At 35.2% G+C, this 72,089-nt stretch overlaps 1 protein-coding gene across 1 annotated transcript; it reads left to right on the forward strand.

Moving 5' to 3' along the window:
• The first annotated feature begins 4,411 nt into the window (after positions 1 to 4,411).
• Positions 4,412 to 43,026, forward strand: LURAP1L (leucine rich adaptor protein 1-like). Its single transcript, XM_004677660.2, has 2 exons — positions 4,412 to 5,391; positions 42,276 to 43,026. The coding sequence occupies exons 1-2, from the start codon at positions 5,083 to 5,085 to the stop codon at positions 42,648 to 42,650; spliced, it is 684 nt and encodes a 227-aa protein (XP_004677717.1). The 5' UTR covers positions 4,412 to 5,082; the 3' UTR covers positions 42,651 to 43,026.
• The last annotated feature ends 29,063 nt before the right edge of the window (positions 43,027 to 72,089 follow it).

A 72,089-nucleotide genomic window follows, 5' to 3' on the forward strand; every position in this document is an offset into this window, starting at 1 on the left:
ATTCATAGTCTCGTTCTTGTCTGAATATGCCCCCCAAATCAAATATCAATCCACAATGTTACATGGCCGGAGAACTGTATCCCTGCAAGTGATAATGTTGAAACCTTAAGCCAAGGATTAGGTCAGATATGACCTTATTTGGGAATGAGGTTGCATTTTTTTTTTAAGATTTATTTATTTATGTATCCAGAACTAGGCTACAGGCGCAGGGGCTGTGAGATAAATCACAAAAGACAGAGTGGGGAGCAGACAAGGTATATCAAGGAAGTGCACTGCTGAGGGGAGCAACGGGTGATAGGAGAAGTCTGCTGTGCCCTGTGGGTCAGTTCCCTAGTCCAGGATCAAATGTTCTGAAGCTGCTGAGGCTAGCTTCCCAGCTTCATTGTGTTGAGCTTTAACCTATTGCGCCACCAGGGAGGGCCCAGTTGTTGCAGTTTTAATTTACTAAAATATACAGGAGTAGGGGAGCCTATCATTCAGTCTTTGTCCTTAAAGAGATTTTTAAGGACATTGTCCTCAAAAGAGATATTTAGACACAGGTAAGAGGGATGGCAAGTCATAGGAAGGCAGCAGCAGAGACTGGAGTTTTGCTGTCCTGTAACCTGCAATTCTTAGAGCTGCCAAAAGTTGGAAGGGCAAGGACGGGTCCTCCCTGGGGTTTCAGGGAACAGCGCTTTGTCAATCCCTTGAGCTTGGATTTCTAGTCTCCACAAATGCAAAACACTAAGTTTCTATTGTTTTCAACCATCACTTGTGGCACTTTGTTTTGTGAGCCTTAGAAAGCAAACACAGTTGGTTGAGTTCCCTAATCTTTTCGCTTTTGAGTTTGGTACTTATTTTTGTAATCATCACTTTGCAGAATCCTTAGACTTAAACCTGCATTGCTTTTTCAGCCTATGAGCTTTAATTTCCTTTTTAAGTATAATGGTAAATGATGGTCTTCCCAATATTATGAAACAGAGGTGTTGGCTGTAGCCTGTACGTTTGTGGGAGCCAGCTATTAAATTCTCAGAAACTTTGCAAACCAATTGCACTCATTATTTTTTAAATTACATTCTACACACTTTAAATTAGTTAAGTCATGCTAAGACCAAGGTGATATAATAATTTAAAAAAAATCTATTACTTCCTAATTATTTGACCACATTCTACTATAATTTATGATCTTGACTTTTTTTATTTGCTTATTTATCTACATAGCAGCAAATGTAATATTGCCCTATCTCCCATCTTTTCCCAAAGCATCTCAGCTGCATGCAATGTGTCATAGGGGTATTATTACACTACAATAATTGTCAAATCTACACTTCAGTTATTTTTATATTTTCAGATGACTAGATTTGAACATTTACCAGGACACCATTGAAATAACCTGTAAGAACCTTCTCTGAGCCAAACCGCCATGGCTGCACAGGAACACGCGAACGGTGACTTCTCTGTATAGAGCTCTTTTCTGGGCCCTGCATCACACCTTTCACTAGGAATTTAGAACTCAGGCAAGCATAGAAAAGCAAATAAAGGACTCTATTACAAATAATGAAGGAAAAGAGATTTGACAGGGTTTGTGGAGAGGGGATAAGGCAGACTTAGATGTTGGTGACCTACTTTTTTAGTATTGTCTACTAAATCTCCCAGGGAAGTGTTTAGCTCTGATTATAATTATTAATTAGATTCTGATATGTACTATTTAAAGGGTCTGTGCTCCTTACTGAGAAACACTTCAGATAGATAGATAGATCAATAGATGATAGATAGAGCAATATATATGGCAAGCACATGTAGAAGTTGCTCAAGTTGGTAATAAACTGTATTCTTTTATTTAGTAAGGCAGAACCAACTCAGCTATCAAAATATAGCTGAAATAAATGCCTCTATACATAGGCAGGGTAGAATCTTCATCGTTTTAACTAAATATGAAATTTCACTATGTATGAATGAGATCAACATTCTTTTGCTTTGCTATAAACATCTTCCTTGTTAAGCATATCATCAATTGGACATCAACATATATATGCATATATTTGCATATTTATATCTTTAACTCAACAGCACCTAAGCACATTTGAAATAAAGATTCAAGAAACTGGATACCATTAAGTACTTCCTAAAATTCTTAATGGTAATTTGAGGCTGTTAACTGTTTGATATTATTCTCCACTGTGGGGAATAGAATCTCAGGTTAAAAGGTCTTGACCTTGACCTTGATCTTTGTGCTGTAAACTTTCAGTCAGTGCCAAAGCAAAGTTGGGAGGCTTTTTTTCTTTTATCCATAATGCCAGCATTACTCATATCATACAAAGTCTTGCTGAGTCTACTTTTGCTCTAAGCGCTGTGTCTTATACCAGGAAGTGTTCTGAGTGTGAATTGTGTAAAGTGTGGACGGCATCCTTAGGATTTTGTGATGGAGGCTTTCCTTAAAACCTGCCATCAGAGCCCAACAACGTTCTTCTCTATTGATAATTTAGCCACTAGTTGTTCCTTGTGAATACAATTATGTCAAGAACTCATTCACTTAAAGTTCTCCACAGTTAATACCACAATTGTGAGATTCCTTATGTATTTTACATTGAAAAGAAGACAAATTCAGCTCATACATACAGCAGTCAGAATAGAGATCACGTAATAAAGTAGACGAAGTTCAAATTATTATTTCATATTATAAAATATATGTATATATTTCACATATTTTATTCTTCAATATATTAAACATGAGAAACATCCTGCGTTCAGGTTAATCCTGGCAGATACTATTATTAAGGAATGATGAATAAAGTTAAGTAAGAAAAGTAGGAATCGAGGTTGTCCTAAGAGAGAAATTACAGTAAGAGTATACTTCTAAAGTTTACATGTGTTTTATATTGCACTGACACAAAGTATTACTTCACATGTAGGTCATACTTTACTTATTTTTCCTTTCAGAGTTTTCCCTGTAGACATTTAAAACACCCTCAGAAATGTTTTCTATTTTTATGTTATTATCTTCAATAGCAAAATAGCAATTTTATTGTGACTCGCAGCAAAAGAGGTGTTTCATGTTTGTACAGTTACACTAAGGAAAATTTCACAATAAATTTCTTTAATCAACCAAGTACCATGAATATATTTCACTTAACTATTTCTTTCTGCCAGCCCAATGCTGATCTTGGTAAGCATTTCATAATAAAATATTATTCTTGATTGAAATGCAGTCTTCCATAATTACATGTCACAGTGCAATTCTTATCCAATGAACTGTGGTTTTCCAAATTTGGGATAATTTGTTTTATCAATGAGTTGAAATTTACTCTCTCTCTCCTTTAATTCCATAGAAGGTTGTTCCAAGCTTAGAAAGAAATGGGGCACATAGTTTACAACTATTTTGTTTGTTTGTTTGTTTGTTTGTTTTTAATAGTCAGAATTAATGCAGAGACTTTGGGCATATTGACAAGAGAACTTTAGCAAGTTTTATTTTATTCATCTGGCTTGTTTCCTATTCTTTGGTTGTCTAAGTAAGCAATACTAAAAAATCAATTCTGAGAACTATCTGTCTATATGCTTACAAGTATAAAAACTTAGTGAATGAAATGAAACCCTAAAAAGGCCAAGAACACAAATACTTTTTCTTTTCCCCCTTTAGAAACAGAGTGGACTTTATTTGGAACTCTTCCAGTAGAAAACCAAAATTAGTTTATTGGATTGAAAATAGCATTTTCTTGAAGAGTATTAATTTAAAGTGCTAGTATTAAATAAAGCCTGTAATCCATGGAGCTTAAAGTACTTAGCTTGTAGAAATGTGTCATCCAATTGCAATTTTGATTTTCTCCTATATAGTTGAAAAATAGATAATCATAAATACACTTTTTTTTACTTATTACACACACTTTTTTCTCCATAATTACAGTATTTCAGTAATTTCCTTTATTTGAAATCCTCAATAATCATATAAATTATTCTATTTAAAAGACTAGTAAGACTATTAAATTCTTCACTTCTGCTTGCAGTGACATACTGTAACATTTGGTAATACAATTAATTTTTGTTGTATATTCTCACTGAACTGTTAGTAAATTAATTTCATTCTTTTCATTTGTATAAAATAATTGGGAAATTCTTCTAAAACTAGACTTTTTGACCTATAAGTAGGTGGGATGGGTTTGGAACTGACTCCACATTTAATGTATTATTTTTTGTTTTAACTATAATATTTGCTGCTTTAAAGGATGGAGCCACTAGGCAATTTCACATGGAAAGCTAATAAATCTAATGTCCCGATTAGATACTCCCAAGAAAGGAGGATGCAGAAATTGCTACCAGCAACAAGGTTGGGAAATTTCCTGTTGCTCCTCTTCTCTATGATATACGGTACGAGGGTTGGCCCTGATTTGGTCCACCTGCCAGCGGAGTTTAAAGTTTCTGAGGCTCAGAGGAACACAATGACTTGGATCAAACTGCTTAAATGGGAAAGGTATTTCTGCCGCATGGAGGAAGCAGTTAAACTCCTGTTAAAGTAGCCATCTCTTTTTTCATGCGTCCATGTGCAAGACCGACCTTCTTGTTCAGTGACCAGAGATTATTTTTGACAATCCAGGATATTCCGAAAGCTTGGAGACATATGGCTGGAAAATGAAAGGACCCTGGATTGTGGCCACATCATTATTTTGTGTCGCGTTACCAGATGGGCAGTCAGTGGATGGCGAAGGGATGCGAAGGGGCAGTTTATGAAGTGAATTTTTCCACGTATATCTAGAACTAGACTTTTATTCTTCTGGTCTGGAGTAACTGCTTCCCTCATCTCCTCTGCAGTATCAATTAACTTTGCAGTGGGGTGGCCAAAAAGGAAGAGGGTGAAACGATCTCTATAATCTTAGCAAGTGTCGCGGAGTCGCAGCGTCCAGGGAACTGCGGCTGTGACCCGCAGCGTCTTGTGCGGATTCAGGGTTGATATCACGCAGGCGGTTATGGAGCGGACTGTGCACTGGAACCGCTGAGGACGACAGAGACCTGGTGCTGGGGGAAGTCCGCTGATCTCGCCACAGCCTTGCAGGCCGCTGCTGCCTAACATCCTCTGTGCTTTATACCAGCATCATCGTTCTTTAAAAAGTCATGGAAGAAGGCCAGCTGCCAGACCTTAGAGACATCGAGGTAAAGCTGGGGCGCAAAGTACCAGACAGCCTAGCGAGCGCACTCCGTGGGGAGGAGCCGGTTCCTCTGGAAAGGGACAGGGACCCCTGCGGGGGGAGCAGCGGCAGTGGCGGTGGCGGCTGCAGTAGTAGCAGTAGCAGCTGCAGTTTTCCTCCTTCCCTGTCGTCCTCCTCTTCATCCTCCCCAACCTCTGGCTCCCCACGAGGACGTAGCCACTCCAGCACCCTGGAGAGGCTGGAAACCAAGCTTCACCTCCTCAGGCAAGAGATGGTGAGTGTGGTGCGCCAGCTGTGGGAGTGGTAGCCAGGGGACAGATGGCCGGGGGATGGGGGACAGCGGCCTGGCTGTAATGCTGAGGGCCGGTTGCGTGGGAAATGCGGGCTAGAGGAACGCGCAGGGGCTGGGGTCTGCAGACAGAAGCAGGGAGCCTTGTTTACCCCGGACTTTGCTCCGTCAAGGTTTGTTAAGAAAGCGGAGCCTGCCCTGCTCTGTGTACTTTCTGATAGCACCTAGTCGCTGCTCACAGCTCCGACCTCTAAGTTGCCTGCCCGCGACCTCCCAGGCATCAGCTAGCCAAGGATTTGCAGTCCTTGCACCCATGTGGGGCCTGCGGTGCACCATTCACACTTTCTGTTCAAAATGTGGGTAGCTCAATCTTTTGCACTCACGCAAAAATATTTCCTGGTTTGCCCAGAGGTGGCGCGGCTGGACCCTTGTAGCCTTCCTTCCTGGCTTACTCTTCAGCACTACGCAGCTGCCTCCCTTAGCTGCATCCGCAGCTGTTCAAGGCCTCCGTTGAGCTGATATTCCACAGCTGGTTCTGAAAACAAAGGCCCACTCGTCCTTGATGTCCTTATGAACAGCTTGTTTCACTGTTTTGATCCCAGGGAGCAGGTGATGTCTAGAGCTGGGGATTTGCTAATGACCACTTCCTACCCTGCCCCTTCAATCTTCAGCCTGCAATTGTTTTCTGTGCTGTTTGCAAACGTTTGACTAAGACAATGGGACTAATACTGGTTCTGAATATACTTGTAATTCCGGATGGGATGCACTTAGAAACATTTACTTGCCAGGAGCTCTGGGACCCCAGTTTATCTGTAGAATGAACTGGTTGGAGGAACTGATTCCTCCCTAAATCCTTCAAAGAAAATTAACCAAAAAGCAACAGCACTTTCTACTAGCTGGAGAAAAAGAATGTTGCAATAGGGGTCTCAGCCACCAAAGGATGTTGACAGTATCCTACATGCATGAGCCTACTAGGGCTTTGCATTAAAAAGAAGAAAGCAGAACTTTTTTTTCTGGCTCATTCTTTCTGCAATTGGAACACTCTGGAGGGAATAAATTCCATAGCATTAAGTAATCTTGGCAAGTGTATTTGTGTAAAAAGACAATTTTTATAGCTCAGGTCCTGTGCTCACAATTCTCACCACAGTACACAGAGTCTGTGATCTACAAACCTAAAACTCTAAAAACCTTTAGCCATCTCAGTATCTTTAAAGATGTTTTACTTAAGGACATTAGTTTTTATGTCTCAAGGTTGCATTTTCTCCCCACTTGGAATATTCCAGGTGTGAAATTGTGTATATAAAATATAAGCTTTTATTTGTACCTATATAGATGTGTACATGCACGTGTATAAACACAATTATATTTTTATTGTACCTACATAAAAGTGTGTAAGCAATGCACACATGTCTATATTCATACAGTGTGTGTAATATAAATTATATTTTTTAAAGATTTATTTCTGTATATAAAACTGGGGTACAGGCCAGAGGTGCAGGGGCGGTGAGAGGATTCACCAGAGTGGGGACCAGAACTGACCAACTGATGAAGTACACTGCTATGGGGAAGAACAGGCTGGTCAGGAGAGGTCTGCCGCACCATGTGGATCACCTCTGGGCAGGGATCGAACTCATGCTGAAGTGGCTTTAGATTCTTAGTGTTGTGCTTTAACCTGCTGCACCACCAGGGAAGGCATAAATGATATTTTTATACCCATCCTTCACTATCTAAGTATACACAACAGGTTTACACATTAGTTATGCATTTACTATATTCTGGTAATTAACTGGGTGCTAAACAAATAGAAAAAGTCAAGGATCCTCTCTGTTTAGGCCTTTAAAATCTCTTGTACTCATTTCACATTTACTATTTGTGGTTGGAGAAATCCATAGGGTTCAAGTAAATCTGGTTATTTTACACTAAAAACACTTTCTAGACTTATCTATTTTTCTTAATGAAAATGTCAACATTAATAAAAATCTGTTTCCCCAAACCAGATCTTTCTATGTATGATTATGGCATATCAATACATTTTAAAAAAGCAAACAGAAACAGTAATAACAGCAGTGGCAGATTGCTAACTTGACTATTCACTGCATTTTCTATGTGAGGCAGCAGTGTCTATGGACATAGAATTTATGCCAGAACAGATGTTTGGTGTTCAACTTTGTACTCCAAAAATGGTCTCAATTGGCCCAATGATAATATTGGCTTGTTGGATTTAAGAGAGAAGGGATTGAAAACAGGTATATTCCCTTGCTGTTAAGACTGGTGTCTCCCATTTTACATAACCCTTGTGAGTTCTAAAACCTATAACTTCAGCATAATTGTAAAGCAACAGATTTGTTTTTATGTAGACTTGGCAGTTTTGTCATAAACACTGAACAGATGTACTCCTGCAGTTTTTCCTGTCTCCTGCTCGCATCACATGTACAGAAGTAAGGAAACTACAGCTGGAATATAACCTCTTCATTGTGACCTTTCTGTCCTTTTCTGCCTTACACTATGAGCAGAATTAATCTCTCATTGGGATTAAACATGACCCTGTACTTCATACTTCCCATTTTTAGTTCCTTATGGATTTTATCTTCTGGATGGTCGGAATGACCAGCCTCAAGGTCTGTCCTTACACTATTTTCCTACAGAGCACCTTAGCCATGCACAACTTTTTTCTAGAGATTTCAGGATGAAGTTTCCTTCCTTTTCCTATCCAAACGCATGTGCACACGAATGAGCCAGCACAGCACAGACGCACAGGGAGGTAGCCTCACCACCAAGTTCTTTACAGGCACATGGTTTCCATGGTCTCTCTCATCTGTTTTTATTCCCTCATGGATAATTTCCTTTGAATCAATGCTTGCATTGGTCTGTGGGACACAAATGTAAACGAGTCTGGTTGAAAAAGATTGAAGAATAGGGAGAAACTTTCTGTGGCCAAAAGTCTTAATGTTGCATTATTTCTTAACAACATGCATAGCACCATACATAAGAGACGGTGTAGGAGGGAAAATCACTTTGCCTATATTTTGTATGATAGGCCTCCTCAATGTTATGATTGGGGTATTTTGGGGAGGGGATAATTTTTCCAATTATGTGAATTATTATTATTTAGAACTTAGAGATAAGAAAATTTGACAATACACAAGCAAATGAACACATACACATAAATGTGCAGATATCTATAGGACATTTATAATAAAAGTGGACATAGATATCAGGCCGCATATAAAATCTGTCTGGTGATATGTGTTCAGTAGATTTTAGTTTGTATTTTAGTGCCTTCATATCTATTCTGTCATTTGAGCCTAAGGTCATACTGGGAAAGAGGAAGTATTTTCATTCACATTTTCAAGGTCACAGAGCTAATTAGTAAACAAAATCACAAATTAAATTCATCTGCTCTATATATTGTGTTTTTCTCCCCAAAATGGTCTGTATAGCCTGTGCTCCATAATCTCTTCAAAATATAGTATAGTTTATGTAAATATGTGCTACCTTAGCTTCCCTAAAGTATTAAGGGGCCAACAAAATAGGCCTTCTGGATGTGTATGGGGGCATTCTAGATACAGATTCACTCAATAATCAACAAGTACATATCAAGTACCTACTAAATTCCAGGCCATTACAGTGAAATACAGGAAAAAAAATGGCTATTTTTTAAAAGTCAATCTTCAGAGGCCCTGAACTTTGTGTAGAGTGTTCATCCCAATTTCTGTGCAAAATGTTTGTGCATTTTTTAAAGTATTGTTTATAAAATATTACTTGAAATTTTAAGCATCTCATTTAAAATTATCTCCCAGTAAGTGTAAATCATCTGTCAAAACTTCTATTTTGCCACTCAGTAATAAATGTTATGCTATACTTTTCTTAGACTTTTCAAAGTTTTTAATTTATTATAAACATGTTCATATCATGCCTCTAGTTTGAAAATGCAAATTATTTTATCAATTTAATCTGGAAAACTTTTAAGTGCCTAAGATTAAAAAGCAATCACTAAAGAATGGAAACCTGGAATTAGAGTCTAATGTACCCTTTCACAATTGCCTACTGTTCAGAAAACCATAGTTTGGATTGAATGAAATACTACCCATTGATGCCAGATTTTAGTTCTAGTCAATTCTGTATTATGTAAGAATGCTTACCAATTTTTACATAATGCCTTGTCACTGTGAAAGTAATGTGAAAATACTTTTCCTGATTTTCATATTTTGGCGATTGTTTGCATAGCAGCTGTGTAGTAGTGTGTAATAGAACAATCTCAAACTAATTGCTTATCTTTCCTCACTATTAACACAATCAAATTACTCCACCCAATTCCTCAACTCTTGCTTTAGTAAGTATTTATAAGTAATACACAGAACTACAAATGAACACACTTACATACATATACACATCTAAATGATGCTGGAAGAACATAAATCAAAACAAACATTTTTAGAATAATGAATTTATACTGTTTTTACTAGTATTTCTTTTATTGATCTTTTTCATCTGTTGTCTATTGTGTTAAATGTTTCTCATATCTTGTGTTAAAAAGAAAAATATTTCTACATTTACTCGAAAAGATAATTTTATAAATTAATTTCACAACTACTTTGGGCATACTTCAAAGCATGGGTGAAGAAAATTCTGCCAGTTACTGCATCACTTAGCTATTTTTTATAACTAAATATTAACTTCAATAGTATTTTTACAATTCTCTCCTCTAGTTATTCTTTAAAGTTGGACATAAATGAAAACACTTAGGTGTATAATTGAGAAGTGATTTTGTCTTTTACTATAAAGTAAAATAAAACTTTCTAATGAGTTCCCAAGATAGTTGAAAAGATAAATAGCAATGTAATTTGGTCAGAAGAGATTGCAAGCCAAATCAGCAGGTGCATGTTACTGAGGTGGAGATCAGGTACAAGTGTTAAGACAAACAGATAAAGCCAAGGAGATTTCTCACAGTAAACGTGCCCTGTACAGGAACCCAAGGTACTGGTAACTATGCAAATGAAGGACTTTATACTACGGAGATAAAGCCGTGAAGGTGATGAGAAATCAGTTTCCAAATTGTAGCTTCTGCCATTTTGCTCATGGAAAGTTATTAGACTTACTTAATCTCATAAACCAATCTTGTTGAAACCTGTTCCTTATACAGTGGCTCATAAATTGACAGCAGTACAAACAAAGGTAGTAATATTACTTTGCTAGAAACCCAGAGATACACTATGCAGGATTTATGCACAAATTGAAGTCAGTGACATTTTCAAAAGCTGATGAGCCCACCCTGCCCCTAGGGATGTATGTTGACTGATACACTTTCTGACAAAAAAGAATTTCATTCCAGTCCATTCAAGTTCTACAACCATGCAGCCCTATCTTGAGACCATAGATTTTGTTAGATTTAAAATGAACCAAGTTTTAAGTTTCATTTTTGTAGTTAAAACTCACAATTAAAAGACTTTTTCACATATCAAAACTTTCACTTTTTTAGACAGTACTTCTGAAACTAGGATTCATGGCTGGAGTCTGGGAGGAGGTTCCTTTTCTTTGAAGGGTGTTCCTTTTATTTTTTTAATGGCAACTTACAAATTTTAGACCCAGAAAAGCTAGAACTCACCTCAAGTCTAGCGTTTGTAAGGACACAATTAACAGGACGTAAGAAACTGCCAAGGCTCCACTTGGTAAGCCTATAGCAATGTTAGCCCTTTTCCCTGACAGAGGACCTGTCTGCTCTCTCAGTAATCTCATCTTAGTCTTAACTCTTTCTCTGAGAATGTGGCATTGAGAAAATTATATAACCACACGAGGACTCAGCATTCTTGTTAGCATCTCTACTAAGGCATTGTACAAATTCAATAAGAAAATGAACTATCACACACAGACATTCAAAAACAGTAAAGACCACAGCAGGCACAGGTATGATGTCAACAGGTGGCTCTTTGATGGAGATGACACAGGTAGCCTGAGGTGGACAAAGTGACTTTCAGACTGTGCAATGGAGGTGCCTGCTTGGCCAGTATACTGCCATTGCACTTTCTGCTCCTAAGAGTGCCCACAGAGACCACCTTTTTGAATACAAAGGAAAAAAAAAAGAAATATGTGTCATTTCCCCTGCTTCAGTGCAACTACAAGTTCCAATTTTGATTACAGACAGCATTTATTAAGTGTGTACTATGTGCTAAATCATGGTAGGGTTTAGAAATATAGGTTACAGAATATGGAACCTAATTTCCAGTAGCCTAAAAAGTAGACTTAACATTTATTAAGTATGTGCTATGTGTTAAAGCAGTACAGAGTTTAATTATATAGGTCGCAGAATATGGAACTTAATTTTCAGTAGCCTAGGAAGTCTGAGGAACTAAGATTAGTTTTTGATTATCTATAGTGAGTCCTTGCTATGTACAAGACACTGTTAAAGTATTTTATATATATTATCCCACTGACACCTTATAATAATCTTAACTAATTATACTTTTTGCAACTATTTTATAGATAATGCTTTGAGGTTTATTGTTAATGCTTCAAACTACCAAGGTATTAAAGTGATGAAGCATACTGAGGTCAGAATCTGAGCTTTTAGCCACGACTAGCTCTTCCTTTCCATGCTTCAGAATACCTTACATGTTGACTCCTAGGATTAAATGTATACATCTATTCTTCAAGAATTTCAAAACTTTAAACACATTAAACTTTGGCTTATTTCTGTAAGTCTTGATGGGAGAAACAAGATGAGCCTTTTCTTAGGAACACTGGAGGTTTGTGTGAATATATTCAAGTTACCTGGTTCCCAGAAACTGCCACCTTTCCTTTCTGTCAGGATCACCCAGATTCCATAAATACTTCTTCCCACTCCATAGGAGCTACTAGTGAAGAATCCCCTGACTGACCAGTTGGAGGCTCAGAGCTCACTAGTATCTATAAGTTAGAATTGCACAGCTTTCCATTGGCACTACTTTAGTTCTCTGAGAGATAAAAGCTTGAATCTTAACATACTAGAAAGAAGTAGAAACTGGAAATCCTAACACTGTCTTGAAGTCATTCAAGCAGTGCTTTCAAATCAATATTCTTCTAATAGGAGTCTGATTTTACTATTTTTCTGAAATGATACCAGTTCCACAGTACTGCTCTGTGACTTCAGCCGTATGGATGAAGCACTGATTTAAATTGTCCTAAATGTAAATTGTACTTAGGGAATTCATAAAGAAACATGTTATATTTTCAACCACCTACTTCCAAATAGGATCGGTGTTTAATACAGTTTAGTATCTGAAAGGAAAAAAACCTGAATAATTTATTCAAAACAAGCTAAATGGTGTGCCTGATGTTTACATATAGATCTTACACTTAGGAAAACAATATAACTTGATAAAGTCTGTAAAAGTTGACTCTCAGCTACTCATCAAGCAAAAACTATTGTATGTGCTTGATCCAAATTACTTCCAGTCACACTCAGCACACCATGGAATGTGCCATTGATTGTTTGGTATATTTTGATAGCAAATTCACACACCTCTAACCAAAGGGTCTTTTGGTACTTCTATAGCAATATTATTTTTTCCTTTGTAAGAATTAAAAATATGCTTTCTCATAATGAGCATTCTAAAAATAATAATAAAAATGAAAACACAGAGATCCTTTTTACCCCCTCCTTTTGCCCTGTATGATTCTGTACCTCCAAGGAAACCACTCAGTTTGATGTGAATTCTCTCAGGTCATTTCCTAAGTCTTCAACTGTTTTGTATATATGCATACACATTTCTGTAATTTTGGTGTTTGGGTTTCATTTTTTATCTTATGAAATAATATTTACTGTTACCTCATTTAATAAATGGTTACAACATGCTAGATAGTATTTTAAACAATTTTATCTACTACGTCATTTCAGTCTCACCCTGCACTCACATAGTGAGTGTAAGTTCATATAAACAGATTCCTGATGAAACATAAGCAATTTTTATCTAGTCAGTTTGTATCTTACTCTGTTGCTTCTCCTGTATAAACCCCAATATAAGAGGTGATTATCTGGACATTTATTAGTTCTTTTAGAACTATCTTAGAAAGCAGATTTCATTTATAGAAGTCTCAGTAAGAACACTTCATTTGACAGCTGAAGAAATCACTAAGTCTTCAAACTGGGATGTGCTTTGGGTCTACACAAAGTGATCCATGCGTGACCCACTGAAGAAGCTTGAGTACCCTCAGCCTTCATGGTTGAAAAACATCTGAGATTTAGTCAGACTTTGGAATGTTCATGATGACAAAACAGATTCTACTGGTAGAAACTGATCAGAATACTTGATTGTTCAAGTGAAGAAATAATAACTTTCACACTGATTCTTCTAAGAAAGTATTATATAAAACTTAGAACATTGTTTTATTAATTAACCCGCAATCTGAAGTCCCATGTCATGGAAAACTGGTAAACTGGGGAAGTAGAAGTTCAGGATGAGAGCAACATTGAAGAATTTGATTGTGGCCTGGCAGTAGGGGACCCAGCACTTCAGTCGATAGCCCCAGGACAGTCCCTGCCCTCACCTGTCTGGATTTGTTCTGCTTGCTTGTCCACTGCAATTTAACCTATGGGCTAACTGACACATTTTATTCCTCAAAATGATAATCTCATCCATTGAGAGTCGGTCACCTTGAACTGTCTTCTTAGGTGAATTTTCAAACCTGATCTCTCAAGACTTATCATTGATTTCAGACTTCAGTGGATCATCACTTCCCTCATTTCTACATTGTAGGGGTTATGAAACATTCACATGTTAACCCCCATCACATTGTTTTTATAGAACCATTTTTAATAAGAAATTTAAAATTTCTGGGTCTGGGTAATGTGCCCTATTTCTAGGGGAGTCTCAAAATGATTAGGATTTTCTATTTGTAATTTAAATGATAGGAGGTTTACTTTTTTCTCTCTCTGATTTTAAATGAGGACACCTGAAGTGAGTTAGAATTAAGTCTTTGATTTTCCCTATTTTTGGTGAGCAAAATAAAGTTATTGCTATCATAATACCCACCTCTATAAACACATGAAATGTTGGGGCACCAGCATCCCCGACAGTGAGATGTGCCTGTTACAACTAAGTTCTTGCTACCACAGATTATTCTAACAACTTCCCTGACTAATTTTAACAAAATTATATTTAGGAAAGGTTGTCTGCATCCATATTTTGCTCTTGGTGTCAACCAAAGCTTGAGCTGAAAGTTGAAAGGAAGTGCTCCATCTGGAGATAAAGTTCAGCTTTCAGTTTGTTCAATTCAGACAATTTCCTATTGTTCCTTTGCTGGGAATTTATTAATAATTGGTCACTAGTTTTGTTGGTACAAAGTTAACTTTGTTTCTATGTTTTAGTTAATTTCATATTATTTTAAAAAAATGATATACTGATGCTAAACATACAAACAGTATAAAAGAAAACAAACTTGAAGCTAAATGTCCCCAGTATATACTAATATACCCACAATTCATTCTCTAACTTTGTGATACTTGTGGACATATACTTGTCAATGTATACATATGTATGATTTGGACATACAACTATTTTTTAGATCCAGCAACACTCTAGTGTTGATTTTACACACACACACCACTTTGCTTCATAGTACAGCCTACAATTCTACCACTGTGGTTTGATTTAGCTTACTGAAAAAGAACAATAGAGAGAATCACCCTATTAGCATAAAAATAATGTTTATAAAAAGACAGTCGATGATCTTTAGAAATAGGAAAGAGCATCCTGAAGTCTCGGGTGGGAGGACACGTTAGAGGTCATCCCAGACCAGTCTCCCTATCATCCCAACCAGATGATCATTGCCTTTTGACTGAGTTTCTTCAGTTATGTGGACTTCAGTGGATTCCAAGGCAGGCCATTCCACTTTCATATATGTCTATAATATATGAAATTTTGGCAGTTTTGGTGGTTGTTTGTCAAGTGATACACCCCTATAATCAGTAACCCTGGTGGATAACCATTAGGAGCAAATGTGCTTACATGCCATGAATGTGTAACTTGAGATAGAATTTCTATAAGGTATAAAATACAGCAAGAGCTCAATGAATTTCTCTTAAGTTTGTGTGTATATGGCTAAAAGAAAACTTTCTTGTCTTGCTAAATGAGAGAACTGCACTGTCATGCATTGGCAAGGATGCAGAGAAGTGGGTTACCCAGCAAGCTTTTTGGAGTACCTTTGAGTAAACTTGATACTGTAATAAAAAAAAAAAAAAAAAACAAGAAATCCTTGATATAGCAGTTCTGGTACCAATAATTCTTAGGATAAATATAGAAATGTACTTAATGATGAAATGATATAAAATCATAGCTGACCTGCGTACATTTGGTATTATGTCTTATTGAAAAAGCAGAAATAAGTTAAATATCCAGTAATATTAGCTAAGCTATTTTTGTACATATGAAAAGTGTTTGTAGTTATTAAAATATACTATTAATTATAAGGTAACTTTAGGTTTAAATTATTTCAATAACTTTAGGTTTTTTTGTCCTTCCCACTTCATTAATGACAACTCTGATGCTCCTAGGAAAAGATGAAACTAGATCTTTTCATCTTCTTTCTTTTGTTCCATTTTATAGAAGTGACACAGGAACACACAGAAGGAATCTCTTGCTCTACACACCCTAGATCTGAATAGATATATTTGGCATTGAGCATTCCTACCCAGAACCAAGAAAGGATTAATGGCCAAGTAAGAAATGGCCACTACAACTCTGGAATGTGCTCTCTGTCAAGTAAGGTGAATTAATAACCAACTGATCACTCAGGATTTTAACTGATACTAACCATGGACAAATCCACAGAAAGAAATGCAGTTGAGGATGACTTTCAAAACAGACATAATATCCAATAGATAATTATCTGAGCTGATGTGAGCCTTATATTTCTTATCAGAGATAGAGTGTAGAAATAATAGGACTCAGATATTTGTATAGATTTTTAGGGAAAAAAAATAGTCCTTGCCCAGAATGCAGGCAAATATTACAAATAATGAGATAACCCCCTTTTTTATGTTTCACAGGAATTTCAGGTAAGAATCTGTAGCTCTATTTTATCTCCATTAACTTGTGATGATAAAATTATATTGTGAAGAGTTATTCACAAGGAATCACCAAGTATAACATTTTTACTTAGATCATAATTTTAGTTATAATATAACAATGATTTAATGGTAGACCAAAGAGTCTGTGTTGACAAAACTCTCTGGCAGCAAAACAACAACAATGTTTAGTACATATTTATGAATTTCTATTGCTAAAGATTTCCTCAGGATGAAAGTCTGACAAAATTCTATGTATGAATAACTTCATCTGTCACTTTTTGAATGTACTAAATTTTAGTTTATAGGTCCCAAATTGATCAATATTACTCTTTTTTATTACATTCACCTTTAGGACAGAGATTTTGACTAAGTAATCCCTATATTTCTCTAACATGCAGATGATTATATAAGGACACACCATTTCTCTAATGTGTGAATTTAAGTACATATTCCCACTTTTAATTGTCTATATTTGGAGTATATTAGCATATTTTCCTTTTTGGACTGAAACAAAGAACTCCAGTCTCTTCTTTTCCTCCCATTCTCTCAACCCTATCACCTAGAAGGCAGATTTTGGTTAAAGAAAGACTAAACCACATGCTACTGTGACATTTGACTTTAAAAATGATTTTTTTTTTCCTGTTGCTTTAAAGTACAGCTGCATTCCTTCTTGGTGCAGACTCCTCTATCTTCAGATATTGTTTCAGAACCTACTGTCCTCAGGGTTACCAGCAGAACATAAAAATTAAAGTTGATTTTTTTACCCTGATAAGTGATCAAAGAGTGCACATTTTAGGGCCCTCCCTGCTTGTACAAAGGGTTAAAGCACAGCACTATGAAGTTATCCACAGCCACTATAGTACAAGTTTAATCCCAAGCCAGGGAGGTGACCCACATGGCACCACAGACCTCTCCTGACCCACCTGCTGCTCCCCTCAGCAGTATATTTCAGTAAATCCACATGTTCTGCTCCCCACTCTGTCTCTGTGAATCCTCTCATCCTACACCTCTGGCCTGTACCCCAGTCCTTGTATGCATATATTTTTTTTAAGTAGACATTTTAGTTCTTGTTATCCATTTTTTTTCTACTCTGTAGTAAACTTTTGACTTATCAGAGTGAAAAGAAAGAAATTCAAAATAACAACATTATTTATAGTATTAGGCACTGCATATATTCCTATATAGTACAGTCTGTGTGGATTTAATTAAAAGTAACTAATCATCTGTTTGGGCAGCCTAAGTTGGCACACAGCAGCCACTAATGGTCAGGGCACTCTCAGGCTCTTTCAATACCACCCTCAGGACAGACATGGGGGTGAGAGAACAGCGTGATGTGCCTCTGACGCACAGGGTGTCTCTCAGGTATATGAGGCAGTTAGCAAACCCATAGTTGGCATCATATCAACAGTGTCCCGGATGGGTACCCTGGATGGACAGGATGAGGCAGGAGCATTTTTTTTTTTTTTTGTTATAAGATTCTAGAATTAAGGCATTTCAAAAAATACTCATTGTTTTAAATTTGAAACTAGATTCCAAATATGAAAAACACCTATCAAATATGCTCGTAGTGCTGTCAAAACAGCAACAGTGTGGGTTTCCTTCTGGATTTATTTTTTTTTTGTCTCCAAGTGAACTTTTTAAATACTTTTTCAACAGCATTAGTTTTACCGCTTCTAAGTGTCTACATTACATAGGTCCTTGCTGCTTTCAATCTTGGTCTTACTTATTTGTATCATCCACTATTGGAAGGATTCCAAATATGTAGCAGGCATTTTTCAAAAATGTTTAATTTGCTAATAGGCTTTATCTAATTCTCTGCTGAAGCTCCCCACACATTACCATGTTCCATTTGCCTCTTTATTCCCCCACCTTTTATCTAGTCTTTTCTGCCTCTTCCTTCTCTTATTTCCCTCCCTTCTTTTTCCCTCACTACACACACACACAATTAAACATTTTTAACTTAAAAAGTTGCAGACATACCTTTGCTTTACTCTTAAAAAAATTTCAGTGAAGATTTCTGTAAAACAAGAACTGCTATGATGCATAAAAATGTCCTTCTCTATATATTCAAATCATAATTAAAGACATACATTATATTTTTTGACTAAGGACAGACCTATTGTAAGGATATTTGTCAAAAGCACTGCAGGAGTTAACCTCATGAGTCAAAAATGTAACCAAGGCCAACAGTCAGTCAGTGGGTCTCCCCAAAGCATAGTAGGGACAAGGTGGATAATATACAATCACTTTCTCACTTTCCAGTTGACTTAATGCCAGAACTTTTCTTCTCACAAAATCATGTTTTCATCTAGTTTCTGACCCACATGGAGTTATGTAACAGTAAGTGGAAGACTCTGACCATAGTGGTAGTCAGTAAATATATTTTAAATGTTGGGTGCCATAGAACACTCTTTGCTTCTACTGTTCAAGCTTAATGGAGCATAGATTAGAAAGCCAGTTTTATTAAGTAATTTTAAAAAAGAGAGAAAAGGACACAGAATAAGGAAATAAATTTTTGGCATTTTTATCTAAAAAAAGATTTCTCCGAGTCATCATTTTGTACTGCACATCACAGCTAACAGAACATTTTCACATATGGTATCTTTCCTCTGTCCTGGGGCTGTGAACTACAGTCATAATAAAATAAGTGGAACATTCATTGAATTTGTTGCAACATAAAGCTTATAATGTATTAGCTAAAATATAGCATTTGCCAATAAATGTGATTACTAATAATAACCTTGTCTAATATTACAGTTACTTGGTCAAGAAAGTAATGAATAAAGCTACATTATCATTATCAACATATTTGATATTAAAATTATTTTTTTAAAGAGTCAAGTTCCTTTGGGGAGTTATATTTAATTATGAAACTCATATGTTTAATTAACTCCTGAAAAATATCTACTTGCTCTTCTTTTATCTATGTTTAGAGTTTTCTAGCAATTGTAGCCCGGACAACCTTGAAAAATAAAATATAATTTAACTTTTACATTTTGCTTCCTTACTTTGAGTTTATTACTTCATTTTAAAAATATGTTTCTATGTTTGACTTGTAATGTAATACTTGTTCCAATTAGCCCTTGTTTGGAAATTTTAAGAAATTACTTTGGAAATGCCAGAATGAATATGTGGGAAGAAAGTCAGGATAACTAAGAAATTTATGTTCTGTTCTACATGTGTTTGTTTGCTTGTTTTTTTTTTTGTTTGTTTTTTTTGTTAGTAAAGGAAGATGAACTAGGAAATGATAAAGATTATTTTGGTAGACATCAATTACACTCAGTGATGAACACAGATTACTTGTTTTAATAGGGACAAAACTTAAATGAGGATTTAGCTATAGATCTTGAAATTTTACCTACTCTGTCCAGTCCCCTCCCCTACGGTCACCACCATCCTTCAGTTGCCTGGGGATTTATATAAATTAACCCAATGTCTACTAACACACATCCTGCAAATAATCTGGTACCATAAGAAAAAATAAATCTGGAATCTTCACACCTATATGCTTAAAGTGAATCTATTTTGTTATTGCTATGATTTCTTTGGTTTATCTCCTAATCACAAACCTAACAAAATAACAACTTGATATTTTATTAGTGGATTTATTTGCTGCCCATGACCCTGTGGAGTTAGACTGTGATTATCTTGAATGTACCCCTGCAAGTTTTTTGAAAATGTTCAGTTACTCAATTGTGATAAATTTAACTGGCCTCATTTCCATTCCAAACATGTTATAATTTACATTATAGAGGGATTATAAAAGACTGATTTCATAGGAGATGGGACACTTATTCAATGAAGCAACTGACTTTCACGCTGCTATAGTTGAAACCACAATGGATGCATACATGATAAGATCAACAATTTGAGAGACTCTTAGCAGTTGTCATGTATTTTATTAATGTGTGCTGTAACTTTAACATGCAGTTAAAAAGACACAGGGAAGTAGCTCCCTCAAGCACTATTCCTTTCAATCATGATACAAGGCAATTTTTAAAATCTTTTCAGTGACACATTGCCTTACTTGACACTGGATATGGAAAACAACATGCTTTGATGGGCAAAATAGAACTGCTCAAATATTTTATTTTATTAATAAGTGAAATGAGTTCAGATGGTTATCAGCAGCAATCAATAAATAACAAACCTGAACTTACAAATGGATGCTATGTTCTCTGTTGAGCTATTTAACTCATCGTACAACCATCTTACTTGGCATTAACAAGCAAGTAGGTTGAAATGATTATTGTTAGAGTCTATAAACTGGCTTATCCAAAACCACTAACCATTAATTAAGTCTCCTCAGAACACTATCAAATGTTCACATTGCTGAGTTGGGAATGGAGATAGAAGCCTAAGTGATTTACAGTAGATAAACACACGGCCAGGTTTTCCACTTTCCAAACTGGTTGTTCAGGGTGCTGTGGAGTGACCAGTGGAGAGGAAATGCTTTTCCACTTCTATTTGAATTTCAAAAATCCTGTCATTACTGTAAATAATCAGTAATTTGACATTAAGTGTTGGGTTATTTTTGTTTGCTTTCACTCTTAAATTTGTCCTCTTGAATTGCACCCAGAAGTCTTTAAGGAGAAATATACCCTTATTTTCTTTATAACATTGGGCTGATTTAGTGTCAACAGAATTCAATAACTTGAACAATTTATGTTTTTCATGAAAAGTAAAACCCAATGCATCAAAAAAAAAAAACAAAACAGAGTTTGGAGCTCAAGTGCATTAACTTTTCTGGGAACAAAAATAAAAATAAGTATATACTAAGAATGTCAACTTGATTCACACACTTGGAAATAAGTCTAAAATAATTTAATTGTTATCTTTTGACATTACACATGAAATTAATTGTGCCACTGCCAAATAACCTTGGTTGTTCCCAGTTAAATACTGATGATGCATATCTTTAATAAACATACATATTCCCAAGTCTTCACTCCTTGTTGGACCTTGAAGACAGATGGAAACTCTCAACTACACACCATTTAACTATGTAAATATTCACTGAGGGCATTGTTCCCCATTTCTGTGTCTAGAAATGATTTTTGTATTAGACATTAAGCAAATGAAACACATATCTGAAGGCAGTTATATACCAGTCCTGTCTAAGCCCCAGATGGAATTACAAATTAGGGATTTCAGGTTATTTGCTTGCAAGTAAGATAAGGAATTACTACTAAAACAGTACTAATATTTAACCTCCATGGTATTGAATATTCTTACCAAATCCACAGGTCCATGATCAGTAATAAGATTCAGTTTTTACTAGAAACGTATATAGCCATTTAGAGCTGTGCTAGTCATTTATATATAACTAGTAATTTACATGTTAATGGATAACCCTCCCCCAGGTGCTACATGACTTTTCACATTCCTTACAGGTGCTACATGACTTTTTGCATTTGTACATGGCCTGGAAATAAGTCTAAAAATAATTTAATTGTTATCTTTTTTTTTTTTTTAAAGATTTATTTATTTGTGCATACAGAACTGGGGTACAGGCCAGAGGCTCAGGGGCGGTGAGAAGCTTCACCAGAGACAGAGTGGGGAGCAGAACAGGCAGATCTACGAAGTACGCTGCTGAGGGAAGCAGCGGGCGGGCCAGGAGAGGTCTGGCTCGCCATGTGGTCTCCTCCGGGCAGGCGGCAGGCGGGAATCGAACTCATGCGGAAGTGGCTTCAGATTCTCAGTGCTGTGCTTTAACCCGCTGCGCCACCAGGGAGGGCCTAATTGTTATCTTTTGATAACAATTTTTCCCTCCTATCCCTGTGCCTCACATCTTATATCCTTAACTCTAGTTACAAGTCATACTACTAGCATTGCATTTTGTGTTTTTTTTTTAATTTTTCACTGTTTTATATACTTCTCTATACTATAGTTCTCCCATAGTTCCTGCCCAATTTATTTTATCTCTAGAATTTAGCAAAGGGTTAAGCAATTTGTAGTAAGAGTGATAAAGCTGGGCCTTCCCTGGTGGCACAATAGGTTTTGATGCAGACTTGATCCCGGGCCTTGGAGCTGACCCACATGGCACAGCAAACTCTCTTGTCTCACCCGCTGCTCCTCTCAGCAGTGTACTTCATTGATATGCCTGTTCTGCTCCCCACTCTGTCCCTGGTGAATCCTCTCACTGCCCCTGCACCTCTGGCCTGTACCCAGTTCTGTATGAATAAATAAATAAATCTCAAAAAGAAGTATAGTATTAGAGATAGTATAGCTATCTAAAATAAGACCTTCAAAGATGTGATTTGAGAGGAACCCAACTAGTAGAGGTGACATTTTCAGTAAATATGGGAGTACTATATGCTTTCATTGACTAGGAAAGTGGACTTATTAAGGTAGATGAGAAATTATACTGTAGTTAATGAAAGTAAGATTGAAAAGGTAAAACAATTCTAATTAATAGAACCAACTAAGCTTGAAAGTTTGAATATGGTTTGTTTTGCAATGAGGACTAATTTTAGCTGTTCTTTAGGGAAGTTATGTAAGGAAGCTGTGTTACAATTTTGCATGCATGCACTATTTTTTTACTTACAATTCTTTTCTTGAAAACTAAACAGTTTCCATGTGTTTTATATTATGGGATCCTTAAAGTATGCTGTACTTTTGAAATACTCATAAACAAGAAAGCACACAGTTGATTACTAAGGAATGAAAGTATGCAATAAAATAAAAAGTGACAAAAGTATTTTTGGAACAAGGAAAGGGAGACGATTTTACTTGTTCAAGATATAAATACTTCAAACATGTTTGTTTTCTCTATATCAGATACAATTCTGCTGTGAAACACAGATTTTATGATTATACAATATGCCCTCAATAAATTACTGTAAGTTGCTTTTATTAGTATGTGGAAATTTTCTAAACAAAAAATTACAACATGGTTTAGTCATCCAAATGACATTATTCATGATTAGCTATTTACATAATTATTTTTACTATTTTAAATTGATTTTATAATTAAGAGATTTTCTGATTAAAGTGTACTATACATTCCTGATATTTTAGAAAGCACATGAAATATAGTGGAGGGAGAGACACAAATCTATGATTAATTGCTCCAAGGTTAATACTGTAACATTTTTGTATTTTATTGAAATTATTTTCTTTTTTAATGTTTTGTACTATTGAGGTCATAGTGTATATTTCACATATTACTTTTTATAGAGCCCACCTTTCTGCTTAACCTACACCAAAAATGTTTGCCTATGTGATTTTTCTATATCTAATTTGCATTGCCTGAAAATAATCCATTCTTGTATTTTTATTATGATGGTATAATATGTCAGAATATTTGTTATAATAATTTGTAAATTAGAGGAATATATGTCATTCCTTTTGCAACATGATTTCCCAAGTCTAGATTTAGTTTTTTTTTTTTTTAAATAAGACTGAATGCTTTAATATTATTTTTTAAAGGGATGGAAAAATGCTATAGTTTGTGAGTTCTTGCATTGAGCAAACACCAGGTAAGCACATGGGCTTTATTTAGTTCCAGATAGATCTAGTTCTGAATCCAGCTGTGCCATATTCTCCTTGTGAGACAGGCAAGTGGCAGCTGCTCTCCTGAGTTGCAGTGTGAAGATGATAATGCCTGCTGTTTACAGCTTTATGAAGGTTAGGTTTGATAAAGTGCAGATAAAGTACATGTCCTCATGTCTGGACCTCGTTATTATTAAAGGATAGCTATTATTATTCATGATATTATTATTCTGCTACACTATGTAAGTTGACTTGAGTTAAAATTTTCTGGGTGAGATTACAAAAACAGTAAGAAAAAAATCAAAACAACAAATACATTATCAACAACAAAATCTTCCAGTACCTTTAAGATGCATTGCTACTACCACTTGTCTTATTTCTGCCATCAGCAAGAGGGCTTTTCTTAGGCACACTAAGCTTACTTCCCACAGCTCAATACACCATCTCCAGCTGTTTCCTTACCCTACTTCTTGAGCAGTGAATTTTGGATAATTGCATAACCTGCCTACATAGATGTTAATGCTTTACTGAAGAGTGGCAGTGGGAATTATGCTCTGATCACATATTATCTGATTGCTTTATAAAAGCAGCACATACTAAGTGTTACCAGGGAACAATTCCAAGATTTAGCTGATTACAAAAATTACTTTCTGAATCAGGAGATAGGTAGTGAGGAAGAGAAAGAGGATTTTTGTTGTTGTTATTGTTTACTACTTTCAGAGGAATCTAGATTATATTTTTAAATCACATCCACCAGGATTTCAATTACAAAACAATAATCCCGAATTTCAGTAATAGTTTGAGTGAAAGTTTTGAACTCATTATTGTGATTGTCTTCTATACAATAATTTATGGTAAGCTTTGAGGATTTTATCTGAATAGAAATTATATATTTTCTTTAAGGTTTTTATTTTTAAAACATTAGGGAATTTATTTGAACAGGAATTATATGATTTGGTATCATTTTAACTATGTGGCAAACAGTTCCATTCACTGAAATCCAGCTATTATTTCATATAACACATGAATATAGTTTTTCTTTTTTATCTTGAGTATTTAAAATTATATTAATGAAACCGACTCTATATGGCTAATGGAATATTCCTTAAAAGTAACAGGAATTTATATGCTAGTTGATTAAGTAAACAACCCATCTCAGAGTACATTGTAGTAGTGTATGGTTTTGATGCAAAGCTATATCATAATCATTATTCTGATTTCTACTTTATCGTAAAAAGCCTGTGGAATTGTAATGTGAAATTATAATTTTCACTGATTAAATTTTCTGTGTAATGTTAGAATAAACAGTTATCTGAGAAAAATACAAAACTTTGTATTATGAAGTTGAGTGTCTGCACATTCCTGATGAATTCATCATGTGCCATCTGCTCTAATAATTCTTGCCACTGGTAAGCATATTGTACCAGTAGTTATCATAGGTTTTTATCTATATTTGCTTGACACTAATATGGAATTTTCTACATAGTTATGGTTAGTACTATGACATGAAACATGCTAACAAACTGCAAATGCCATATCTTATTAAGACAAAAACTAGAAAAAAATATTAAGATCCAATTAAGTCTGCATGCCCTTGTTTCCTTATCCATCCTTTTCACCTTTTGTGATAAGAACTGAAGAAAGTGAACCATCCTGTTCCCAGTAGTTCTTTTTCAATATGGTGACCCATCTGTTGCCATATGCCAGGCATCTGCTTTTAACACCCTCGTTTGTGGTCCTTCAAAGTCAGAAGTGATGAGTTAACATTGAAATTATGCTAATTTTTCCTATAAGAGAACAGCTATTTGCAAAAACACTTAATCTGCTAGGAGTAATTTTCAGATGCAAAGGAATATAAGAGAATGAAAATAGAAATCAGCAAAGTCTATTTTCACCTGTCTTTTTTAAAGTATGTATTTGTCTGTTAGGTATAATACCTCAGTGGTTCCTTGAGGTATAAAATTGTATTTTTTTGAATGAGATTCTTTTTTTCCTTTCTAAAGTAGGCATGTGCTGCTATAACCTTGTATGGGAACTAAATTTTCTTGTGCATCATTGATCCAGCCTCTGTGCTACATGTATATATCATTTCACACAGTTCCTCCAGCTACACTAATCTAAGAGTCAAAGAACATACACCATTTAATGGATTAGAAAATTGTTATTAAGAAAATACTGAGTAACATATCCCACTAAACAAAATCAAAGAGAATGGTATTGTATTCCTAACATCGAATACCCAAACCCACATTCATTCGAGAGTATCCACCTCTATTGAATCATTTTGCTATACTGTTTGCATTTGGAATTTATAGTATATAGAACATAAATGTCCAGATACACTGATTCAAATGGGAGGAAAAAGCAAAGCTATTTTTTTTCACTTTTGCTTTGAAAAACTTGTTTTCCTTGAAAAGACTCATTTTTTAATTTTTTTAAAATAATGTAATATTTATTTTTACATAATTTTGTGCTTTTTCCATCTCAGTGATAATCTCTGGGCTTCCCATCACCAAATCACCTGTGTACCATCACCATAGTCCAGTGCATGTCCCTCCCTCCATTGTTTTTTGATTCCATTCCACACTCCACCCTATAAAATGTCTCTGGTATATAGAACAAAGCTAAATTTTTAACCTATTATTCCTTAGTTGAAGTTAGAGGAAGTATATATGTAAAAATTGTAAGGTAATTCAATCATTTTTATGAGTGAATCTGTTAAGATCATTTGAACTTATGTTATCTTTAGACTTATCACAATGAAAAAGAAGTAGTGTCTGACAAAATTCTCTCTTGACAAGCTCAAACAGAAACTGATACAATGCTCATTGTAATTTTTGACTGGCAAAAAGTTAATTGTGATACTTAAAATATAAAAGCAACTACATTTATTCAGGGCTTTTACATAATGATAAGAATCAATTTTTGATCCTTGGTATTAAGATACTTTCCCGGTAAGTTGCATAAACTGAGAATATGATCTAATTATAATAATCATATGGCAATTCCACATAGCACCTTTCATTCAAGAATATCTAACCACTCTACAAGCTGAAACCAATTGAGTCTAACTGAGCCTCTCTGAAGTAGCACAAGGATGTTATTTTACAGATGGTTAAGCATATTAAGGATGGCTAAAGCTGATAAGAAACTTGCTCATAGTGAAGTAAATTAGGATTACTAACTATGTATCATAGGACTACTTCTTTGTTCCTTTGAACGGAATATCAGACTTTTATTTTCTTAGAGAACTATAGGATTCCCAAAAAATTTATCACCTTAAGAAATTTTTACTACGTTAACCTCTTTACATTATTATTAGAGCAGAATTTAAAAGCAAATCTTGACTTTAAGACTATTTTAAGTGGGTACATTTAAACAAAGTGTTAGCCAGTGAAATTAGCCAACAACTAATGTCATTACATTTGAAAAATATGTGAAGAAAAATTTCCTTTTCTCTTCTTAATTGAAAAAAAAAAAAAAAAGAACTTCCATTTGGTCCACCAGCATAAACAGACTTCATAGATTTTAAGTCAGTCCTCAAATAGAGTAAGTCAAAACCCAAGAGGAAATAAATATTTCATACAAGAATGCTAAGAACAATAAGCAGAAGTTTCAGGGGCAGAAATAGAAGAATAGACTAGAACTTGAAGTCAAGACCTCTGGGTTTTTCTATGTCATAAACATGAAAAGCACATCATTCCCAACTTTGCTTCTGGTTGAAAAATGGGAACAGTCTTATTTCACATATACCAATGGACTCTGAATTCTCACCTTGCTTCCACTTAAAAGTGATTTTATCATTCTGGTATAAGGAGATCATAATGTGGATTACTTACAGTTTAGCAAACCAGTCATGAAGGGTATTCCTTTCCAGAGGAGGCGTACATGACAAGGTTACTGTGATAAGTTGCAAACCTTATGCAACACTCCTTAAAAAAAAAAAGGTTATTTATTCATTAATATTCTTTATTATTGCAGTCAGTATTTTTTTTTGACACTAAAGAACAAGCTCAAGATGTTAATGAACTTCCCTAATGCACTTTTGAGGGCATTTCAAAGTCACTACCCAAAGTAGCAGCCCACAGCAGTGACTCAAGATAACATTCTGATAAAGACAAGATGGTGATCTCCTCTTTGGAATGAACCAACACAGCATTTCTGAGATATCTTGCTCAACATCCCAGACATAATATGGCACTATTATCTTTCCACTTTTATCTCCCACCACATTCTAGATCCTAGCCCATTTCATTCCCTTGCACTTTTATGAGCATGATATGAATGTTGACCTCTTTTGGCCTCTACTTGTTTCATCATTGCAGGCTCAAATTACAGTCTCCTTGGCTCAGGTCACCCGTACCCATCTTTCTCTTTTTATATTCCTCTTATTCTTCATTAATCAACTGACATTTGTTACTTTTTCCAAAGAAAATTATCCATATTTATTATCTTCTATGTTACCACATATAAACCAGGTGTTTTCCTGTCTCATTCATTTCTTTATTCTACCTATGTTACTGATGTGATGTGTACTGATTAGTCTCATTAGAAACTAAGTGTAATGGATAGGATGAAACTACCACACAGCAGGAATTTATGCTCAACACTTTTTTGTCATTTGTCTGTATTTACTTGTTGCCAATAGGATTGTCCCATGTCCTGGAGGAAAAAAAAAATCATCTTGAAAAATATTTTTGCTTATGTGGAAACTGTTTCTACCAAATGAGCCGCTTCCCAGAGTCAAATTGAGGTCATTTCAACAGTCTTTTATTGTTTAAACAGCTAATATACTAATTGGAGAATCAAGTCATTTTTAAGGCTCAAAGGAATTTTAAAGATGATCTCCAACATTTACATCTAATAGGAAGAAAGGAGATGTGGCGAGATTAGGTGGCATGTTATAAATCCCAGGTTAAGTTACTAGTGGAATCAAGGCTTGGATCAAAGTGGCAGGTTTACTTGCCATTCTCACTAAACTATTTTGAGCAACATCAATATATAAGAAATAGATCATCATCACTGTTCTAAATTTCTTTGTATGTAATTTCTGCTGGAAATGGATCAGTGTAGATATAAACATAACAAAGTGCATCATATTCAGAGGTGAATAAGCTAACATATCCAGGAGAAGTCATCCAAATTAGATAAAATTCTAGAAGAAATCTAAATTGGTAAAATGAATATAATATTTTTGGCATTATTATTTCAATTACCACTAATTTCACTTAAAATGAACTGAATCATATATTACCCAAACATAATCCCATCACCCTCATAGAGATAACCAACTGATAACATCATAGAATCAAATTGCCAAGTATCACTCCCCTAATTAGGGAATAATATATAGATTATATGACCTTGACCAGTCTAATGGTCCAATACCCACAGGTCCCTGGAAAGGACTGTTTTACTCATGTTTTCTTCATTAGGGTTCAGTATGCAGTTGCAGAAGTGAGTGGTACCTTGCTGTAGGCCTCTTACACTATTCTTCAGTAGCTCATTGAAGAGAAATTCAAACTACTTACATGCTGATTCTTTCCTCGGCTGTGTCTAGTCTAATGACAAGCCATGAAGGACATATTTTATTCATCTTATTTTTTACTCATAGCATGTCTTTTCTTTCCTTCTTGCAATAGTCACCTCTTCTTGCATTATCCATCTGTTATTGCATGTTAGACACTTTTTTCATTATAGCCTTTTGTATATTAAAGTTATTATTAATCCCCGGGTAGGATTCCTGGAAGTAAAATTTGTGAAAGTGTGGGGTTCCCTCAGACTACACCCTTTGGAATTTTTAACTCTCATGTTAGTCCACCTTGAGGCTCCAACAGATTATCAATTACAGTTTAAAATATTTCTACTGATATTGACTCCAGCTGGGTGTTCTGCATCTGGGTTCTGTGGTTGATAATCTATGATTCTTTGTATCCTCCATTTGTCTATTAGAATTTATTTGCCTGTGATCTCAATTTTAAGAAGAATTGTTGATTTTCAGTTTGTTTTCACTTTTTCTTGTGAGAGTGGGATTGATAACTTCTACACTCTAATATCTCTAGATGCCGCACCAAAACCACATGTGAACAATAATCAACTTGTCACTTGAAGATATTGCAAGCTTATTCCAGATAATAGCAATAAAATGCACATTAATTTTTAGGCTTCTCAGGGAATATGAAAGTTATGTTTACACCATACTGTGGTCTGTTAAAATATTATAATGGCATTATGCTTTCAAGAACAACATGTGAAACTTAATTAAAAATATCTTCTTGCCAAAAGCACCAACATTTGAGCCATCAGCCAAATCAAGAAAATTTCCTATAAATTTTCAATTTTTAAAAGAGACAGTATCCACAACACACTAAAGCAAAACTGCAATAAAATGAGGTGTGCTTTTATTCAGTAAATTTAGTATTTATTCAATAAATAAAAAGCAATACATTTATTGATTGACTCCACTGTAGTTTTTTAAAAAGCTAAAAAATAACTAGCTAAGAAAGTAAATATATTAGTAGTGAGTCTGAAATGTGGCAGGTGTTTTCACTGGCCTCTCTTCAGGGTTTGAGATCACAGTTTGGACTAGTGTCATCTGGAGAGATCCACCCAAAGCTTCCCAAATGGGAGTAGTCACTTTTTAGGCATCATATGAAAAATGAAACCTGATCTTTAGCATCATAAAATGAAATCTCTTAAATATCACCAAATTATCAACATCAGGTAAAAATAAATGACTGCAACAAAATCACTGTTTCAGTTACATTTCCTATGCAAAGCATCATTTTACAGAAGGCCCTCTCCAAGGAAAATGGATTAACACGTGAAAAGCAAAGTCTGTCTCAGAGGAAGCACTCAATAAATGCAGCTCTACCAATATTCTAACCTCCTCCCCTTTTCCCCCTGAGGCCAAACTCAAATGAATTCTCCTAATCAAATGAGAAAAACTGAAAAGTAATCTCTTCTAATCAAATGAGAAAATTTGACAATTTAGTAAATTTGTCAATAATGAAAATTCAATGATGTCATTATACACTCTCAGTACACTATAAACTCTGAAGCCTTAAACTTACATCTGAATGTTATTATCTAAGTTTCGGTTAGCTTATTATTATATACTCTACTTTTTATGACCCTCAAATTCTAGAGATGTATAAGGGACATTTATTGGCAGCATTATGTGTGTCACTCAATACCAGAAATACTATCTATCATTTCTTCTTCAGGCTAATATGCTACTTTTCCTTAGGGAAGATGAAAATATGTCCTGTGTGAGATACAGATGATCCCCTCGATGAAGACCCTAATTTTCCTTGAATATTTTCATTTTTATTAAATAGTTAACTATTTGGCCTATTTTTGCTATAAGACAACATCGCGGTCAGGTGGCATTCCATATACAGAGTTTCAGCATTCTTCACCCCAAATAATCCACAAAAAGAAATATATGTAGGCTCTTGATACTCTAAGTTGGGATTAATACCCCCAAACTACCAAGGTAAATAATAATGAGGTGTTATTTCATATTATCCATTCAAAGCCTTGAAACATGTTACCAGAGTGTCTCTGGCTAAGGGTCCTTTGGCAAATCTGCATCAACATGACATTTGGGGATGCACTTATCTCCTGCTCTGTTCAAGAAGGATCCCCTTCCAACCTCATTCAGGTAGCAGAAGCAGTTGGTAGGTGGACTCCTTGCTAACTAGGAACTGAGGTATCAGTTCCTCAGCCTGTGTATTTCACAAGAGAATAGTTCACAGCCTGACAGATGGCTTTTCTCAGAGCAAGTGAGTGTACCCAAGACAGAAACCACTATCTTTTTGTAACTTCCCATTGCATTTGCTCATTTCATTCCTTAGAAATAAGTCAACTGGCTAGAGAGTCAAAGGTAAGAAGCTATAGTAAGACATACCAAGAGAGAGGGAGTGATTGGGAGATATTTTAGAGGTTGCCTACCTCTATTGGCATGAGCTGGGAACTCTTTGGAAATGTAAAAATAGTGTAGAGAATCTGATTTTGAATCAGATTTCTAAGGTGACCACATGCACATTGATGGTTGAGCAGCATTGCTCTAGAGAGCAAGTTTCATGTAGTTGATTATGTTACAGAGGATGCCACAGCAATCACTAGTTGATATTTCTTTCTAGGAGGTGCAAAGATCAGGTTTCCATACAACTTAGTTCTCCCTACTTAAGATGTCAAGAAAAACTTACTGAAGTGCCACAGGGCTCAGAGAGCAGATTAGAAATAGAATTAGGGGATTGAGGAAGAAAATGAGAGGATTAGGACTATGGCAACATATTTAATACCATCATCAAGAAATTAGTGAAAGAGATGATTTAGTATTTGGGTGAGGCGGGGTTCTTTGAAACCATGTGGAAAAAGGGACTATAGTCCTATCTTTTCAATAACTCTTAGTGCATTGCTGAATAATTTAGCACCTTAAATAGTGCTTAGAACAATGACTCCTTATCTCTTGATTCAACTTGGTTCTGGTTACCAATATACAGAAGTGTGCAGAATACACCTATAAAAAATTATAGTATAAAAATGTTTTAGTGAGTTTCAGGTTATTATATTCCTTTTCCTACTAATTTTCATGTCTCACTAATGTGGAAAGAAAGACATAATGTATTGCATATTAAAAATCTTTCCATAGGCCCTCCCTGGTGGCACAGCGGGTTAAAGCACAGCACTGAGAATCTAAAGCCGCTTCCGCATGAGTTCGATTCCCGCCTGCCCTGGAGGTGACCACATGGCGCGGCAGACCTCTCCTTACCCACCCACTGCTCCCCTCAGCAGTGTACTTCATCGAGCTGCCTGTTCTGTTCCCCACTCTCTCTCTGGTGAAACCTCTCACCACCCCTGAGCATTTAGCCTGTACCCCAGTTCTGTATGCATAAATAAATAAATTAAAAAATATATTTTCATAAAACATTAATACCTTTGATTAATACCTATCAATATCTTATAGTTTTTTCAAACTCTACTGAATGGAAAAGATAAAACTACATGGAGCTTTTAATACTGTATAGGAAAGAAAAGTTCTATGGTAAAAAAAAAAATTAAAATCTCTAATTATCAGAAATTGAAGTAGATTAGGTAAAGGCTTTACTCTGGGTTTTCAATGATCTCATGGAGCCAACTACTGGATATATGTGTTGTTGAATCTTCTCAAACAGTCATTATTAAACCTAAAGTAGATAATATTGATCATAAATTAAAAATTTAGTAAAAAATAAAAACAAAAACAAAGAACACCCCAATGAGACAGGAAAAAGACATACAAGGAATCCAAATAGGGAAAGAAAAAGTAAAACTATATTTGCAGATGATATGATAATTTACATTAAAACCCCATAGAAAAACTAATCAAAACAATTAACCAGTTTAATAAGGTAGTAGGAAATAAAATCAATACACAAAATTCAATAGCCTTCTTATACACAAAAAGCCAAATAGAATAAGTCCAAATAAAAAAAAATCCCCTTTATAATTGAAACAAACAAAAAAATCAAATACTTGGGAATAAACCTAGCAAAAGAGGTAACAACCTATACAAAGAAAATTATAAGACACTGTTAAAAGAAATACAAGAAGACACAAATAAATGGAAAGAAAACCCCTGTTCATGGATCAGAAGAATTAACATCATTAAAATGACTGTCCTACCAAAAGTGATATACAGATTTAATGCTATTCCAATAAAAATCTCAATGGCATTCTTCAAAGAAATAGAACAAATATTGATGAGATTTATATGGAACTGCAAAAAATCGTGAATAGCCAAAACTCTCCTGACAAAACAAGAGAACAAGGCATTACACTCCCAGACTTCACTATGTTACAAAGCCATAATAATAAAAAATGCATGGTACTGGAACAAGAATAGACATACAGACCAATGGATTTCAACAGAAAACCCAAGTATAAACCCACAGGTTTATGGACAGCTAATTCTTGACAGAGGAGCAAAGAATATGCAATGGAGAAAGCAATTTTGTTCAACAAATGGTGCTAGGAAAAGTGGGTTGCTACATGCAAAAAAAAAAATGAAGCTAGATTACTCACACTATGGACAAAACCAACTCAAAATGGATTAAGGAACTAGACATAAGACCTGATACCTTAAAATATCTAGAAGAAAAGTTGGGTGAAACACTACACAACATACACCTCAGTAACGTGTTTAAAGATACATCACCCAAAGCAAGGATAGTGAAGGAAAGGATAACCAGCTGTGACTAGATCAAGAAAGAACTTCTGTACAGCAAAAGAGACATTACACAAAACAAAGAGACACCCCACTTTGGGAGAAAATTTTTGCACACAATACTAATGACAAGGGACTGATCACAAAGACATACAAAGAGCTTATAAAACTCAATAAAAATAAAGTGAACAATCCCATTAAAAAATGAGTGGAAGAGCTAAAAAGACACTTCCCCAAAGAGGAAATGCAGACAGCCAACAGGCATATGAAAAATTGTTCAACATCACTTGTAATAAGGGAGATACAAGTTAAAGCCACAATGAGACACCATCTCACACCAGTGAGAATGGCACATTTTAAAACAACTAGCAACAACAAATTTTGGCAAGGATGTGGAGAAAAAGGAACTCTCCTACACTGCGGTGGGCATGCAAATTCATCCAACCACTATGGAAAGCTATTTGGAGGTTTCTCAAACTGCTAAAATTGAAGCTTCCATATGACCCAGCAATCCCACTCCTAAGTGTCTACCCAAGGACACAAAAACACTGATTCAAAAGGATACCTGAAAACCCATGATTTTGCTGCTCTATTTACAATAGGGAAGGTATGGAATCAACTCAAATGCCCCAAAATAGATGATCGGGTTAAGATGTGGTACATACACATGATGGAATATTACTCAGCAGTCAAAAATACAAATTCATGCCTTTTGCAACAACATGGATGGAGCTGGAAGGGATCATGCTTAGTGAAATAAGCCAGAAATAAAAAGAAAAATATCAGATGGTTTCACTTATAGCTGGAGCATGAGGGATCAAGGGTCGGTGAGTGGGTGGGGGGAAACAGTTACAATAAAGTAAAAAAGAAAAGCAGTAAACAACTATAAACCAGAGGTATTTTTACGGGAGTAGAAAGGGGAGTGGGATCAAAATTGAGGTGGGAAGAGTACATAGGACTATGTTAATAGCACATGGGTGATTGGTGTTGGGAAGTTCATGAGGATAACAATCGAGATGGAAAAAATGCACAAAATGAAGAATGATGAAAAATAAATAGAAAAAAAGAACATTCAAAACTCATCACATTGTAATTATTTTATGATTTTTTTCTTAATCATTCTACTGAGGTTAAAATGTTTTATCTATAGAGTGAAAATGCTATTTACCACTGCACTTCTAAGCATCTTGCACTTCTAAGCATCTTAAAAAAACATGTTCAGTGACATTACATTGATAGTTTGAAATGGCAATGGTAGCAAGGGATAGTTACAGAACAGAAAATGCAAACAATAAAAATTTCAACTTAGATATATTTTCATGATTATCTTGACACAGTGATACTGTAGATAATGTTCATATTCAGATTAAACTTAAAATTGTGTCATGTCCATAGCTATTATCTTACTAATAACATACAGAACATGGGAACTATTCTTCAGTTTTCAAAAATTATTATTCAATGCAGCCAAGTTATTCCCATCACTGACAAACCATTAAAATTCTAAGTTAATAGATTGGGTTCAACTCTTTGTCAAATTGTGACTGACTGCATCCATGGGTTGCTAGGCATATAAAATTTCAGGAAAAATGAACTGGAATACTCTGAGAATCAGTTACTTATATGGGTTTGTAACAAATGTTACTATATAGTAGTATTTGTAAGGTGTGTGCTGTTCATCTTTTCTATCAGCCCAATTCCTATGCATACATGTGTGTTTGTGTGTGTGTGTTTACATGCATATGTCTATATGTGTTTCCCAAGGAGCCAGTTGTTAAACATTTACAATATACCACCCCTGCATCCTTCTTTCCAGTACAAACACACCCACCACAGATCTAAGAGGGACAGCTCCCATCTTTTGAATAAAAATACTGTTTGAAGTTCTAAATTGGAAAATCCACGAACAGAAAAAAAAATTCCTATAAAGCAATAAAATACGTCTTTTCTGCTCTGTGTGAGCTACCCTGATACAAATGTGGGGGTGGTCAATATTTTTCTTAAATCATTCTAACTGAATTTCTGCTCAAATGACATATAGTCTCTTGCATTAGCCAAAATTATAGTTTGCACAGATTGATAGCACACAGGAAACAATTTTTACTGTGTTAGAATACAGAAAAGGAATGGAGATCCTAGACAACTAAGTGAGCCTCATGGAATAAGAAAGGTTTCCTCTCCTATTTGATAATTAGATGCCTGGCCAGCAGAAATTGTACAGAGCTCATGAGTGGGTCCAAAGGTAGGGATTTTGTTTAAGATTCTACAAAATCACATGTGCCCCTTTCAAATAAACCAGATGCAGCTTTCCAATTTATCAAAACAAAATCCATCACTCAGCACTGCTGATGACAGTCTTTCTATGTATGTGATTTAGTCTTTGGGGAAATTACTCTCCTATAAGTTTTTGGGAAAAGAGTGAACTGTTTCAGTTATTGTTCACTACCACATATAAACAACAGAAATGAAGGGAGACAAGATGACTGACATAAAAATGGGACCCTCTGTTGCCCAATCAGAAAGAAATTCTGTTGTAAATTTTGATTAGACTGAGAAAGAAAAGGAAAGTTTTGGTGGAACAGCACTAAACTATAAAGGGTCACAGGCTTTTCTCTTGAAGCATTTGAAGCCAAAAGCAAGGGGTAGAAATGTACACTATCTTCTCAGACTACAAAGAGACAATAACATCCTTATGGATCCTCTGAGAAAACAGTCAGAGAAGTGCTTTATAAATATATCTAGTAATAAAAGTGCCGGAAATTTTAAGGATGGGTAGGCAGAAAAAAATTTGTGATCATCAAATTGAACCTGTCATGAATTTGAAGAGAGAGCAAATTTGGATATGAGGAAGTTATACAAATAGAACACACAAATCAATTGGGATAAACTGCTGGAATTGTTCCAAGCACCTTGAAACAGTTCTTTTAAAACATACACACATGTATGCATTACACATATATGCATATATACTTTTGAAATTTCTTTTATTTATATTTGAAATTAGTACATCTAGAAAAGAAGGCTTCCACCAATGGCAAATTTGAAAAAAAAAATGACTGATTTCTCTTTATTAGAAACTGGGGTTTGAGGATCACACAAAATGGCAAATTTAGCTGTTTTCCTTATTCATGTACGTGACTATGGACTTGCCAGGAGTCTCGCTCCCTTCCAATTTATATTATAACATTTGGTATTTAGGTCATGGATATTATAACTCTTACAGCAGGAATGTATAACTAAGAGCAGGACTGTTTTTATCTGACGAGTCAACTCTCACCAATAAAAGAATAAAAAATAGTGAAGGAGAAATTTATGAAGAATATGGGCACATGATGTTATTCAAGCCTCCAGTATGAGCATATATACTGGAAAATGTTCCTATTTTGGAAGATATAATCATGTAGCAGTTCACATGCAGGTTCAGTTAATATACAGACATATAAAAAAGTTACATATATATCTTGAAAGAGAACACCCTTAGGATTTTTATTTAAACCCAGTGAGAGTAGGCAAAATTACTATTACAACACAGTTTTAGATAAGCTAATTAAAATTCTTACTGATTTTAAAATTCTGACTTTAGCCATGCCTTTTCACTTGGTAGCTTTTTTGTTGATGCTATTGAGCAGCAAAGATGACCATTCTCTCTCTCTATAGCCAGTATAATTTTTAGCAAAAACAATGACTACAGGAACAACAAAGGAGCTGAGTTTTTGTTAGAAAGGAAGGAAATCCTGAGAGCTGATCTAGAGAATCTTCTTATCAAATAGCATCTACAATATAGCCTCAATATAAAAAGTAGACCAAGTGATAGGTGGCTTCCTCAATTGTTTGAAATTTTCATACTATTGGAAAGAAATTATCCTCTGATCACAGACTGCTTTACCACATCCACTAAATTTTAGTCACTGGTGCTCAGAATGAAACCCTATGATTTTCCTCCTGTTCTTGGGAACTCAGTGCCTGTATGCTAAGCCACTTTGCACAAAGGTCACATAGATCGACAGTGACAACAGCAGACCAGAACTGTATCTTGTGTTCCTCATGCAACACAACAAAAGAAGCCAAGTTGATAGTAGCTCCATGAAAGGGAAAATTTGAATACATTCTTTCTTGAATTCCAGTGAACTAATTTATATACTTTATATTCTGTCACTGAAAATCAAAGTCTGAAAGAAAACATAGACAATGGAAAGTTTATTGTTAAGTATTTTTGCTCTTTCGTGATCTTTCATCTCAAATTCTACTTTAGACCCAGTTAATTACCTGTCTAAAGCTGACCTTCAGTTTCAGTATTCATTCAGTCCAGAGTATAAAGGTGTAAGGCTACACTTCTGCATCACGAGAAACTTAAGTATGAGGATGGACCACATTGCAATAATCCCAAAGATCAGAGTAGGAGGGAGTTAATAAGGAAAGAATCAATCCACACAATCCACAGTCTATGGATCAATGAAAGCAAACTTTTTTTTTTTAAGAGGACAAATGTCCTATTAGCTTGTTTGTTCCCTTTCTTCAACTCATTTTACCAAGTGTTTACAGAACACCTTGCTGAGCTAGCACCAGTTATCACTTCGGGGCAAACATAATAATGTTTAGAGAGTGATTCATACTCGAAGTTCACTTCCTTTTAGAGATACTGTCTCATAATCTGTACATTTAAGCTAGAAATAACCTGTGGCAGTTACGCAGTGTCTGAATGGGATTGTATGCTGGCAATGCTTCAGCAGTGAATGCTTCCTGGAACAGCCTTTTTCTTTTCTCTTAAGCCACGTAGCAAAATCCACGGAAGGTGCATCTCTGACAGATGGCTCGCCTTGAGACAATCACTCATCCCTTGAGCACATACTATGTGCCAAGCATTCTTGTTGATCTTAAGCACAGGACTGGACAGATTCAATCCCCTGCACTCTGGTGCTTACATACTCATAGCAGAAACCAAAAAATACTAAGTAAACAAATAATAAGCAGGTTGATAGCAGCTTGGCATAAGTATTATGAAGAGAACACAAAAACATACATAAAAATAGCATAAAACTAGGTATGGGGTTTGGTTATCACAAAGGTTCAGGAAGGGCCTTTCCAAAGAGTGGATACTAAACTCAGGTCAAAAAGAGACCCTCCCAATTTTCAGTATCCTAAGAACAAAGTCAGGGGGCATATAAGACGTCAGTAGAAAAACAATCTTCGGGTTTCCCATGATGGGCATAATCTATTCTGTTCTTTGTAAGGACAGACATGAATAACAGTAAGGAAAAGAGGGCTACGACTGGAGATGACAACATTGCCATTTAGTCTGTGGATGGCTCATACTTTCAAGGTTTATCAGTACCATGGTAACCTCACTTTCGTTCTAGGAGAAAGTAGTAGGAAGCCACCCAGAACTCCCAGTGCTCCAAGTAATAGACAGGCTTCCGTGTGAACTGGCTGGCCCAGCGCTCCCACAGAGAGATGCTGTTTACTCTCTCGCCAGGAGGACACAGTGAGACATGGTTAAATCTGTAATCATTAGCAGTCAGTGCAACACATGCTACTTAAACTTGCTTTCGTCATTTTTTCCTCAGTAGTGGTTCAATGGCCTGTGAATGTTTGCCTTGCAGAGAAAAAGAATTTTTTATTTAAATAAATCATTTCATGGTCAAAGGAAGCTTTTGTTATTTCATAGTTTTCTTTCTTCATACTTGTATGGCACAATAAAATTGAAAAATCAGCATGTGATGCAGTCACTGTGTAACTTAGACAAAAAAAAAAAAAATGCTGCCACAAATTAGCTTAAGTATGTTTTAACCCTGGAGTGGCATAGTTACTGTGAATGTGTGTCACTGTATTGTCAAAAGTGTTGAATTTTCACAAATTTGAAAATAATGCCTATTTTAAAAAAAAAATCAATGTAGACCTCGGGATATGAAAGAAATGTAAGCCATGATTTCTTCAAGGAACTTACAGCTTAGTTGAACAAATAACTAAAAAATACAATGATAAATAACAACATAAGACAGTACACAATTAAGCTATACCAGGAGATAAAATCTAAAAGGACAAAAGAAGTTAAATGGCCCCTCAAGTGAGGCTGAAATCATTGAGTAGTGCTCAATGGAAGAAGTCAGATTTCAAGAATCAGGAGTATTTGGAAAGGAAATGACTGAAGTTTTTCAAATGAACAGATTCATGGAATGAGGAGAGCAAGGAATGGTCTAGAACTATTTCATGGGACAGGGTGGGGATGTTAACAAATGCAGATGTGGCTCTTTTTGGGAGTTGCTAGGAAATGATCACATTTATATTACACCATGCTTACAATGTGCACAGTGTTTTATCAGCTAACGATGCCTAACTAAAAAATTTTGTAAGCCATTGGCTCATACTGATTTTCTCAGCTTCTCAGTGAACCTAAGCAAATTGTTGTAATTTGTAAATATTTGTTGTATTACTCATTACTTGAACAGTATCTTAATAGGGTGTGTAGATGAATTCAAACTCAAAGACTTTGAAAAAGTTACTGCAAGGGAATTGAGACAACAGCACAAATAGAAAAGCATGGAAAGGCTCACCAAGTTCACATCTCTCTGAACACCTCAGAGGAATTATTTTCACAGTTACTCTTTACATAACTTATTGTTTCAAAGACTATAAAGAAGTCATCTAACTCACTTTATTTAATTTTCTAGTAAAATTAAGAATTTTTAAGCTATATTTTTTACTAAACAAAAACCTTACATCTTTGAAGTCATTGATATAAATTCCATCTCCCCTAATGTTTATCACATTCACTCAATCCAAAGTTCACCTTTGGTTATGGATTAACTCCCAACCAGGAAATATTTTCATGATATGAATGCATGCATTTGAACACAATAGTCTCTTTTTTCCCTTATGACTTGAGTCATTCGAGACAGAGTGCCTTTGATAATTCCAGAACTCACAATCTGAATTAGTCCTGGATCTTAAAGACAGAATTAACAGCATTCAGTGTCCTGGTTTAAAGACCCCCAACTGAAGGAAAAGGAATCCATTATGAACCAGAATGAATGTGGTTAGGACCTCTAGTGGACAAACATGTCCCTGCCTCCTATTTCCAATACTAGAATCTACAGAAGTCTCACTCATCCAATTCTAACAACAAAGGGTCAATCAGGAGAATTTCTTCATCTCCCTCTCTACATTTAGCAAATGTTTCCATTGAACTGCAGACCTACAGAGAAAATCTTGTGACTATTGCAGTCATATTTCTCTGAAGTACCTTAGAACTATCATATGGACTAAGAAAGCACTTAAAGGAATTCTAGAATCTTCTCAGAATCTCATATTCCAATTTTGATTAGGGTTGCGCCTGACATATCCAAAGCAAATAATAGATTTACAGAAAATATCTATACTTTTCATCTTGTAAATTGGATCAGCCTTAGTATTGCCACCCTTTTGGACTTAGGGTATTGCAGCAATTCAATACTTCATAAACATTACAAGCTTTATTCCACACTATAATGCCATTATAGTTCCAAAGAATACAGGTGTTTTGTTTTGTTTTGTTTTGTTTTGTCCTTTCCTGTAGATTTGTTTCCTCCTCTGTAAGATAGAGATAACAATAATAATATCTGTGGTTCAAGGCCACTATTATAATGGAAATCAAGTTTGTATAATGTATGGTAGTATATTATCATTCAATAAATAAGAACTGCTAAAACCACAATGACGATGATGATGATGACAATTCATAATTTCTACATTTTCCTCTTCGCCCTACTTCTTAAAACAACATGCTCTCCCAACTAAACATGGATAAACTACTACTCATCTTGTCAGGGAAAGAGTAAACTTGTTAGCAGAGAGACTGACGTTCAGTATTACCTTTCCAGGCAGCAGCCATAGAGTCAGGGATGCAATGGGAATGTTACTGTCCCCTTTAGATTCTGATACATTTAAAAGAGATGGAATTCTTTGATTATCCTACCTCTGCTCAGTGGTTTTAAAACGCTCCTGAGATCAACTGAAATTATATTTTGTTCTGTGATTTGAAAATTATGGACTGCTGAAGATAAAAACTCTGTTGAGTGTTGGGGCTTTCAAGGATGTACGATAACTGGCATATCTTTCCTCTCCCTCCCCCTTTCTCCATAGGCTAACCTTAGAGCCACCGACGTCAGACTCATGCGACAGCTACTCGTAATCAACGAGACCATTGAATCCATCAAGTGGATGATTGAAGAGAAAGGCACCATTACCAGCCGAGGCAGCAGCCTCAGTGGCAGCCTTTGCAGTTTGCTGGAGAGTCAGAGCACCTCCTTACAGGGCAGCTACAACAGCCTGCACGATGGCAGTGATGGACTCGACGGCATCTCCGTGGGGAGCTACCTGGACACTTTGGTCGATGATGTCCCAGGCCATCAGACCCCATCGGACTTGGACCAGTTCAGTGACAGCTCCATAATAGAGGACTCACAGGCACTGCACAAGCATCCCAAACTGAATTCTGAATACTACTGCTTTGGCTGATGACCCGGTTTTATGCATGGGATCAGTGTGCAATTAACTTGTATTTATCCTTCTTCTGCGCTGCTATATTTTTGGTGTGATTTTATATATATATATATATATATATATATATATATATATATATCTCAACCTTCTAAAAAGAAGCTTATTTTGAAACTGCTTGGTGTTATTTCTGTTGCTTCTAATATTTCTCATCTGGATTGAATTATCTTTTTCTTTTACATCTCTATTTTTATTTATTACAATGATTTTTCTCCCTTCTTTTACAATTGCACAAATAAAGTAGGGGGAAAAAATAAGCAATAACTATGTTTTTGTTTTCAGAGCAAGGGGGCAGGGATTATAAGATAAACTTTGCTAAATTTTACAATAAACCAAAGTCTTACAACACTTAATTTTGTCACTCGTATTCTTGACACTCAAAAGTTTCATCTTCAAGAAGATAACTGAGGTACAATATGATTTTTATATTGGGTTAAAAAGAACAAATGTAGACATTATTTTTTGGTCACAGTTACTTCATGTATAATCAGCAGCATTGTTAGTCATACACACTTACATCAGGAACATTTGGAAGCCCCAGCTATATGCAATTCTTTCACTTTTGTAGTTTTTTCATCAGCTATTCTAATTAAAACCATGGCACTGTTGGTGATAATATATATACTCCCCATAACTTTAATTATGATTAGATTTTAAGATTTTCCTTGCTCTCTGAAAATGAAGTATTCCTAGTAGGTATGATCTAGTAGTTGACTTTTTTGAATCTAGATTATTCAAAAATATTCAAATAAATTAATGCCTAATATTTCCAGACTCCAAAAAAATAACCTACCAACTTATTTAAACAGGAACATCTAATTTGGGATAGTGGGAGACTAGAGGTAAAGTAGTCCTTAAATTTAATTATTTTTAGGTTTTTGTTAACTTTTACTTTTGTACACTCTAATTCTGGATTATATGTATATATTCTCACACACACAAGTAGATAAACAGATAGAATAATGAATGGGTGGATGAAAAGATACAGCACTAAGAAGCTAAAGCCACTTCAGTGCGAGTTCGATCCCTGGCACCGGATGTGACCCACATGGCGAGGCAGACCTCTCCTGACCCGCCCGCCGCTCCCTTCAGCAGTGTACTTCGTTGCTCTGCCTCTTCTGCTCCCCACTCTGTCTCTGGTGAAGCCTCTCACCACTCCTGCACCTCTGCCCTATACCCCAGCTCTATCTGCATAAATAAATACATCTAAAAAAATAAAAATAAAAAAGCAGTATTTGCCAGAAGCAGTCAAATACATGAAAGATTAGTCCTCTCTTCAGATTGTGAATTTATCTTGCAAATTTCTTTTACACATTCCTGTTTCCTATCAGCTCCCTCTGCTATTTTGTTCATTCCATGCCCTTTATGAATTTTCCCCAAATACAAAGGAAATGAAAAGCAGGAGTAAAATGTAGGAGGAGTATATGGGGTAACTGTCACACTGTATTTTAAAGAATTTATAATAAACACTGACAGAAAGATGGAGGGGAGTGTTTTTATTCAAGTTTTCAGTATTTTATATGTTTTGTAATTATTTCTGTATTTTGCAAAAAACAGCAAATATAAAGTCCCATGATTTACATATATGTAGTCACATATGTATCAATGCTTTTATAGTTGAATTTAAGAAGAGAAGGGGAACATTCAGATAAATCACACCAATTAGTAACATATTCATTAGTCTCAAGAGAATGAATGTTTTTTCAACTAATGAGCCCATAACTAATCCCAGGACAATTAAGATATTTGATCTCTATCAGCACCACAAAGAAATGGAGGAAAAGTTAAAGCACATTGCACTTCAAACTTCTGCCTGCACTGAATTGTGTTCTCTAGAGAAATGGAATCTTCCTCAGTTACATTAAGCTCTATTTTTATGAACTTACCTATCATGTAATGGATCAGATAATTAAAGGTAAGGAATTCACACAATTTAAGTAGTACACTTTTGAGGTTTTGCAAATAAGGAATCGCTAGATGACCAATTAGGAATCTTAATTAAATTTCAAAGAAAGTTGAATATTTATACTACTAGTCAACCCCAAATTATATAGCATAAAGTTTTAAATATTCATCAAAGTTTAGAAATTAAGTAAGAATCCTTTGCTACTGGGTGCACTCAAAAACATTTGGAGTTTTACAGATAATTTCAATCAGGCACTTATATTCTTAACTCTGTCCAAACATAATCACCTCTGTAAGGCCAACTTCAATGGTTATTTCAAAGTCTGAGTGTCTGGCACATTTGGTCACTCTTTTCTTGATAGACTATCTTTACTTAGCTCCAGGAATGACCCTTTCTAAATTCCATAATTTCCAACTGCCTGCTTATTCACACAATCAGCTACTAATTTATCTTCTATTTGTGACTTCCAAACATGAAAGTGTCTCTTTTGCTCTATTTTCGTATCACCTTTATTCTAAAATGGCTCCCTTGAAGATTTCACCCACTTTCATAGCTTGAAATGTCATCTACGTGCTAAGATTAATAACTAAAAGTGTACTACTAGCCCATTTCTGGCTTGGAGTCCATGCAAATCTGCTTCCATATGGTCTTTACTTGATGTCTGGTAAGGCGCTCAGTCTGAACATATCCAAAACTGAAACTTTGCTTTTCTTTTGCAATCTTCCTCAGTTCACTAAATGGTGACTCCACTCAACAGATGCTCAACCTACTCCTTGAAGTCATTCTTGACCGGCTTTTTTCTCATACCATAACCAATAAGGTATGCAAATCATGAGTTCTACCTTAAAAGTGCATCCAAAATGAACTACAAATCCTCACCACTACCCCTCCTACCACTCTAATCCACGTGACTATCACTTACTTGTAGGACTATTGCAATAGACCAATCTATGTCTTCAACATAACAACCACAGTAATAATTTAAAATGTCATGTTTTTCACCTTCTGTTCTAGCCCTGTAATGTCTTTCCATCTCCCTGAGACTAAAGTCAAATATTTACAATAGATTATACAATCTCGTATAATCTCATGTGCCTGCCTATCCTACCTCAACTTGTTCCACTCCCTCACTGTGAGTATCATAAGCATCCTTACTATTCATTAAAAATATCAAAATCCAAATATGTTGTTACCTTAAAATATTTGAAATACTGGCCAAGATATGCCATGTTGCTACCTTAAAATATTTGCATCTATTATATTTCCTTTTTTGAAATACTGGCCAAGATATGCCTGAGTCCTCTTACCCCAGTTTTTTTTTTTTTTTTTTTTTTTTTTTGGTCTACAAATAAATGTCAACTGAGAGGACTTCATATAGCACACTTGGCACATTTTCTCATTGTGGATTACTGTTCTTAATATAACCTAATGGTCATTTTATATTTATTCTCTGTGTCCCTGCACTATGGTATAAAACCTACTTAGAAGAGTATCTGTCACATAGCTGATAGCAAATAATTTTTCCAAAAGCAATCACTAAATATTTGTTAAGTACTTTCTAGATGTCAGGTAATGACTGTGCTTGGCTCTGGTGATTCAAACATAAGGAAGGTATGAACCCTGATCTCATTGCCTTGTATTTTTCTCTGGTAAGCAAAATAGGTTCCACCCCATTAAAGATCCCAGCTCCTAGACCCAGGAGCCTGTGAATATTTTACATAGTATAAGACACTTTTCAGAATTGACTGAGTTAAATTAAGAAAACTGAGCTCAGATACTGACCTTGGATTATATGTATCGGTCCACAGCAACTATGGTATCTTTATAAAAGAGGGGGATGGGGGAGAGAGAGAGGAGTAGGCAGCGAACAAGGTGGAAGGGTAGAGAAAGGTGTAAATGAAGTATGTTATTATGCTGGTAAGAATAGAATGAAGTGTCCTGGAGCTAAGAAATGCTAAAACCACAAAGGAATAGACACACCTTAGAGACCTACAGACACCTTGATTTTTAGTCTAATAAGCTCTATTTTGGACTTCTGACCCCAGAATTTTAAGAATAAAGGATGGCTACTGAATTTTGAGAATAATGATAGGAAAATCTATGTTGCTTTCAACAAAGTGTTAGTAGAAATACAAATTTGAATGACAGTGCTAGCAAAAACTTATAAGAAAGTTAGGGGCAGGGTATAGAAACATACACTGTTTTAAAGAAGACTTAACAATTCCAAACTGACTATGGTACAAAGGATAGCACAACTTGTAAGGACTCAGAAGTAAATGAGAAATATATTATTGGAAACTGGAAGAAACAAACATCTTTTATATATGCACAGGAAATTTAGTGTAATAACCTACGGCTTGGAAAGCATGATTTTTAGCAATAAAATTGGGATATTTTTCTGAGACTACCAAGCAAAGTTCTGAATATGTAGTTTGGTTTCTTTTTGTTTCTTACAAATGCAAATGCAAAATGATAAAGAAGAGGGAAAAGAAAATGAAAGAAGGCCCAAGACTTGATGAAACAGGAAATTACTAGTTATTCAGAATACTTATAGTGTCTAGAAAGATTGTTCTGGAGTAGAAGCCACAGGCGTGGCTGACAACCCTTTCCTTTGCTTCAGAAGGTTCAAAAGGTTAGCATGAGTAGTCTGTACCTTTCTTGAAATTGGGCAGATGACTCATGCATTGTCTCAACCTTGTCAGCAGTAATCAAAAATACAGATAGGATTATCTAAGAAAGGCCTATGAAAGGGCTTCCTGTACAATATAGTGAATTCCTGTGATATACATAGGAGACTCACACAGTTCTTGAGAATTTTATACCAGTAGGAACATTGCCATCTTGGATTAAAAGTACAATTGAAAAAATACCGTAAGACCTTCAAAATCCAACAAAGAGGAAAACAGGCTGAAACAACTCAACTATTCAGCTTTAAATACTTCCCACTACAGCTGAAAAAGGAATACAACTTCAAGGGCACAGATCCAATTTCAGAGGGAAGACTCAGTCATAAGATCAAAAAGCAAATCTAAAAATCAGAGGAATATTCACAAATGTTGAAATCTCAGCTATACTTTAACATTGAATGGGGACTGGTGATATTCTTTCTTTCCTTTATTCCTTTTATAAACTGAAATATCTATAATTGTTATCCTGTGTCTGCCCCACCAATGTACTTGGTATACTTGGTAATAGCAGATAACGTTTCTTGAGAGTCACAGGTTTGCACATGGAGAGGATTTGTGCCCTGAGCTGGGCTAGACCAAGAGTCTCATCTATAACTTGGCTTAGATTAAGAAATTTGGAACTTCTTAGCTGATGAGATTTAAATGTGACTTCTAGACTTAGAACATACTGTATTGTGATATATGATGATGATTGCATTGTTGATGTTCATGTCTTGTGGGAGACAGAATGAACTTTGGTATGTGTTTAATGAGCCCTGAAATCTCTACTTTCAGATGTTTTAAACCCTGAATATGTTTACCTTATTTTAATTTACTAATACAAAATCTCTAACTAGCCTGTTCTCAGCTCTATTTCTATGTTTTTTTACTAAGAAAAATGTAGATAACTTGAGAAGAAGGACTTCTGCTATAAATTAAAAGAGGATTTGGCCAACTGCCCACAATTTTCCCATATCTTGTTTTAACAATTCTGTAGGAACAAACTTTCATTCTTTCTGACTTCATGAATAAACAAGTTGGATGTTATGAATATGCCTGGGTTTCTAAAAACTAAAATGCCATTAGCAATCTCACTCTGAAATATATTGCATAGACCAGTTAGCTAGCTATTTGCTCAGTAATCTGCTCCCAAGCACCCTGTTTAAATGGTAGAATAGCCATCCTTTAATACTGGGTATATAGTTGCCACAAGATAATGATTTTTGCCCATCCATGCAAAATTTTCATCTCTTATTTCTTCACTTATTCTCAGTTAATTCACAGCTATCCTTTATTTGAAGTACTTACCATTTAAGGAATTTATCTGTAAAGTTGTTGGACTTCAAAAGCATTTGCTATACTGGCAAAATGGATATTAAAAGTATTTGTAACTACTAGACTCAAGATAATGCATTTGTAGCCAGTAACATTGTCTTTTTATCTTGCTTTTAGTACCACCTGAGGCACAGTTAAAAAAAAAAAAAAAGAAAGAAAGAAAGAAATCAACATTTCTGAAATATTTTCAGACATTTATTTTGAAAAGATATATTCTTTGCTCACATGGAGCTTTTTATCTAAGGAATAATGAAAACTGTCATTTACAACACAGTTGGATAGCTGCTGAATAAGAAGCATGGCCTAATGTAGAAGAAGATATTGTTGAATTAATGTAAAACTATTAAGTATAGTCTTTGAAGTATCAAAGACTTATTATAGGGATGTTTATTTTACTAATCACTATTGACAGCAATATAACAAAAGTGACTGCATATTTCTAACAACCATTAAATTGTATTTTATTCTTGACCATTTTTTCATGAAAACTATTTAAGATAATACCAACAAACACAGGTGGCTTATCATTTGTTGATAGATATCTTACTAACATAGCATTTACTTGTTACCTGTCCTAAAGAGGTTGAATTATTGAACAGAAACAATATAAAGACAAAAGGGAATAAATATTTGTGTCCTTGATGAATATTAGATACTAGTTACTACAAATTATATCACATGGAACTGAGAATAATATTCTGCTTAGGGTCTTGGGTACAACAGTAAATATATGCCATTTCTATCCAAGGTAAATCTACAAACAATTTGTTCAAGTCCATTCAAATAATAATGACCAAATCCAAGATTCTAACTTAAGTGTTTAGAATATCAAAGCTTTATAAAACATTTGTATCATAGTATAAAAATATTTTATTCAACTCAATTTTTTTTTTGCCTGAAATGTACCAAAAGATTGATCTGAACCTAGTTCTATTTATAATCAATATGTTTTTACCATGGTCTAATGTCATTTGTAAAGTAGAAGCATTTCTCAGGAGAAGTTTGGGAATTAAGTAAAGCTATGACAGAAGGAAAGCAAAAGAATTATACAAAATTGGATTTGTACAGGATTTGACTTCCTTGTATAAAGGTTTGTATTTCTTCACATGGACTTAATTGATTGCTCTATCTTACTCTATTTCTATATTATAATGATCACCATTTTTTGGTGTTTAGTAAGCATCCTGTTAACCAATTCTCTTTTTAAGTCATCTCATTATTATTCTGGAATAATGTGTAGCATTATTAACCTAAAGCCTGGTCAAGCCAAACAAGAACCAGCGCTGGGTTATATCCTATCTACCTGTATTTATGAGTGCTAGCAGAATTCCAAACATTGCTTAATATTGGCATTCTTTCAAGTTGTTAATGTCCTGCACAGGGTCTATTTGTCCAATGTGGGAGGAAGAATTTTCAGAGCCTGTTTTATTTCATTCTTTACTAATGAAAGATTATGTACCAAAAGGGAAATACTGCAGCATTCTTGATGTTTTTAGATTCTTCTCAGGGTAATTTATGACAGTTATTTTTACACCAGGCAAATTCACCAATAAATCAAATATAGTCTTAGCTATAAACTTTCCATTTTTTTCTCTCATGCAGAGGAATATATGCAAGAAGCCAAATGATCTCTTATTTATTCTTACTCAGCACATTCCAGCTAACTGTCATTTGCCTTCCCCTCAAAGGGTTATCTTTTGTCTTTTTATTGAAGATTCTTTGCAAATGTATGAGCAATGACTCAAAGGCAACCTATGAAAATATTTTCTATCAGAAAAAAAAAATGGGCTGATGTGGCTGTATTCTACTGTGGCTTCACTTGTCTCCTTTCTTTTTGTTTTAATGTTGAGATGCATGCTGTTATGTCTCAGAAGGCTGATAGAGGGCATGCAAATGATCCATAATTTTGAAAATGAGGGAAATCAGTCATTTGGGCAACTTCTACCATATGATAAGCAATATTGTCAAGTTGTCTTTGCAAATTATGCTTTAGAGAGTGATCTGACTCACACTTGCCCTAAGTGTGGAGAGACTGGCTCAAGGTTTTCTGAAGTAAACCGAATAAAAATCGTCAATTTCATTTCAGATATCGCTAATATAGTAAGGAATAAGAAAGATTTCAGGAGTGAAATGTTAAAGTTATTAACCTATAATAAAGACTATAAAGATAATTATAATAATGAGGCGTATAGATAAAGTAAAAGGAACTGGTTGAGAATGTCTCTGTGCTGTGTATTGTTGTTGCCTACACTAAAAATAAGAAACAGTACTTCCTTGTGTTTCAGTTTGTTATTGGTAAAATGCGCATAATGAAACCTTATGTGTAGAATTGATGGCGAAGTAATTAATAATCAAAACATGCTAGGAATACTATCTACCACAAGGAAATTCTTAAATTATGTTATTATCATTACAGTGAAAAATTTCAACTCTCTGGAGGAAGAAATTCAAGCTGTCCTATAAAAGTGCTTATAGGATGCTTCTCTGGTGGTGGAGAAATGAAGTCTCAGCACTATCACCTCCCTAATGGTTAAGTCTCAGCGCTATCACCTGAGTTCCACCCCCGAGGGAGGTGACCCATATGGTGCAGCAGACCTCGCCATCTTTTTGGCTGCTCCCCTCAGCAGTGTATTTCAGACATCTGCCTGGTCTGCTGCCCTACTGTGTCTCTGGTAAATCCTCTCGCCCACCACACATCAGACCTATACCCCAGGTCTTTACCAAGTAAAAAAATATTTTTAAAAATAAAGACGCAGGCCCTCCCTGGTGGCGCAGCCGGTTAAAGCACAGCACTGAGAATCTAAAAGCCATTTCCGCATGAGTTCGACTCCCGCCTGCCCTGGAGGTGACCACATGGTGTGGCAGACCTCTCCTGGCCCGCCCGCTGCTCCCGTCAGCAGTGTACTTTGTCAATCTGCCTGTTCTGTTCCCCACTCTGTCTCTGGTGAAGCCTCTCACCGCCCCTGAGCCACTGGCCTGTACCCCAGTTCTGTATGCACAAATAAATAAATCTTAAAAAAAATAAAAATAAAGACGCATATAATTGAGGGAAAAATATTATTATAGGACAATTCAGTGATCATCTCCAAGCAACATCTCTGCTGACAAGCTCTTTGTAGAGGCTACAAAAGTTAAGTATTTCTACTTACAGCCACCCTTTTAGCATGCTATATCTCTGAGACAAAATTTTGGCAGTAAACTGAAAGCAGTCATCTGACAAGGGTTTCTGCAAAATCTTCTGCTGACTTTGAATTTTTTACATGAACCATTCCTGAACTTTGAATATTTCAAACTTCTCACATTCATATTTCCAACGGCAGTTGTAAAACTCTTGTATGAAAAATGTTGAAAGTACAACATGCATTTCAGACTATTAACACAGAAAGCCAGCAGTGAATTGAACAAGTTAAACACTGTTGTTTTTCTTCTGTCTCCAGGATCACTATAACACCGTTAATAAATTTGTTCTTTTTTTTTAAAGAAAAATAAGTTTCTGACTTTACAGTACATGATTTAGAGTAATAGCCAAATTTTCAGAATGATAAGATGCTAAATTCAGATTCTGTATTCTCAAATTTAATTTCATTAAACAAACTAGGGGCACAGAGAATTCCTCAGATAAAAAGACTTTCTAAATCATTATTAACTTATCTCAAATTTTACCTGGATCTATGCTTAAGAGAATATAAAAGAAATATGCATATGTTGCATCACTTTCTTCTTTGAGATCTCTTACACATAAAGCACCAGGTAAATGATTATATATTTTGACAGACTTATTATAGAATGAAAAGCAATGCCAATATAAATAAGACTAGAACTAAAATATAATTACACCTGAACTACTTTTCCTAACAAGTTTATTGAACCAATCAATGAGAAAATAATAGGTGACAAATGATAACATTTATAGTCATATACACCATTTACCATTTTAATTTAAATAGTTACCAAGTGATTATCAAAAATCTCTCATGACCTTACCTTCTTCCAAATTTCACTACCCATAAATCTTTGCAACATTAAAATTATTTTGAATTTTCACTGACATGAGTCTAGACTTAAGTATTTCCTAGCAATTACAATAACAAGTCTGTATCAAATTGATGACTGGAGATTCTTACTAGGCTTAATGAAAAGCACAATGAAATATACTTAAATTCTGACAGACTGACAATCTTTAAGATTTCTGAAATATCAAGCGGTACATTTTAAGAAAGCTGACAAATTAGGAAGTGGTAAAGCTATGATATCCTCAAAGAACTTTCAAAGCTAAACAACTTTGACCGACTGCATGCTACTGTGGGAAAACAAAACAAAACAAAAATCATAAAATATTGTTTTCCATTAGAAGTTCTCATATTTGATGAGGAACAAGTGAATTTATTTATAAGGTTTTACTCAGGATCTGGTAACAAAATACGAACAAGAAGATTCCACACACAACATGGCAAAATATTGACATTTGGATGCCCTCTCTCTTTAAAAAAACTACTTCAAAATAAAAACTAAATTCACAGGAAATTTCAAAAGTTCTTTACCAGACATATGAGTATTTCCCATGGGACTTTTACACTGTGGTCAGTGGCTTGTTGTGGGGCTAAAATGGGAGTGGCAGGTTGGTTTGTGGTCAGCACAGTGGCACAGTAGAACAAGGCGGGGCTCTCACACAGAGGCTCCTGTGCATGGACTGCACAGTAAACTTTTCCAGTGAGATTTTTCAGTGAGGAAGTAGTGCAGACAAATGTACACGTGCACAGGGACTCTTGGTTCAGTCCTGGTGAATCTGGCTACTGGTGGCTCATGTGGTATGTTCCCCTCCCCTCCCTTAGTTGGAAGTTTTGAGTAGGGAAGCCTGCCACATAATCTGAGCCCAGTGCCCCTTGAATTGCTCAATTCTCCTTGCCCATTAGCCTAAGACTTTCACCCCTCGTCTAGTGGCCTATGCCTGGGACCCTCTTGCCTAGCACCTGATACCAAGGGCACCACGCCATGTACCCTACCCTGCAGAGGAACAACAAGGAGATAGGCCTGGAACTTAGACTCCCTAAAGCAGTGGACGAAATTCTGGAGAAAGAAGGGAGGAAAATCTGATGCAGAGTGATAATGGTAATGCCAGTGCTAGGTGTTTATCAAAGAATACAATGCACTAATATGAAAATATGTATGTGTTCCTATGTTCACAGCAGCATTATTCACAATAACAAAGTCATGCCCATTGGCAGACAACTGAATAAAGAATTTGTGGACTATATCTTCAATGGAAGACTATTCAACTACTTAAACTATTTTCTTATTCAACTATTTAAGCTATTCAACTATTAAGATGGAACAGTGTGTTCTGAAATAAAAGTGATAGATCTTTAGATGACTATGCTAAGTAAATTAAGTCAGAACGTGAAACAGCAGTTACTGGAGATTTCACTTGTTTGTTGAATATAAATAATAAAGAAAACAAAATGGCAAAATAATTCTTAGACTCTGTGACAACTATACCAGTTGCCAGAGGAATAGTAGGAGATTGAGGAAGGGATACGGTAAGGAAGGTGATGGAAGAATGACTGGAACTTAAACTTGGTGAAGTGTGAATGAAACAGGCACACACAAGCACATATGAAGTACTTTCAAGATTCTTGAGACTTCACATGACAATGGATAAGGGGGCACGCAGAGTTGGAACCCAAAACAAACAAGTATTTGAGAATTATAAGAGCTGAAGGATAAACAGGGATCACTGATTGGAGCCTGAGTAGCTCAGTATAGAATAGCTGGAAACTTACAGAGTTGAATCCTTTATCTCTTCATAGAAGATGCTGCTCCCAGAAATTAAGGTTGTGTAAAATCAAGATAACACATAAGCGGGTGCATAAACAAGAGTTTAAGAACCTGTTAACAACAGGAGCAAACATCCCAGGATGAAGCTCTGTTCTGGCAAAGAAAAGAGAACAATTCTGTGCCCAGCTGCACAGCACAGCAGGAAGCTGGTATTCATTAGAGGGGACCTCTTGCAGATCTTCAGCCCCGTCCTTTTTTACCTACTACCCTTTCCTGGTCCAATTCTTTGATTACTTTAACAGGAGCAAATGCAACAGTATGCAAGTTCATCCCTATTGCAACCCATAAAAACTGAAAAAAAGAAGAGGTAAATGAACGTACCATGAATTATGGATCAAAAGAAAACCCTAAGAAGAGTCTCAATCTAGTAGAATCATAGAATATGTTAAGGGATGCAAGGTAACAGCTATGATGACACTTCTGGGACTCAAGAAAAAAATGGAGGTATAAAACCAAAGAGAATAATGACTAAGAAAATATGAGGCAGTTATAATTAGAAGTGCCAGGTTAAGAAATACTATGATAGAATTTTTAAAACACAACTGAGGGTCTCAATAGCAGACAAACAAAAGTAGTCTGAGCTCAAAAGCACAGTGTCAGAAACACAGAAGTAAAAGGACATAGAGATTAAAAAATAAAATAAAAATAGTGAAGATATGTAAGAGCCTTTTGGGATATCCCAGAACACTTCTGAAAAAATAAATAAATAGAGAACATTTATTTAAGGAAATAGCTGCTGAAAATCATCTCAATTTCAGAAATGAACCACATGTCATAGTCCAAAAGGCACAAAAAATTCAAAATTAATATCAGAGACACTAGAATAATGCTGTTGAAAAACAAGTACAGAATACTACAAACTTCAAGAGAAAAAAGGGATAGTCTATACTAGAACACCAATCAGACTCTCAGTAGAAATGTTATAAGCATAAAGGCATTTGGCAGGAGATATTTAAAGTACTTAAAGAGAATGATTTGAGCAGAGACTCCTTTACTATTCAAGATTAACATTCAAGATGGAAGAGTAGAGAAAGAAGAAACCTATTACATTTTTCGGTGAGAATGAAATCTGGTACACTGATTATGGAAACAATCTGCGTTTTCCTTAAAATCTAAAAATGGAAGTAAGACCCAACAATCCCATGTATGGGCATCTATCCAGAGAATATGAAACTACCAATGCAAAAAAAAAAAAAAAATGTATGCTCAACAACATTCAGAGCAACATTATTTGCAACAATTAGGATATGGAAGTACCCTGAAATAGTCATCAATAGAAGACTGCTGAAGATATGGTATATCCATTGGGCAGAAAACATAAATATACACTGTTCCAAAGAAGATATAATTGGCCTAAGCAAATCAAAATCACCATGTGACACCACCTCACCCCTATGAGAATGGTTCACAACCAAAAAAAAAAAAACCCCACAAACAAGCACTGATAAGTATGTAGAGGAAAAAGAACCCTTAAACATTGCTGGTGGGAATCTTGGTCCAGCCCCTAAACAAAATGGTATGAAGGTTCCTCACAATTTTAACAATAGATCTATCATCTGGTCTAGCAATTCCATTCCTAGGTATCTACCCCCCAAATGCAAAATCACTAATTCAAAGGGAAATGTGAACCTTGTGTGAGATTAATATTGCCTTTAACTCACTTTTCTTGAAAATAAACTTTAGCTCATTAAAAAATAATCAAAATAGTGGTTTACCTCATTTAGAGTATGAGTTTTGAATACATTAACTATATTACACACAGGATATGATGAATACTGACAGATGCTATATAACTATAGAGTTGTTACAACATACACTACTGCTCACCTTTCTGTTCTTTCACTATATGACTGGCACAGACCAATTACTATTGATTTTTTCTATAAATAATACTAGTAATAATTTTAATTATTACTGAATATTAGCCATGCATTAAAACATATGATGTTTATTGTATGTATATTATATAATTTCTGACAGAAATGTATAATTTATATATAACTCATTTTACAGCTGAAGAGGTTATTGGGAGGCAGGGGAAACTATCACTGTGTGACCAAGAGCATATAAATAAGCAACAGAGCAGGGGGTAGAGAACAGCTCAGTTGAGCACAGATGTCCCGAATGTCCTTTACACTGCATTGTGCTGCCACCCAAGGTATCACCCAAGATCCAATACATCATTAACACAAATTGAGTACCTGTAAATCAGATTCCTCATTGCTACCTAAGGCAGCACACTGCCTTCAACCATCCATCCTGTCATTTTGCTAGTGGTAAGAGCATCTAGGAAACTAAATGTATATATGATTCACATTCCATTAGTGAGTTTATCTGCCACACCAGGCAGATAAAATTGACTTACAGCTTAGTTTCTAAAAGAGATGGATGTTTAAATAGCTATAGGCAAAAAAAAAAACACATTTCACTCAAAGTTACGGTTCCAAAATATAAGTGTCATCCCTTAATTTATGTGCTTTATAAATACGGGGTTATAGTCTTCCTGAAAGTTAGGCATCTTTAGGGGTAAAGCTAATTCTGAACAATATGTTGACATAAAGTTTACATTTATGCTACCTGTAGCAGTACCAGTGAGTTTCTATCATTTACTTATCTGGCACACTCGCTGCTGAACTCCCACTGTAGGGAGTTATGGTATTTGTACTTCAAACCAAAGATTCATTGATTAAAGAAATAAATATGATGCTATTTTTGAGAGTTCTAAAGACAACTGACCAAATGTATGGTGATCATCACATGTTTTATATTAACAAGAAGCACAGGGACTTTGGGGAAACATTAAGATATAAAGAATATTTAAAAAGTCTCTAAGGAGAAATAGCCCTTCAAGTGATTCTCGTGGGATTAGAATTGAGTGAAAAGGCATCTATTTTGCTTGATTATGAATGTGTCATAAGCTTTTCAAAATTAATTTAAACAGGATAATATGAAAATTTTAGTAAATTAAAGATATTCAATGAGGTCTCAGGTATAAATGGTAAAATACAGCTGAAGAGTTTGGACAGAACAAGATTACAAGAAGCCTTGTAGCTGAGTGGGTTTCCATGACAATTAAGAATTTTGCATTTGGAAATGCAATATTCCATGCAATTTCAGTATTGATTGATGTAATGCAGAGAATCATGCAATCTTTCACTGATAACAACATCACTAGCTAATTTAGGTATGATATTAAAGAAAGTAATGAGGCTATAGTACTAGTTGATGGATTGTCTAGCAGTAGCTAAGTGATTTTAAGTATATATGTTATCTCTCCTTCATCTTCCCAAAATCTTTAACTCTCCTTAGGTGAGCTTTACTTTATGGAGAACTGTTAAGAGCCAGAAGAGAATCTAGATGTTTCCTGGAGATCAAACAAAGCATTCATAGTCTCTCCTTGGATAAGTTAGTGTCAATAATCCTGGTTTTACAAGAACTTTGAAATACTATTTGTAGCCATATAGGCTAATATTATACATTCCAAGAACTCCAGTAAACCCCCCAAAACCTAAGTTCTTTATAGCAAAGAACCATGTCAGTTGACTGAGATGTGAATACCTTTAGGTAATAGAGTGGGCACTCTATTATAAAGAATCCCTTTTAAGAAAACTAAAGCCAAAAACATGGACTTGAGTTTTTAATATTGTGAGTCTAGGAACCCTCCCTGGTGGCACAGCAGGTTAAAGTGCAGCACTGCAAGTGAACCACAGCTGCTTCAGTGGAGAGTTCAATCCCTGGTCGTGAAATTGATCCACATGATGTGGCAGATATCTTCCTGTCACACCTGCTGCTCCCCTCAGCAGTGTGCTTCTTCAATCTACCTATCCTGCTCCACATTCTGTCTCTGGTAAATCCTCTCACTACCCCTGTACCTCTGGACTGTACCCCAGTTCTGTATGCATAAATAAATAAATCTTTAAAAAATATATTATGAGTCTAAGAAGGTAGTACTGTAATGCTATCATGATCACATTTAATTTTTTAAAGGACAGAATCTAAACTTACATTATTAAAAATGATTGCTACATACACAGACACACTCTTTTGTCCCTTTGCTAGGACAAGCAAAAAATAGGATACTGACTGATAGTGAAAGTAGGGCATGTTTTAATTGAGAAGCACAAACAAGATAAATGGACTTATCCTTTGTAAATCCTAGAGAAAGTTAAGGCCAAAATGCTAACCTCACACAGTTTGCCTTAGTAGGCATGGGACTGACACTTTGTTTTACAATCACTGTCTTACTGCTCCTTTCTACAAATATCACAATTACACAGACCTGTGACACTTGCCATTGTGCCATTTTAGGGAACAGTGTCAATCATCATGTTTTACTTTCATATATTTCTAACCATTTGTTCTAAGCACAGAGGGAACTAATAAGCAAGAGCAGTTTCAGTCAGCTTGAGAAACCTGGTAAATGATGCTGTAAACAAGCCAATGGATCTAAGAAGCATGTAATCAGTTGGTTAAAAAGACCAAAAAGACTTCATTAATATTAATTACTTTTAAAGCACTTGGCCCACTCTTTATGTGCAATTTTACTGTGTGTATGTTTAAGTATCTATGTGTATATACACCACTCATTCATGAAACTTGTAATTTGGTATTACTGAAGAATATATATTTAGTTAAAAATAGACAATTGCCATACTTAATGTTATTCTTACCAAGATGGTTCAATTTTTGGATAGGTGCTATTTATAATCAATCAAATAGTTTTACAATCTATTAAAAAAAACTCATTGTGATGAAATATCAAGGACAGCTTGTAAAAATTTTGGTCGGGAGTGCTGCCTGGTAGCCTCGGGCTTAAGTCATAGCACTATCCTCTCTACAGCCTGAGTTCAATCCCTGGCCAGGGTGGTGACCCATATGGGGCCACAAACCTCTCCTGTCTTGTTGTTCCTCCCCTCAGCGTTTTTAAGTAGATCTGCCTGCTCTATGGCCCACTCTGTCTCTGGTGAGTCATCTTACCACCGTACACCTCTGGCCTACACCCCAGCTCTTAAACAAACATACACAATTTTTGTTTGTTTAATTTACAAAAATTTTGTTCAGGGGCAAAAAGGATACAGAGGTAACCAGAAGAGGATAGGGTTATCTTCTTTATGACTTATGTAAGCAAAATCATAGATAAATGATTATAAATTTGAATATCATTTGGCTTTAAAGTCAACTAATATGTTGGGTCTCCCGTCCAAAGACAATTTTCTATTAAAAAAGAAATAGTCAAAATAAATATTTGCAATAACCTTAACAAGACATTTGTATTGTTTAGATTATGAATCTTTAAGTATTCATACGTCTGAGCCAAGAATTCCAAAGCAAATGTTTTCTGTAAAAATAACCTAATGTAGTAAATACAGTATTTTTATAGAATATCATTTGTAATAAAAATAAATTTGAAATGACCAAAACCACCAAACTAGAACAACTAAGCACATATTGCTATAAATACAGGTCTATATTTGTATCAATACAGCCTACATTGAAATTATTTTTATGATAATATTTTAAAATATGGGATGTTATTAGCTCATAAAATTAAATTAGAATTTATAGTTAAATAATTAAAGAACTCATTTACATACACACCAGGATACCTACATAACAATGTTCATAATAACTGAAAATAGAAACAGTTCAAATATCCATTAACAGCACAATGAATAAATAAATAAATTGTGGACTATTTAATCTGGGGAATCCTATTCAAAACTTAAATGAACTGTAGTTACAAGCAATAAAATAGAGGTATTATTGAGGAGACAAAGTACAAAATTCATTAAGATTCAGTTAAATAAATGTTACTTACAAAAATAAGCATAGATGATAAAAACCCAGGTAAGTAAAAAGTCAGCTATTGTTATTACAAAGTCAAGGCAATGATCACCTCCAAAGAATGAGGAAGTAAGGTCAAAGAAGTTAAGTCATAAAAAGTGCTTCTAAGATGTTAATGGTGTCCTATTTCTTCACCTGATTCTGCTAAAACTCACTGTTTCCTGTACTTTTATATTTGATATGATATCAAATAATAAGCATTGTTACCTAAGCTTTTTTCCCAACTCTGCAGGATTGACAGGAACAAAATTTGAACTGTGATTTAAAGAACAGATAGAACTAACACAAGATAGGATGGAAGGAATTTCCAAAGATATGAAACCATTTGGACAAAAGGAAAGTTATAACATGATAGCCAAATTTAGCTGTATTGACAAGTGCATGAATAAGGAACTGACAAAGTGAAACTAAGTTGCAACACAACAGGCAAAAAAGCCCCTGAACACCAAGAGAATTAGTTACAATAGAAGAAGGTAATAGTATGATAGTTGAGCAACAGACATGGATTATCCCTTTGCATTCTTTATGTATCACATGCAAAATCTCTGTCACCCAAGTACTTGAACCATTGGACATAGAATTGGCAGGGACAGAATGACCTGAACCATTTTTTCCCTTTTAGTACTGAGCAGTTTAACATTATCGCCTGCCCCATATTACAGAGCTGTAAACCCACCAACTACTATTTGTCCTGATCTCTAAGAATAAAGTTCTGCTTTGGTTCCATATACTGTTAATTTTCAGTTTCTATTTCAGAGAAAACTCTCAAGTGGTTGACCTTTGAGTTTCTGACTGTATAATTCACATCCCTGGCCATGGTATTCCACCAGCCTATCAAAGACACCTTCAGTGCATGTAAAAACCAATGCTGAATATAGTATGCTGTCAACAGTCTGTATGCTTATGTACCTATTACCTACATCTGCTCTCCAGTTAATATGAATATGACAAGAGCCATGATTTATTTGTAGCATTTTCAAAGTCCACAACAGAACCATACTTGTTCAAAAAATAACAACGAGAGTGGAAAATCAGCAGCTACATATGTAAAGATTATCATCAAATTTCCAGAATACAGGTTACAATTATCAAGTATGGAGTACTTAGCTCAAATAGAAAATCAGCAGCTACATATGTAAAGATTATCATCAAAGTTCCAGAATACATGTTACAATTATCAAATATGGAGTCACTAGCTGAAATAAAAATCAGCAGCTACATATGTAAAGAATATCGTTAAAGTTCCAGAATATATGTCACAATTATCAAGTATGGAATAACTAGCTCAAATAAAATAGTCAATTTTCATTTTTCAGAACTGAAATCATGGTTGTCTAAACATGTAATGGAAATTATCCATGACATATACCATGGCAGTAGAACTCTTTCATAAGAATGAAAAAAATACAAGAGTGATTTCTAATGGCCTAGAATATTCTACTCATTAGTTGTGATGACTAGAAGACACCATTTCCCTTTAGTTTAAGAATGAAGAACCTCAAAAACACCAAAAAAAGAGAAAAAACTAAACACATTTAAAAAAATGAAAAGCCTGTGTTTTTGGATGCTTTGTTTTTTAAATATTTTCCCAATAAAACAATCATAAAAGAGGGTGGTACAAAGCAATTTAAATAGCCATATTTATAAATTCTCCTTCCAGAGACTGATTTATAATGATACATGTTTTCACAAATTATGACTATAATAACATAGCATTATTAAGTTTTCTTTCATGTAAATATTTGTTTCAATCCAATATACTTAATCCAAGTTAGTCCCAGTCAAGCTGCAATTGATAGGTGCTATTTAGGAACTTAAGACTTTTGATATGTCTTTACTGTTGTATAATCCAGTGTACAATTCAGATTTGTCAGCTCCCAATTATTGTGTCATGTGCTGCATTTTATTAAAATTTGATGTTTACCCTCTGGCTGCTTTTCAGTGCAAAATTGTAAATCAATTTCCATTTCTAAATGGAAATAACCTGTATTTACTTATAAATTAGTGCTAATGAAGACACTTTGACCACAAATAATTGGCAGTTACTTAGTGTAGTCTGAGTAAAGAAAATAAAAATACCCATAGTCACCAGGAAGCTGAGTCAAATGTTCTTCATCTTCTTAATGGTGCTCTTTCCCTGAGAACTACTTTCTCTGCTTTGTGCACACAGGGGGATATGGAAACCCCAAGCTCCTGAGCAGTTAAGTTAAAGTTTCACACATGCAGAAGTCAGTTTTTGGAGCCAGTCTCTATTCTCAATTATCAGAAGCAGGAAGAGGTTGTCCCACCACATCATGGTAATATTGCTGGTCATTAGAAGAAATCAAAACAAAGATACCAGAAGACATGCCCCTTAGATAGGGTGGGAAATGGTTTTGCCACAAGGTCAAACGCTTCAGGTGTGTCTACTGTGAGCTGTTGTATCCATCACTAGCCTTTTGTTTCTTGAAATACATATCTGCATGTTTCACACTACCTTTGGCCTTAATTTGAATTGAAGCCTAGAGTCTGGGGAGAGGCCTAAACAGATATATTTTGTCCTAATTAATCACTTTAAGAGAAGTCACAAAAGGTTTTCTCATCTGCTCTATGACTCAGATCCCTCAGGTACCTTTGTCATCTACAGTGCTGCTGCTTCACTGCTCAGACAGAAGCTTGTGGGGCAAGTAGACATTCTGAAGTCAATGCCAGGAATTTAAGTTACAATGAAGAAGTTGTGTGAGTATTAGGAAAAAAACAATGTGCAATTCATTCCTCTATTAATGAGCCATTTCCCCTCCAGGCAAATTATTTCACCAGTGTATGATAATGAAGGGCTTCAGTCAGACCTTTTTGACAAATTAGACGTGTTGTTGGACAGGTGCCACTGTCTTATTAACAAACAGGAGGCTTTTTCAGAGCAGCATTCTCACAAAGCAACCTGGAGCGAGAACACAGGATTCTATCAGCCCCAGATGATCTGATGTAAAACTTCAGAGGATTTAAGTATGAGACCAAAAAGACAAGAAGGTATTTGGGCAATAAAAGGAAACTAAGACTTACGGAGAACAAAGTCAGAGATGCATTCAATTAGTGTCAAGAGATCCTTATAAACCACAGACTACAGAAAATGGAAATTATAATATCATCCTCATGATTTTTTTCTTGATTTTTATAATATCTACAGCTCAGAAACAGAAGATTCAGAAAGCTAAAGTTGTGCCCTGGGTATTGCAAAGTGGTCAGATTGCATAATTATTATTTTAAAATACCAGCACTTGGTTAACCAAACAAATGTATTTTGATGAGATTAAAATTCTTACATCAGATGTGCAATAGGATGAATTTGATGAAATCACCTTCTTTGCCATTATTTCAAAATTTCAGATACATCTGTCAGCAAAGTACAAATTCTTTTTTTGTAACATCACATAGGGGGTGGGAAATGGATGATAGGACAAAAGTGAGTATCAGAAATATCTGTAATTTTACCATTTCAAAAAAAAAAAAGATCACAGCAGTACAATGAAAGAAAGAACTGAGAGGAGGAGGAGAGAGAAGTGAAGGAATGAAACACTGAGAATACTGCCCTATTGCTTTGAGAAATCCCACAACCATTATCAATTTAGCTGCTTCTCCCTTTACTCTGCTTGCCCCATTTTATAAGATATTATGGCTTTAATCACTTTAGGGAAGGAAATGCAATAAGAAAGCAATGTAAATTTCTAAATACAGAGACTCCAGTAATTCCTGTGAGATCCCTACCAGGAATTTGGAATAGAGATCACTGCTATTTATGAAACTATCTACTTAAGAGACCCCATTTGTTACTTTGATTGTTATAATCAGCATTTACATTGTGCCATTTAGCATCAAGTGGCCAAACTAAAAGTGAACAGTGTCTACATGAACACTGGCAGTTCTGCAAGTAGGGATTCCATTTTACCCACATCTTTCATCCTAAAATTCTGTTATTATAATCATTATTGTGTTAGAGACTAATTTTTTCAGCACATAGGATTTTCAGCTTCAAATTCAAGACAATGACAGATCTCCTAAAGTCCAGCATCAGGAAGCTAATTTTGCCCCCTCTCCACCACTACAGCTTCAGTTTAAGACAGTCTTGGAGAACTGATTCAGCTCCATCCTGGCATGGGGAACTAATTCCCAGTGGAATCATAGTAAAATGAGAGGTTTGGACAACAAAATTTTATCTTTCTTCTCTGTGGTATGACTGCTAAAAGATCACATAGGATCTAATCTTCCCAAATTCTGAAAAATGTTCTGCCACAGAAACTATGTTATTACCCTATCTGACTCGAATTGTTCACAACTAGATTCCCTGTTTTGGGCTTTCCCACAGACTCTGTGACAAATGAACTTTCATTGTCCTCCTCATACACAAATTATTATGCAGATGGAAAAATGTTGAAAAAACATTTACAAGACTGATATTATGTGCAAGCAACTGGTGTCTAAACTGTTTTAAGCATTCTCTGTGAGACGGGACTATATTTCACTTATTTTTATATCTGCAGTGCCTAACACAGAACTTGGCACACAGTGAGAGACCAACAAATTTGAAGGAATGGAGGGTCTCCAAATGAAGCACCCAAATGAAAGAGAAGGGGACTTTCATTGCTGTTCCATTAGACAGTGACACCATTTAAAAACATAAACTTCAGTTTGCATAGTGTTTGCATATTTCTGTTTCAGCTACAAACCAAGATCACAAGAATATGGTCTATTTACAAAGTTACCTGATGCTAAAATTCCAATAGAAAAAGACTGGTTTAAAAATGAATGGAAAATGAAAAGGTATTCAACACTAAGATTGATCACTGAGGCCATATGTAAATAATAGAAGAGAAGTAACTTACCAAACAATTGTGGAATGCTTGAATAGATCAGGGAACATTAATGAAACAATTAAATTAAACATTACGTTCAAAACATACTTGGAAATATTAAAGTCTTCAGTTACCAAACGTATCAAATTACCTCATGTCATACTGTGGACCCTATTCAGTTATTAAACTTGCCTTTTGTTTATTTAAAACCTGTTGTGGTAACCATAATTGCCTACTTTTTTTTTAAATACATAGTATTATTTTATTGAAATAGCAGATATTCACAACAATGGATATGATTCAGTGGCACAGACTCACACTTCCTCAGTTGTAAATTAACACACCACCAAGGTACTTGAGACCTCTACCACAGTCCTCGGTTTACCCTCTATACATTGATCACTACCCCTCCTTCCCCCTCTGGCAGTCTCAATTCTGCAGTCATATTTCTAGGGTTTGTTTTGGTTTAGTTTTTATTTGCCTATTTGTACAAAACAAACAATTCTTTCTTTGAGTGACATTCACCTATGAGTGAATGACATTCACCTATGACATTCACCTATGGTGACATTCACCTATGGTGATGGCACATGGGTGATTTGGTTATGGGAAGCCCACAGGGGTTACAACTGAGAAGGAAAAAGGCACAAGATAATACAAAAATAAACTATTATAGTATTTTTTTTTAAAAAAAGTGTCATTTACCTTGTAGTTGTCTGTCTGCTTCTGATTTATTACATTTAGCATAATCCCCCCCAGTTCCATCCATGTCACAGCAAATGGCAAGATTGAATCTTTTTTATAGCTGAATTACTCCACGGGGTGCATATACATAAATGTGTATGTGTGTGTGTGTGTGTGTGTGTGTGTGTGGAGAGAGAGATGATAAGTAAACCACGTATACACATACGCATTTGTCTTTGGTTACTTTAGGTTGTTTCCATTATTAGTTGATGTACATAGTGCTGTAATGAACACAGGGATGCATATATCCCTTTGAATTATTGTTTTTGCATTTTCATGTAGATATCTAGGAATAGAAATGCTGGACTATATGGTAGATCTATAAGTAATAATTTGAAAAACCCCCATACTGTTTTCTACAGGAGCTGGTTCTAGTCTACACTCTACCAAAAGTTTAAGAAGGTTTTTTTTTTTTTTTTTTTTCCAAATTCTAACCAGCACTTGTTGTTTCTGATCTTTTTGATATGGGCCATTCTCATGGGTGTGACTTGGTATCTAGTGGTTTTAATTTGCATTTCTAAGTTCTAATTGACTCCCATAAAATCAAGTTGGCACAGATTGTTTCACACATAATATAAAGTATCATTCCTTCTGTCCCAGGGTTCCCCTATTAACTCTGAGGTGTGGCTGACCACAAGACCTGATCACACCCACAAACATACAAGGAAGTCGACACTCTGCAGGAAAACTCTAGAGCTTGTAGAAAGAGAATCTGGTGGATAAATGCATTCCATTTCATCTACAGAGACTGATAATTCTATAATATAGTTTATAAGCTCTCTTGGAGAGGGTACCATGAGACTGGGCTGAAAACTCCATTGATTCTGCTTCCTTTATTGCCCTTTTTCCTTAGTCCTGCTCCTTGGAATTACAATTCCTAATTGTTAACATACAAGACAAACTCGGGAACTTCTGTCTAATCAAACAAGGTAGTATGTTTGAGATGGTCTAGTTATAAAACCTTCAGGACAGGATTTTGGAATCATTGGAAGGCACCCAATGATTGGTAGGCAATAGACATGTTTAACCTCCTACTTCTTGATATAATATGCAGTTTGTGATCATCTCAGCACAAGAGTGAGCACCGAATCTGGTTCATTCATTTGATGATATCTTACTGATTTGGCATGATGAAGGTAGTAGAAAGTATGCTAGATACCCTGGTTAGTTTAGACCCATGCATGTCAAAAGGTTGGACATAAGGTCTATGAAGCCTCAGGTTCTGTCACAGTAGTATAGATGTTCTGGATGGGTTGGTATAGGGCATTTAAACTACAGGTGAAATGGGTTTTACATATTGGGTACTCTGTGAACATGGCAAAATATTCAGTTGAGCAGGATAGGGAGAAGTTGAGAGTTACAGGATATCCAATGCTGTTTCATTGTCATTAACTAAGTGCATAATGAAGCTTAGCTAAATGGCATCCTCTTAGGATCACTAAGCCCCTTGGTAGAAAGACAAAGCCAAACAAATATGCAAAATGAAAATCATTATAAATTTAACACTGAAGCTAAACAAGTGCACATATATGTACAAGAGTTGGGAGGCAGGTATCTGTGCAATGACCTAAACATGAGCCTGGGGTAACTCCAAATATAGTGGAATCAGTGACATAAATAAGAGAGGAGACAAACAGGAAATCTAGAAATCAAAGTGTGTTATATTATATAGTACTGACAAAAATGTAAAAAAACTCAACATAAAATAAACCTATCTCAAATAAATTGGGTCTTTATAAAGGGGATGATATGATATGATATGATATGATATGATATGATATGATATGATATGATATGAAATGATTCAAAGAGCAATGATCAAGATTCTGAGATTTTGCTAGAAAACAAGAAACACCATGACATCAGTACTAAGAGAGTTTACAGCCCAGGAAACCAATTTAAACAAATAACTACAATATTAAAATTATAGTAAGTGCTTTGAAGAAAATATGAGTTGTGAAAGTTTATATACTAGGCTAATCTAGTATGAGTAAGGGAATTGAAAGCTTTCCCGACAAAGTAGTATTTAAGCTAACCTTTGTCTAGGAATCTGTTAGGTACCAATTGAGGGAATTAAAGAAACATTTCAGGCACAATGCTACTGTATGTTATGAAACTGTTACGGGTAAAGTGTTATGTGGCATCAAAGGCCCAGAGCAGAGAGTTTTATTTTTCTTTTGTTCCATTCACCTAGGACAATGCCTGTCACGTGGGAGAGTCTCTAGGTGAATATCACCTTAGAAATACCATATCATAAGCTATCATGTGTTCTACTAAAGCACTTGAGTTTAGAAATCCCTGGGCCAAAGGGATCATGATAAAAGCAATACTACAACAAATAGGCAGATTGTAGTCACTAACAAGGTAAATATAAAATCAGGCAATGATATGACAGGTACCACAAATCAAGTATCAACCTTTGAAACAGCTTAAATCACTCCTTTCAAAACTGAGTCCAGTCCTTTTTCACAGGTCATACATTAAAGGATTATACAGTTTAAAAAGTTGTATCACCAACACATATATTACACTAATCTACATAATGGATCAACTTTTATAGAAGTCAGCTCAACCCTAGTGATTCTGTTGACAATTGGGAAAATTACACTAAGTGTTGCTTAAGTAAAGTTTGGATAGAAATGCTTCTTTTATTTTCTTTCAGTCTAAGATGAGCTGACTACTGACCAAGACAGAGAATTTTTATTGCATAACTTAAATCACTTTGCCAGATTATTTGTCTTGGATAGAAGTTTAAGGCTGAACAGGAACTCACTGTGGTTAGTGATTTGACTTACCCCCCTTTCTTTTCTATGATTCCATTGTCTCCACTAAAGGACTGCCACACCTACAGAGCAAATTTTGTCAATAACTGCCTTTATTCCTTACAAAAGAAAGAAAAGCAGTAAGAAACACACATAAATTATTATTTGCTTTTTCTAAACATTATAATCAGCTAAGAATTTCCTGTTATTACCATCTAGTCTTGCTGTCTCTAAATCATATTTTTGTATTTAAAATATTTTGTGAATTGACAGGATTTATCTTTTACATGTAGTATATCACAACAGGATCTATATTAAATCACAATATCTTTTAATAATTTATTTGATGTAGAACAATACATGTAATATTAGACCAAAAGATCCTGAAGGTAAGAACTCTGACTTATTCATGTTTAAACTACTCTCAATTCATTTTTAAGTATGCCTGATACATATCCACCTCCTATCTACAATCTTTCCCATTGAAAAAAATTTAAAATCCATTGTATTTACCATCTATTTTAAGCCAGACACTAATTCAGGTGCCATATTCACATTATGTCATTAATTAAATGTGTGTTTATTTCTGTGTATGTGTGTGCATATACATATGTGTATGGGTATTTGCATACATAGATACACAGACATACTGGGTACAGTGTAAAAGCTCAATAAATATTAGCTGATATTTAATTTAATCTGCATATATCTAATATTATTTGACCAGGTAGGTATAATTTTCTATACCAGACATCAGAAAACACTGCTCAAAAAGGTGAAATAACTTTCCCTAAGTGACACAACCAGAATGTGCCTGAAGTCAAGCCTGTCACCTCTCATCAACTGCTTCCAACTGCACCTGATTTCAGAAGTTTCTTTGAATGGATTTTATGGTCTGTCAAAAATCTATGTGCAGGCCCTGCCTGGTGGCACAGCGGGTTGGAGCACAGCATTAAGAAGCTAAAGCCACTTCTGCATGAGTTCGATTCCCGCTTGTCCCGGAGGTGACCACATGGCATGGCAGATCTCTCCTGACCCACCCGCTGCTCCCCTCAGCAGTGTACTTCATAGATCTGCCTGTTCTGCTCCCCACTCTGTCTCTGGTGAAGCCTCTCACCGCCCCTGAGCCTCTGGCCTGTACCCCAATTCTGTATGTACAAATAAATAAATCTTTAAAAAAAATCTATGTGCACTGAAAATATAAAAACCAAAGTCCAGATCAGACATATGGAAAAATGTAGAATCCACTTGGAAAGTAGAATATTGACTAGTTCTCTTTGGGGAGGTAAAATCAGCAGGATAAAGAATGCAGGGTGTGGGGATTATCAAAGTAGAACTGTCTGTTTTTTGCATGGCCTATGCTGTAGCGCCCAGCACCAAGGGATTCATGCCCCCAGCATATTTACTGAATTAAGGACAAGCTCTGTAGGAGGCATTCTGCTGGCAACAGGCAATGAAACGGAGATGTATAAATCAGAAAGTCTCACAGACCTGGTGGAGCTACAAGTAATAGCAAAAGAGACTCAGACAAACAGAAACTGCACATTATAAGGAAAGCAAATAGGATGCTGAGACAGAGACTTGGTTACAACGGTAAATGTTCAGGAAGCAGTAATTGTAATTTTCCTAATAAATTTTAAATCTATGTAATACTATTCATAACCACAAGAAAACACATCATGAGTAAGTTGATGCTGTTCCAGAAGTACAATCATAATTTTTAATCCACTAATATGAGCCATCATATTGATGGGTTAGAAACAAAATACCATGTGGTCTTAATAGATTCATGGCAAAAAAATCCATAAAATGCATAATTTCTACAGGACAAAAATTCAAAGCTATATTCAGTGAGGGATTTCTCTGAGCCTAGTAAAGTGTATACACAAACATTCCTGAAGCAGTCATTCACAAACCTATGGTTTGTATGAGAATCCAACTAGTGGACTTACTAAAACACAGATTTCTAGGACATCCCCTGTCCCTTGGGTTTTCTAACTCAGTAGTCTGGAATCAGGTTTAAGAATGTGAATTTCTAGCAAATTACCAGGGAACGTTGATCATATTACTCTAAGACCATACTTGGAGAACCAATGACCCATACACCTAATTGCAAAATAGCAATTTTGCAAAGTGGCACTTTGAAGCCAGAATCAAGATGAGATTCCCACTTTCATTTCCTCACTGATAGATCCTGAATAGAAAAAGAAGAAAAGTAAGAAAATGAAGAGTTCAGAAACATAAAAAACAGATTTTTTATTTGTAAGCAAAAATTTAATCAACCACATAATTAAACATTTATTTAGTAAATAGGGGCATTCAGAGTGTGCATGTATACATGTATGTTGGTGTTTCTAGGTACTGGAAAGAAATAATCCAAAAACTATATACGTTACCTAAATTTGCTTCAAAACTATGACCCAATTAATAACTAAAAAAAATAAGTGTAAGATATAAATGCGGAAAAAATTCAAATTTACTAAGAATGCAAAAAAGAACCAATGTAAGCGCTGAAAAGACACAATATGTACAATCTTACTAATCTATGATTTAATTAATTTATACATTTAAGTATTTAAAATTTTTTTAAAATATTATCAATCAAAACCTCAACATGGTTTTTCACAGACTGTAACAAATTTAAATACATTTGGAAGAATATAGAAAGCCAAAATTCCTTAAGCAATTATTCTCAAATGACTTGGACAAGGAATAGAAGGAAATATATAAATTAGAACTACAGGTATAATCAGATAGGCCAATGGCCAGAATGGAGTGTGCGCGCGCACACACACACACACACACACACAATTTAATAAGTGAAAGAGTGGCATTAAAATGTGTTTATTTTGCTAAGTGACTGGAGAAGATTATATGGAAGAAAAATACATTATTTCTGTGAACATGGATTAAGAAAGGATTGCTTACATAAGAATCTCTGGTCATATACTTAAAATTAAATACAGTGGATACAAGACAATTGCCACCTCTCATATTTACAAAACTTTTTATAAAATCTAGAATCCTAGGTTTTAGAAAGGATGTGAGAAAATTGTATCTCTCATTCTGTTGGAATGAGCAAATGGGCACAGGTATTCTGAAGATCAGTTTGGCTGTATCTGCTGTGCATATCTGAGAGAAATCAAGCCATACTTGCATATAGATATACATGTAATACATATGAAGATAAATGTAAGAATGTTCAATGTAGTGTTGATAGGAGAATATATAATCCAATAATGTAAGTGATAAATTGTGGGAAAAAATTTAATGAACATGCAACTATACACCAAATATCCATACTATCAATAAGTGTTTTTACCTTGCTTTGAGCAAGGTAAAAAAAAAAAAAAAGACAAATGCAAAAATAAGAACATTTATGGGAATTTTGAATACTTACAATGTAATTCAAAATATTTAAGGGTTACCCACTGACTTCAAAATAGTGGCACCATTTAGTAGAGAGGGTAAGCTTG

Source organism: Condylura cristata, unplaced genomic scaffold (assembly GCF_000260355.1).
Source record: "Condylura cristata isolate star-nosed mole 26May11 unplaced genomic scaffold, ConCri1.0 scaffold00006, whole genome shotgun sequence".
NCBI lineage: Eukaryota > Metazoa > Chordata > Mammalia > Eulipotyphla > Talpidae > Condylura > Condylura cristata.

Excerpts from the sequence above, each read along its gene's own strand:
- LURAP1L (XM_004677660.2), top strand. The coding sequence starts at position 5,083 with ATGGAAGAAGGCCAGCTGCCAGACCTTAGAGACATCGAGGTAAAGCTG. Across the intron at positions 5,392-42,275 it reads ACCTCCTCAGGCAAGAGATG|GCTAACCTTAGAGCCACCGA; the intron begins GTGAGTGTGGTG and ends CTTTCTCCATAG.